This window comes from Brachyistius frenatus, unplaced genomic scaffold (assembly GCF_029030835.1).
Source record: "Brachyistius frenatus isolate BFR_SWC_R1_liver_20210118 unplaced genomic scaffold, ASM2903083v1 Contig_34, whole genome shotgun sequence".
NCBI classification, from domain to species: domain Eukaryota; kingdom Metazoa; phylum Chordata; class Actinopteri; family Embiotocidae; genus Brachyistius; species Brachyistius frenatus.
Genome location: NW_027210633.1, coordinates 2660186 through 2732274, shown reverse-complemented (window position 1 = coordinate 2732274; position 72089 = coordinate 2660186). Strand labels below are relative to the sequence as shown.

Genomic DNA, 72089 nt, shown 5'->3' with positions numbered 1-72089 from the left:
GCCTGAATGTCTGTACAACACTTTATGGTAATCCATCCAATAGTTGTTGAGAAAGTTTGTTTAAAAAGAAAACAGAAAAGTCAACTTCATGTTGGCAGTTGTGGAAAAAAAAAACATGGAATTTTGTCAGTATGATTCATCCTCTGGGGACCATGAATGTATGTACAAAACTTCATGGAGATTCAACCAAGCAGCTGTTGAGAGATTTTAATAAAAAAATAGAAAAGTCAACCTCATGGTGGCATCGGACAAAAAAAAGTCCAGAGGATTTTATCAGTATGATTCATGCTCTGGGGAAATCTATCTAATAGTTGTTGAAACAGTTTGCTAAAAAAGAAAACAACATAAAAGTCAACCTCATGGCTGCACTGGTGGAAATATTCAGGGGATTTTGTCACTATGATTCCTCCTGTGGGGCCCATGAATGTTTGTACAACACTTCATAATAATCTGTCCTATTGTTGTTGGGGTTTTTGGGTCTAAGTTGTGTACCCACACACTGATTATATGGCTACAAAGGGGAATATCATATTGGTGGCGGTGATGCATGTGGAAAGACAAAAGCAAGGAGAAACCAATAAAACTGATTGGCATGCTTTGCAGCCCGCTTATTGATCGTTGGCAGCAGATGAATCCCCCTGCTGAGCCTCTGGGCTAATCAAACTCTCCGCTTCACATATTCTACAGACTGAGCGCTGCAGCACAGGCCGCTGTTATTGGCACCGCATCTCCTCCAAACAGCTGCACATTATGAAGGGCAAGACTTTTGTCTCTGCAGGAGGAAGCAAGTGTTTACTCCAAAAAATAAATATGATCACACGTTCCTTTCAAACAAACTGTGAATTAAAGCTACCGCGTTGATTTTAAATGTCAGCTTTAAGCATATTAACAGCTCCGCAGACGCCTTTAAAAGTGCGATCAAAGCTGTTATTAGCCAAACTTAAAAGACCTGGATGAGACTTGTTTTCCAATGTGTGACAAAGCTTTTCTTGTGTGAAACTTTGCATCTTTAAAGAATAAAAAGTATTGTTGCACCAAAACACTTCTGCACTGAAGCTGCTCTTGTACAGTTTAGGCCTTATCAAAAACTGTAGACTAAGTGTTTTAACTGATGAGTGTGCCTAATGAGATATTTAATAGCCTATTAAAATATGTGGTTCGTGATAATATATATATGTCAGGAAATATTGCCCATCAAGGACCCACAATGCTCTATTAGCTCACTGATCAATTTCATAAACTCTGACGCTGTCCGTGGTCCTGAAGCGCCGCTGCACCATAAATTCCTCACCACCGGGGGTCAGTAGGGCTCCTGGCACTGACGGCACCCGAGCCACAATGAGCGATTGAGAAGCGATTGATAACATGAATATAATGTGTCATTGAGCCGTTAATCAAATCAATCCCCGGGTGGGTGATTTGCACCTAGTAAATTTAATATAATGGGGCATGACAAAGACAGATCTGGATGAAACCCATGCTCAAAATCATGAATTACACTCCGTACGACTTGGAAGTGACCCAAGAACAGAAGGACCAGTCAGAATATGCGAACACACAAAAGGGGGAAACATTAACCAGTGGCACCATCCTGCTGCAGATACTGAATTCTTCTTTTAAGAGTTCAATAGTCACAACAAGAATGGACAAGGGACTTAAAACTCTACATTGACTCGGTGCTTACTATCAGACTGGAGGGGAAAAAAATGATTAGTATAGAAGATTTATGTGAGATATGAATTGACAGGGTGATTTAAAGGGGCACTCCACTAATTCTCAACATATAAAGGTCAGTTTACTGATCCTGAGGACTTCTACTCAGCCTATTACAATATATTCTGGGTCTCTGGAGGAGCTTTTTAAAGCCTTGAGAAAATAACCACAATGATGTGATGCACATTAAGCTTGTATGCATTAAAGAACAGAGAATGAAAAATACTATTGAGCTCCTTTGTTGTAATTCAGAGCTTTTAACTAAAAGCTGTAATTTCTCCGGCACCCATTCCCACCATGCCTTTGTCTGACTTAAACATCTTGTGAAGTGTTGCTGTTAGAGGGTAAATTTAAAAAGAGAACAGGTGAGGGAGAACATTAAACGCGTCACAATATGTTGTTTTTTTTTTTTTTTTTTTTTTTACTGTGGTCACTTGAAGCTCCAAAGAGTTTTGAACTGAACTGAACCTTGCATTTTCTGAGATTGTGTCTCTGCTACTGAAGAGGCTCATTAACCTGAGGGTCAACATATTTTCATCGCTTCCAGCTTCTTGTAATTGAAGTTCGAAGCTCAAAATAACCAGTTGAAAGGTTTCCAGCGGGCGGTGACAGGTTGTTAATGGCAACATGTAAATGAATCCTTTTTCCAGCTAATGAGGGAACACTTTCTCCCTTTGCTTGTGTGGCGCAGGTGAAAGGGCTCAGCATGACGCTTCACGGAAACCTTCCTCCGCGAGTTACCGAGCGCATCGCCGGCCAACGAGAACGAGTAAGAACAACCCTGTGTCGTGCTTCCTCCCCTTCTGTCTTCGTCCTCCTCTGACTCAGTGGCATTTACATGATAAACTTTAATTTTGCAGTAGCCAGCTCCTGCGAGTAGATGTGGGAAAACTCATTCAAGCGGTGAGCGCACGGGTACTTTCGCTTAATCACGCAGGTCAACCCAAGAAATATCTGAAGCATAACCGCCTCTCTATCTTTAGCTGTGTGTTTGTTTGCCGAGCCAAACCCTGGAGGCCCAGATTGCCGGGGCCACCTCCCATGATGCACCTCTCCTCCGCTCTGTCTTTTTGCTCTCTTGCTTTTGCATGACATCTAGCATTTATGTTTGAAGGTGGTTGTCATGCTTTTATGATCTCATTTCCTTTCTGTATGTTGTGTTATGACCATGTTGCTTGGTGACAGTTTGCTAAACTGAGCGTGAACGTGTATTTTGTTACATTATGACTGTATAAGACACAGAGTTGATAGAAAGGGCTTTACTTTGTGTTTCTCTCCGCCCTACACCCTTTCACCTCTGTTATAAAAGAGCCCTCACCGACTGACAAGCCCTCAGAACAGAGAAACCGAATATCGATTCAGCGGCTAAAAAGGCATTGCCAATTCACATACCATTCAAACAGCCTTTCCTTCACTTCTTACTCCACCAATTCCATTAACCTCACCCTCCCCTCTGGCACCCATCACCCATCTCACTCTCTGTTAACCCGCATCCGCTTTATTCTCATCTCATCATTTCTGGTTCAGCTGAGATCCTATCATTACCTTTCCGCACACGTCCATCTGTAGGTGCGACTGTGTAGCGACACAAACACTGCTGTAATATTAAGTGTTCTGTAAAATGTACAAATCACAGGATGGTGTCCCTGCCAGTGATCCACTTTAACAAGCCTGCTCAGACTGTTAGAGATTCAGCTGGCAGCAGGGATGCCATGCACGCACAAATAATCCAAGTCTATTAAAAAAAGAAAAGGTAAACATTATTGCAACTTATATTAAAAAAAAAGCCTCTGCGAGGGCAAACCTGAAAGGATGACGAGGCAGCTTTTAAACATGTTGAATACCTCCAACTGCACGCGTCTGGAGCCAAAAGAGCTGCCACAAAGAGGAGGAAGGAGCAGAACAAAATGAAAAGGGCGGGAAATCATCGTGGTGCACTGCTGGTATGATTTCTTAAGCTTTTGTGTAACATAAATTATGAGGCATATCTATCTCTCCGGCATTGTTAAGTGCACCTCCTTGGTATTTGATCTTCAGGGCTGTGAGCAGTTTATTAAAAATGGAAGTCATTCTAAATGAGCCCGTAATGCTCAACCCTTTCAGGAAATCTTAATGGATCCCAGCCTATCTCTGACAAGGTTAAATGCTTGAGGAGACAGCCAGAAACATTAACAGACTAGATTACGGAGAGAGATGAATACTAACCAGCACCTACTGTAGATTCAGCTGGAACATTCATCCACTCTGTATGTTTACAAGAACTGATGTTATTGAGTCTTCCTAACGTTTTATGTTATAACTTAATCATAAGAAACTAAAACTTCTTTGAAACCACAGAAAGGCCCTGAAAGTTTAACGCACTGCGACTAAAGAAAACAAAAGCCTTTACAAAAAACATTTCAAGGCAGGTTTATTTATTTAGCACTATTCAGACACAATGAAACTCAATGTGCCTTACAGAGGTACAGAAATACATTAGAAATAAGACTTGAAGAACAACCTAAAACTGTGACTGTTCAAAGTGCTTTGCAGAAATACAACCTCGTTTCCCAAAAAGTTGTGACGCTGTGTAAAATGTAAATAAAAACAGAAATGTGTTAATTTGCAAATCATGTACGCCCAAATTTAATTGAAATTAGACCAAAGACAGAAATGTTATTGTTTGAAAGATGCATACTCATTTTGAGTTGGATGTCTCAAAAGAGTTGGGACAGCGGCATGTTTACCACTGTTTTGTGTCACTTCTTCTTTTTACAACACTCTGTAAACATTTGAGAACAGAGGAGACCTGTTTCTGGAGTATTTGAAAGTGAAATATTGTCCAATTCTTGCCTGATATAGGATTCCAGCTGCTCAACAGCTCGGGGTCTCCTTTGTCATATTTTTCGTCTTATGATTCACCAAATTTTTTAATTGGGTGACAAATCTGGACTGCAGGCAGGCCACTTTAGCACCCGGACTCTTCTACAACGAAGCCATGCTGTTGGAACGCACACAGAATGTGGTTTGACATTGAAAATAAAGAGTTGACGTCACACAGTCACTCAAAATCAAAAACACTGCCATATCGTCAGGGAAGCCCCAGTGGATCCTTTTGACTCGCATAAAATATCTGCTGTTTAACATAAAGGTATCATTTCATGTATGAGGTGATGTCTTTCGAACATTCATTAACAAAATGATAATGTAATAAAAACTCTTGGTTAATTGAAGTTGGCACACCGATGACATGACACTGCCCAGTGCTTAGACATAAAGATCACATTAAAACTGAAGCTATTCAAAGAAACATAGAAGTACTGGACATTAAAACTGTGGTTACTTATTTTATTTATCGGAAAGCCACAGCAATCACTAATGTTTTAAGCCCTGATTTGAATAATATGTCTTGAAATAGGTAAGATCGGGAAGCTTGTTCCGCAGGTGGGGAGCATAGGGGCTAAAAGCTGCTTGACTTTGCTTTGTTTTGATTCTGGGAACACGGAGTAAATCTGTCCCAGATGACCTGAAGGGTCTGGAGCTCTTCTTATGGAAATCAGAGATGTTTGTAGGCCCGAGACCATTTAGTGCTTCTTAGATAAGTAATAGAAACATTAAATAGTGAACAGAGCTGGAAACATCTGGATGATGAAGTTGACTGACCATCAGTGATGGAATAGTAACAAAGAGTTGGTTGCAGAGTTGGTAGTTTAATTCTCGCCTCGTCCTGTCAACTTGCCGAGGTGTCTTTGGGCAAGACACTGAACCCTGAATTGCTCCCCGTGTCAAGCGAGCACCTTGCGGTTGCTGTGTGAGTGCGAGTGCGAGTGCGAGTACGTGTGTGTGTGCGTGTGTGTGTGCGTGCGTGTGTGCGTGCGTGTGTGTGTGCGTGTGTGTGTGCGTGTGTGTGTGTGAAGGGGTGAATGAATGACAAAAATAGTAGTGCTTTGGAGAAAGGTGCTATATAAGAGCAGACCATTCTGATTGCATGATTTGTATATTATTAACATTTTGCTGATTACTAGTCAACCATTTGAAATACTGAATATAACATCTGAATCTCAGAATCAGAACAACTTATTTTCATTCAGATAAATTCAACTGATTTGTGTCTCATCTCCGTGTTCTGTACGTCCCGCACTGTTTCTACATGTGGATGTATTTCTGTGTTTGCGGCGCATTTCTATATTCGCCTGTATTTTGACACGTTGCAGTATTTTCTTTCTAAATGTGCTGTCAATTGAGGAAGATTTTTTTCATCATTTGCTTGCATTTTGTCTACTTACATGTGTTTACTTGAGCTGCAGTCTCAGGACTGTTGTGCCGCTCTGCCTTGGCATTTCATTATGCTGCATTTTTAAATGGCTTCACTTTCTTTGAACACTTTCCTCTATTCTGTCGCTGAGGAGAAGTTGAGGAGTAGTCCAGCTGCCCAGCAGGCGCCGTCAAAAACACACCAACATTAGCTGCACTAAATGAAAATAAACAATTTGCTGCTGACTAAAGATCAGCAGAGCAGATAAATTTCTGGATTACCGTTCACAAGGTCACGTGCAGCTACTTGAACTACGATATGTAAATGCTCTGGAATGATCTGCCTCTCCACATGGAGCATGTGTCCTTCAGATGACACCACTCGGAGGATAAATTCAGCCTCATTAACTCTGAATAACTCAAAGTAGAGGAATTTGTGGTACAGTTTCACGACATGGAATTGTCTGAATAATACATTATCTTTGTTTGTTTGGCGAGGAGCGCCTTTAAAGTCTTTGGGATAAGCTGTTCATATGCATCTTTAATGTTGTGCTCACATGTCCCCATGTATAATGAATACATTTAATCTGAATATGCTCACAGATGCCATGGAAACTGTGCTTAAATTGACATCCTGGTGTGTGTGAACACATCCTCGGAGTATTTTTAGAGCCTCTTGTATCTGGAATACAATATTAGCCAAACTTTTTGTGAATCTAATGTTTACATGTGCATAAGCAAAGACACAAGACCTGCACATGTGATTGCTGAATATGAGGTCATTTTCTAGCATAAACTCCTGAATTATAAAAAAGGGTGATGGTGCGTAGCCAAGCTTTGTACAAACATTGGTTTTGTTACATAAAAAAAAGCCATAACTTACAGTTTCCATTAATATCATATATATTGTATACCGAATTAGAAGACGTGTATAAAATAAAGCACAAGACATTTAGATTACGAATATCTCATGCAAAGATGCAACCATAAAAAACATGCTGTCTTGAGTTACTTATTTCATTCAATTTATTACAAACATCCTATAATTGTAATAAATTGCAGGGAAAGGCACTCACTGACTATACTTGATGTGATACTCTCATACATTGTGGATTTGTTTTCTACATAGAAATAAAGATAAGATGAAATTTAAAAGGAAGCTCAGCAGTTTACAGCAGACCGTTGCTTTAGTCATCAGGGTATCAGACACAGAGGCTGGGAATGGCCGGTCTGCCTTTTAGGACACACGGCTTTCAAAAGGACAACCTGTCATGCATTGTTATGTCTATCTGTGATCTGGGTCAGACCCCTGTAATGCATGAATGCTTTTATAGGCGCACACAAGGCCGTCAAGCAGCACGCAGGATCGCCGTTTCAGATGAAACACAGTCAAGTCTGTTGCGGGGGTCTTCAGCGCTCCTATTAACAGTCTCTAAATCGCTCTTAGCTGATGATGCCCATGTGTGCCGCTGCTGTCAGAGCACCTACAGCTATCACTCAAGCCTCACAGCAGCGACACATCCGCAGGACGCAGATCAGCTGGAACTGGCACAGGCTGCTGAAGGAGACACGGAAAGCATCCCTGCCCTTGTGCACAAACAGCCAAGCATAATAATTACCATTGAGATGCTTCATCTGCTGGATGCAGGAGGAGCTGCGGTGGCACTGTGTGTGTGTGTGTGTGTGTGTGTGTGTGTGTGTGTGTGTGTGTGTGGTGAGGGAGCACCGTGGAGGTTGACAATACACAAAAAAGGAAGAAATCTGTGCTGTGGTAGCTTCATTAATAATTTAGTTTTTCTTCGTGTGTTGCCTCACATTTTTTTAATGTATTGTTCCCAGGCTCGCATAGACAAAACAGATACACACTTGTCATGCGTGGCGGTGAACCTTCTCACAAATCAAGTATGAAAATACGTGTTTAGTATTCAGGATGTTCAGTTGCTTTTTGGCTGTAACTTCACAATGTGTAATATGAAACAAATGCTTTGTATCTAGTTGTTTGTTTCTTATTGGACTAAAACCAATAATGAATTCACAAGTATTTCCTGTGTAGCTAACAGCTGATATCTCTGCGCCATCGAACTTCAAAAAAGTACATTGATGAGCCATGCAGTTGCACAGAATCACATGTACCTTCATAATGATGGATTTGGGCACAACAGGATATTTAAATAAATCCCATATAAACCAACCTGCTGCTGTAAATACTGAAACAATTTTCTGGGTACAAAATGTATATTAATTCGCCACTGCAAAATAGTCCTTCCAAAAAAATTTCTGCAACAAACAATGCTGAGGTGTTTCTGAAAATGTTGCCTTTTTAGAGCATGAAAGTAAACATCTGTGACCTTGTTTTTGAAGATCTACAACTTCAGGAAACTCAAATAGGCTTCAGTGCGAGAGAAGTCAGAAAAAAATAAAAATAATAATAATTTTACAAACCTACGAAGTCTGTTTGACATCATGTCATACTGACTGACTCTTTGGACGGTTTTAGTGATGTCATGCTGCATTATCAGGACACGTCATCATCAGGACTTCCTGTGACTGACAGCAGGTCAGTCTATACTTTAATGCTTCTGTGTCTATCTACATTATCTGGTGCCATAATGAGCTCACAAAAATAACTGATCATTATTTGGAGATTATAACTGCAGGCTGCTAATCAATTACATGTTATGAGACAAGATGGAAACGAGACATCCGACAGAAATATTTGCTCTGCCTCCTGAAGGGCTTCTGATTTAATGAACACAAGTACACAGAGGATGTAAACACAACAGGCTGCAGTTTAAGCTGCCTGACATACTGATTGATCAGGGTGAAAGCCCTCACTCACGTACATTGGTGTTATAATGGTGACCAATGGATTTATGTTAACATGGCAGAGGCTGCTTCCTGAACAGTTCACGAACTATAATCTATAGTTTTGCTTTTGAATTTATTTGGAAAACCACATAAAGCATCAATTCCAACTAACATTTGACTGCAACTGAACTGCACCGAAGTTGGCTTGGAACCAAACAAAGACTTCTTTCAATTGGTGTCTGTCTGGTTTTATGTCTGTAGGATTCAATCACCATCTGAAATCAACTGCACTAAGTGGACAAATGGACCAAAATTATAACAATTGAATTCATAGTAAATATAGTCTAAGTCTGAAAAATTAAACCGATGCGGAAGTGCTTTAAAATGCAATACCACTGAAAGCCACTAGGGGCTGGCTCCAAAATAATTCTGGCTCCAATAGTCTCCCATTCAAAAAGTGTCAATTTCTCCTATGAAATACAAAGCCAATACATTTTTTCCACCAGTCATTAAATTAAATTAAATTAAATCATTTGCTAAATTTCTTCCTTCTGATCAGTGTTCTGGTGGTCCCTTTGATTATGACTCATTACTTAAGTAGATATCATGCCTCAAAGAGAGGTATGTTTGGGGGCGTGTCTTGTTTAATTGACATGCCTGAGTTGCAGTCAGGTTTCCGATATAGGTGTCGCGGACATAGTGGGCCCGGTTCAGTCAGATTCGAGCCTCCCCAATCCTCCCCAGTCAAAATATGATCCCTTTTGACTCCAAAAAACTAAGATATTGATACTCAAAGCTTCAGAACAGCAGCTCACTGACCAATGGGTGACATCATAGTGGTTGTCACTTGGTTTTAACTGCACCTGCCAGGTTAGATGTAAAACACTGTCAGATGCTGTTTTCAATTCTTCTTTGCGTGGGATTTGTTGACAATATGAAATAAATAGAAACGTAGCAGCCTTGTCCTTTTAATCCTGTCGATCTCTGGCCATCTTCTCTGGTCTAAACTTAGTTATGCTAATTTAATCTGGAAAGTCCAGTTAGCAAAGCCAACACTGAGCTCAGTTTCAGCAAAAGGTTGTTTACTGTAAACATTCGGGCATAAAAAGAGGGACAGCTTTCCCTGGCGACCTTTTTGATCCTGTTAAGGATCTGGCATATGTTGCACTGACCGGGACAGATGAGAAAGGTGCGACAGAAAATCAACAATAGCAACATCCAGAGCCGCTTTCACAGCTTGGCACGAAGCCATTTACTGCACCAGGGAGCCGGACGCAGCTCTGACCTCCTTGCTAACTCCGACTGCTCTGCCTCCATCTGCCATAAAACCGTTTCATGTAGGTTAGTGGAAATAAAGGACTGCATTGCACTCGTGACTCCCTGCCCACATGCAGAGGAGATCACTGGATCAATAGCTGCCCTTAGTTTCTCTCCCCAGTGGCTCTTGCTGGGAGAGCGAGCATTGTCAGTCGCACCAAAACTGTTTCCTCAAATAACACAGTTTTAAAGGTGGCCAACATTTCTGTCTCCCTCAACCAAAAACCCATTTTCACTGTTAACTTCCAGCTCAGCGTCTAGCCGTACCTGTTCCCTCTCATTTCAGGTTAACACTTTAAATACGCATTTATTATCTGCTGCTCGGTTACTGCCAACCACTTTGCATAAGGCCGGGGCTATATCATGATCTCTCAGCCCAAACATCACTGCTTAATTCATTTACAAATAGCCTCCATAGATCTCTTATGCTTCTAATTATTCAAGTCTAAAGGCCAAAGAGGAGAAGTAGAGCTCTGAACTTAAAGAAGAGACTCACGGGAGATAAAAAAAAAAAGAACAATTTGGAAATAGGAGATAATCCGTTGCACAAAAAAGTCATGAAACAAAAGCAAAAATTGTTTTATTACTTTGACACAAACAAAATATTTGTTCAAGGTCAATTACCTGCTTTATCTGGATCTTTCCATTTTATTTCAGTTTGTAATGCTGATCGATGTAATTCTGCTATTTTAATTTTATGACAGAATATTGGTTGGCAAAACACTGATGATGTTTTCACGTGTGTTCATTAGTTGTCTTGATTTATTCATTTAATAGAGACAAAGTTTCCCTTTGCATATGTTACTGTTAAAAGCTTACATTATTGAGAAAGTAAAAATTGTGTTGGGCCTTTGACAACTGGATTTTGTATAAATAATCTTAATTACCACCAAAAACTGTGAAAACCACCATCGTAAATAAAATTCTAACTTTATTTTGGACAAAATGTTCTTTTGAAATCAAATAATCATAAGCCAAACAAATGCTTGTTATATGTTACAAATGCTTTTTTTACTAGTCAACAGTTTAGAGCTTTAATTTCCATTCAAACAAAACAGTAAAACAAAAAGTCTATGTTGCTCTTTTCTGCTAAAATGTTCTATTATTCGATAGATCTATTCGATTATGGGCGTATATTACTGCCTTAAGTCAAGATCATGTTCCTTCGATTTGAGAGCATGATTTCTTGTTTTCGCAATCAAATATTGTAATTTTGTAATTTATTTCTGCCAAACAATTCCATATCGCCACATTAATGTATAAAATGTGAAGTAATTTTGTCCTCTAGCAACTCATATGAAGCAATGATAGTAAAAATGTAAAAACAATAAAATCATGCTCTCAAATTGAATGCACATTCTCTTGAGTTATTAGCAATAATATACTCCCATAACTGACCAAATAATAGATTCATGGTTTCAGCAGTATGTGTGTTGGACACAAACAATGAAATAAACTGCCCTGTCTTTGTCTAAAATTACATTTTTGTCTTTTTCCTCTGATATATATTACTCGTGTATCAATGTTGTGTGAGATTGTACTGCTCTCTCCTCTCTCGGCTGTGACCCTGATAAAAACTGTACTGTGGTCCTTGTGAGTGAGGTTTTGTCCAAGGAGGGAGGATCTCTATCTCTTAACACTCGCCCACACCCCAGCAATATGCATGTGTGGTAAATTTTGTCTCCCTTCCCTGCCTCCAATATTTCTGTCCCGTATGCTGTGGGACAGAGTAAGTCAGCCCAGCGGTGTGGAAAATTAGATCATTAATTGGGAATCATCAACAAGGAATCTTTGATAAGTAATTTAGCTTCAGTGGTTGTGGGGGATGAGCTGAGAATAAATCACCCTCTATTGTCTATTGCAGGAGTCTTCAACGTTTTTCAGGCCAAGGACCCCCAAACTGATAGAGAGATGGAACAGGGACCCCCTACTATATTTATTGTATAAAATTGTGTTTTATATTAAACTGGGCCTAGTGCCATGTATGTATGTATACCTTGTTATTGTGCATTCAATACTAAGCTATTCAAATAATACACAGGTATCTTCTTTTCAAATAATATTGCAGCGTGTGTCCTTGTGTCTGGGATCTTCGTCAGCTGGGGACTGAGTAGGCTCTCGGTCAATCACGGGGAACATGACAGAGCAGGCCTGTAACATGCGGCCTTGTGATTTGGCACAGCAGCGATAGGGGCGGGTCCTCCTCTTTGTGTGCAGGAGGCTTGGAGGGACATGTCCAGGCTCGTCTCCAGCTGTGAGTGAACCGGTGCCCAGCTTGAGGGAGCTCCTGTGTGTTGATGAATATGTGCATTTCTGATTGAAAGATAACATCTTCTGTCTCCATTTATCCATTCGCTACAATATGTTGGATTCATGTTAATGTGTATTTAAAGAATTTGTGGAAAGAAATATAAAAAAATATGAAAAATTGTCTAACCAACCAAAAATGTCACGACCCCCTAGGGGTCACGGACCCTCTGTTAAAGACCTCTGGTCAATTGAAAGGATAAGGCTGGGGATATTCAGTAGTTTCAACAAATCACATCAAAGAAACCAAAACCAACAATGTGCTCGTCTGTTTCTCGACTCTCTCTGACTTCTGTATCCTGTGTGTGGCTCTCGTTCTTTTCTAATGAGGACGCAATTCTTTTAAAAAGTCACACATGCATAGACTGCAAATGCATAATCATCTTGTCAAACAGCTGGGCATTGCAATTTATAGAAAATGTCATTCAAACAGGGTTAGTTAAGAAGTCAGGCTTTTCTTCTGGACTGTTTTCAGCAGCGGATTTGTACACAATTGTTCATTTTTGGTTGAAATGAATCAAATCAAATCAAATTGTATTTATACAGCACCTTTCATGCAAACTTGCAATATAAGCTACCTGACAATACAATAGAAATACATTTGTTTTTAGGAAAAATTTAAAACAAAGAAAAGAAAAAGAGATGAAGGAACATCTCACCCAACAGTATGGCTCATTGATGACGTTTTTAATTGTGTTGTACAATATTTTAGCTCTGTGGCACTGAGGAATAGTCTGGTACTATTACATAGACTGTATATAAAAGTGGACGTAGCTTCCAGGTCTCAAAAGGGAGGCCAATGCGGAAGTGCTTGAAACTGCAAGCAGGGCCTCTAGGGTTTGGCTCCAAATAAGCTCTGCCTACATAGACTCCCATTCAACTTCTCTAATGAAATACAAAGTTGAAACATTTGTCACTCGAGTCACTACGGTGTTGTTCCGTAAAGTCCCACCTTCTTATTCGTTTTCTTGTAGTCCATCTGAAAATAATCCCATCATTAATTAGATATTCGACCTAAAGTGACGCGTGTCTGTTTGATTGTCAGGCCTGGTGCAGTCAGGTTTCTGCTATAGGTGGGCGGGATCCCAATCAGATTGAGTGAGATTCACTGCTTGTTCCCCCCCCCCCAACTCGTCCAAATATGGTCACTCCCGGCCACAAAACAAAAAGATGGCGACGAGCAAAATGCTGAACTCAAGGCTTCAAAACGTCAGTTCACAAACCAATGGGTGATGTCATGATTGGTTGCCACTTAGTGTATCCAGACCCAAATTCTGGCCACCGTCTGTTGGGGATTGTTTTCAGTTGTTGCATCCTAATTGGTATAGACCTCAGGTTCATTTTGAAACTATTGGTGCAGCATTTCACCTATTGGTATTGACCACCATAGTGTGCGCAAAAACCACTGCCGCCATGATTGGAACTACTTCAATGTCATCAGAGTTAGCCACACCTGCTGGTAGCTGATTGGCCCAACCTTTCAGAGTGGCTCTGCAAATCTTCACGCAAACATGGCTTCCAGACTGTAATCACAATGAAGACTGAAACAGTGATCAATATTCAGGTGGAACCAGGCTAACAGAAGAATAAGATCTATCAGTCTTTGGATAGTCATTGTTGGTTTCGGACCTTTCATGGGATTTGTCGAAAATAAAAATAAAAAACCAAGTACGAGCAGACTTATGACCCATTAATGACCCTCCAACCGGTGTTGACGCTGTGCCCCAACATCTGCTTAACCCCAGAGTTTCTCTCACATCCTCTCTCGCCCCCACTGTGCCAACTTCCTCTGTGCCAAGAATGTTTCACATCTGCCTCTGCAGGGTACAAATGATGGCTGCTATGTGGATTTAAGAAGGTGCGCCTCTGTAAATATTTAGTTGTGCCTTAGTGAGGCCCCCCCGGGGGGGGGGGGACCACTGAGTATGATAAACTAAGAGGAGTCTCAACAGCAACACCCTCCTCCCTACAGTCTGAAGGAGTCCTGTGTGACTGTAATTCCTCTCTCCCGGCAGGAAGAAAATCCCCAGAGTATTTAGTGAAGTAGGGGAAACAAGGACACGAGATGAGACCGCCATCACTTTTATAAATATAATTAAATTGCCCACAAGGACAAACAAAATATATGGAGCAGTTAGGATTTATTAGTTGGCAGCTCACTCGTTTAAGTTGAATCAGACAGCTGCTTCGTGTTTAGTCGGGTGGTTTGACTCAGTTCATCTAGTCAGAATGACTGTTATCATGTTGTAATGGATCACTACCCTTCGCAGTACGCTCAGATGGCTTGTTGATTGCATGAATAGAGGAAAAAAAAGGATATGAACATTTTAACTCTTTCCTTCCCTTCATGCCTGTTCATCACATTTTTCCTGCAGAAACAAGACAGCTCCTTCTCCTTGTGTTTAAGTGCTGATGTCATGGTTTACCCATCTATTGCTTATTTTATGTGTCTCTTAAGAGAAACTGTAGCCAGACGAATGGTTTAAAAGGGGAACGTACGCTGAAATGTGAATGACGGAGAAAGGAAAGTGTGATCGTTTTTATAGCTTGAAGCTCCATAGAGAAGAGATATGGTTGGAAAGCTGACATTGTTATGGTTCTCACAAAACCCATTTACTTCCACATGAATGAGAAATTTCCAGTGGATATTAGGAGTCCTTTGAACGTTACACTCTTTCCTCAGTTTTATCTCGCTGTATAAAATTGGATGATGTGACAGGTAGGAAAATTGCAACTTCAGTTCTTTAATCTTTATACTGTAGCAATCCTGAATATGTAAATGTGTTTAAGATGAAGAAAGCTTTGAGGCATTTATAGTAGAACTGGCTCTGAAGCGGTCCACTGTTGCAAGCTTCACAGGCTGTACACTAAATTTATTATCCGCAAATTATTCCGTGATTGTGTTTTATGAGGTACTTGTATTAGGTCTTGGGGGTTTTTTGTGGAAATTTACAGCAATGATTTATGCCTTTTTTCAATCCATGAGTTTACACAAAAGAAAGAAACACAGCATTCAGAAACTTCTTCTTTTCTTTCATAATCCACGCCCAGTCTAACACAACAAACCTGCTCCTACACCTCGTTCTTGTTTATGGACTTCTCTAAAATGAATGTGCCATTGAATGTTCCCATTCACACTCACAATGAGACTGACTTAACTCCAACTGAACGGCTCCAGTGAGAAAGTAATGGCTACAGTGTGCTTGTCCCTGCAGATTTCACTTTCTAAATGATGTGACAAATACTTAATGGTCATATGCAATAATTCATTCACAGTGACAGAGATAGTTTGTTACACTGTAAAAAAAAAAAAAAATTGGTGGCGGTTTTTGTGATTGAATAGAGGACTGTGCTCAGGGACTTCATGAAAGTTATTAGTGGGGGAGAAGGGATCAGAAAAATAGGAGGGTACTGGAATTTTTCTTTTGGCTGAAGGGTGGCATGAGTCAGTCTTCAGGGAGAGCATCACATATTTATTCTTCAGCTCAGATATATGTTTCCTTTTTGTGCTCTGTTCTGCATGTCAAAGTGGCCAACGTCACTTCTAATGTTCACATCAGTGGCCACAATATTGTTCCTTTAAAGAGGAACTGATTGTACACATCAAAGTCTGTTTACAGGTGCTGAGGAATACCGCTGGGAGAAAACTTGTATACAGCCATTTTTTTGCTGGCCCACAGGGAGCTGTGCAAAATCTGACGTATCACTTGAATCAACAGCGGTTTGGTCTGAAAACTGCAAATTTTAAATTCTAAAAAAATCTGAAGCTGTCGCATTTGAAAAAAGTTAGTTTATCAGACCACTAGCCTCCTCTTCATATTTGTTTTAGACCAGTGTCTCAAAGTTACGTAAGGTACTGTATTGGGAAGTAAATTCGGCTGCGTTGTGGGTAGAATAGGTGAAGAAGAACAATTTGTGGATAAAAAAAAAACACATCCCTTAAAAATAAGTGTTGATTGTAATACTAAATTTTTGGACTAGCCTTCAACTTTTCAGTATAGTATATAGTATAATAACTTTAATTCTTTATGCCTCTTGTAGTATTTAATCGTAAAATAATGTTAGATTTTTGCCTCTTCTCAGATAATTTTACTGAGAATTCCCTGCACAGGATCGTGTCTCTTTAATTGTTTTTCAATATGTTGAATTTATTTCATGTCAGTGCTTCACTCCCAGTGTCTTTAAATGCAGACTGCTCTCCATTAAAAGATAAATTGCCCTCCAGACTCCAACCGGATCACAGTGATCTGGTGTGCGATGACTACTGACTCATCAGGACGACGCAGTGATGTCATTTAGTCTGCTATAATTACTTGCCAGACTTGCCAGATGAGCCAGTTCTTTGCCAACCTTGTGTGGTTTTTACTGCTGAGATGTGTGACCTGCGACAGACGCAGCTTATTTGCTGAAGTGAACATGATCGTTTGGTGATGCGGACCTCGGCTGGCTTGCGTGCGTCTTTCTCTGCGGCTGGCCCTCTTTTATTCCCCTGAGGCGACAGAGCTGTGGGTCCACCCAGCGCCACGTCAACTCCTCATTGGGCCACATGTCAGCAGTCAACAGAGCAATCACAGTCTGAAAATCTAAAATCGTCATGACCTCTTCGTGAACCCTCCCTCCCCTGCACGAAAAATACCTTACACTCAAAATTCCTGATTTCTTTGATAGGATAATTTATTTAATTCAAGAAGAAATCATTCAAGCCAGAGAGAACGATTTACTACTTTTATTGTCCGTGTCCTGCTGCTTTGACTGGTTTTATTACAGCTGTAATGTTGGCTATTCAGGAAGTGACTTTCTGTATGAGAACTTAGCTCAACGAGTAAACGTATATATGAGTTGTCCAGTTTGGAGAAGCCTTTATCAGAGTCTGTTTTCTGCCTAATGGTGGTAAATAGGAGAAGGGAGGACAGCCTATAGTCCAGGATGACCACGCTGCATTTAGTGTCTGTATCCATATAAAACTCTTTTAGTGAACTAAATCTGGCCACACGATTCTCTGCGAGGTTTCACAGGCTCAAATTTCTCTGAATATAGCGTCTTTAAAATTTGGATGACAGCTCTGAGATTTGAAAATGATTTGGTTCAAGCTTCCTTGTCCAATCTGACTGGTTCCTGTTTGCTCGCACTCGTTCGAAAATTGCACTCAAACCGTTGCGTCGATACTTCACTTTCATGCTGAGGATGGAGAGACGTGATTCTGCGCTCGCTGCTACAGTTCAGCAGGCTGTTTTCCCCGAGTATCTTGACCTAAATCTTTTGGTGCGGTCATTAAGGTTTTGTACCTTGCCTCACACGGTTTTCCAAAAAGTCAATAAGAGCTATTGTAGCTGTTGTGAGGTGGCAGTATGAATGCAATCAATGGCAGTTTTCTAACCAGTGTTCACAGCTTTAGAGGGGCTTACGTTAAGAAAACAGAGGAGCAAATGCACTTTTGGTCTGAGGAGACTCTCTGCTTGCAGTAAATCGTACCCAAAACGTTCTGAAAATCTGTTTACAAGGAGAAAAGTGTAACACGGTGGCAAGAGTGAATTGTTACCCAGTCACGGTGTTCATTAAATGACAGTAAGGACAAATTGAACCACCCATCACTCCTGTTCTTCACATGATTTAGAGCCTGACCTGGCATGAATATCAGCTGGCTGTTTGCTTTAACTTTGTGCAGAAGGACAGGATGATAATGTTTCCTAACAGCAACACTGCAAACGAATAACAGCCATGAACATCTTTTTTATTTGCATTCCTTCCTCTGTATAAACAATTGAAACCCCACCTCTGATTGGCAAGAAACCAACTTAAATGTGCAGTAAAACCAATGCTGATGGCTTTTACGTGCGTGTGCACCTTGTAGATGTTGTAGTCGACTAAATTCTGTAATATAATGTCCATATGCTCCTTCGCTCTCCCACTCGTTCTCACTATCTGCTTCCCTCGTTTTCCCACTGGGTGGAGGAGCTATAAATTAAACTAGGGAATTACTGCTAACTGTTGGAATAAATTAAGGCGCTTTTGCGTCTGTAAACACCGTCTGACTGCGTAATTACACTCCCACTCCCACTGAGACGCCATGGAGAGGGAGGATAAGGGAAGAAACGCGGCACAGATGAAGAGTGGTGGCGGCTGGAGAGAGAAAAGATGAACTAAATGTCACAAGAGGGGTCAGATATTAGATTCAGAGTCCTGGACGCTGGCTGAGCCCTCCTACAGATTAGGGGGAAAGGTGACTTTGAACAGCATGATCCCAATTACTATATTGTTCATTACATCTTAATGATATAAAGCAAAATACTGCAAACCGCCTCAGATATAATACTCCAAACTTCTGCAAACTGGAGAAGAGTTGCAGGTTTCTATCTCAGCCGAGCATCAGGGCTGCTTTTTTGAAGCTTTACACATGTGAGCCACTGGACCTTGTGCATTTTCAGCTCAGTAAAATGTTTGGAACATTACCGAGCTCTCACTCAATCGGCAGTATAATTTTAATGTAGCCATGTTCATGGCAAATCACATTCAATAATCGCTCATTAGATGAACTGTGAGCCACTTTATCACAAAAGGATCTCAACGGCTGACCGTAGCGAGAGCCAGGTACACATAGACTTCAAGGACAGCCACGCTATAAACTCGGCGGTAGCCTGGATTACACATTTAATTTACACATCTGAGAATGTGACAGCTACCGCACACCCACATCGACGGCCGGCCGTGAGTCTGACTCATGCTCTCAAACAAAGTTGTTGACATTAGCCGGTACAAAACAACTGCCGTAGTTGTCCTCGCAGTGGCTCGACATGCAGCACAGGCAGACACGGAAATGAAGGACAGAGTCCATAAAGTATTATCTCACCTTTCCGTTTCATTGACATTACAGCTGTTGGAACCAAAAAAAAAAAAAAGAATCATCCGTCGGCCTGCAGAGCTGGCCTCCGCAGCGACTGGACCCGTGGATGACTTACATGCATGTACTCTCAGAAGGCTCCGCTGATGATGGAGAATGTTTCTAGTGACACATGTCTGAGGCAGCGAGCACGTTCAGCTCAGCACTGACACCGTTTGCCAGGGGCACGAACCTTTGATAAGCAACTCTGACAACTACAAACAAGGCTTCTTACTCAAAGCACCTGTCACAGCGTTTTTTGGTAGCTTTTTTTTTTATAAAGGTTGGAGTTTTGTGACTCCACAGTCGGTATCATTCATACGAGGATTATTAGGCTGCACGTTTCTGTACAGAACAGTCGATGAGGAATGTCACTGAGCTGCGAAACAACACGACTCAAAAAGGTTTAGTTTTAGGTTACAGGCCTCCAAGCTTTTCTGTCAAGCTATATTTGCCACTCTGTTACTGTTCCAATAATTGTTTCCCTGAGAAACACTGACATAAATTGGATGCACCGCGAACACAGGAAAGCTCGATGGCATAGAGACGCTATATTTTTCATTTCTCAAGGTCCTGCTGAATCATTAATGTAATAAGCTGTTGCTCTGCAGTGTAATTATAGAAGTCACTGATCTTTGCTTACAGTTTTGCCTTATATGTATAAAATTCAGCTTTACCACGCAAATCACAAGCCTGCCTTTCCACTGAATATGATTGAAGGGTGTAACGCAATATCAAAACTGTGGCAACAGCACATTCTGTACACTGACGTCCCCACATGAAGGGAAAGAGAGGCTGAAGCCACGCCACACCTACACACATCAACTGATTCACAGGCAGCTCTCAAAGCTGACAAGTAATAGTTTTTGATGCTCACAAGACTCAGTCCTCACAGGACTCGGTTCTGAATTCCCACAGGAACCAGAGGGTCCACATCACTCTGGGGTGGGCGCTGAGACAGATACGAGGAACGACTTGGAGAACGTTCTCTTGATTGGACAGAATCGTTACCTGCCAACATCTTTCTCAAATCAGAGAGGAGGTTTATAGTAATGGTCATTTAATCATAAAATCATCCATCAGATTGAAGAAGAGAGGAGGACTGAGAGCAAAACTGTGGGAAAGTGTTGTTCCACTGCACAGAGACTCCTGATCATCATATTCAATCATTCAGAAACAATAGATAGATAGATTTGGAGAAATATGCACCGTATTGGTTCACTAATATTCAAAGGGCATGGAGGAAAGGCTTTCACAAATGTGTTCCAGCGTCCTCCTACTTCTCCTTTAATCCTCTCCATCCTTTACGCCTCAGTCTTCCTCTCCGCTGCTCCTCTTCTTTAGTCTCAGCTCAGATCGGAGAGGTTCTGTTTTTTTTTTTTTGCTCTCTCTTTCTCTTCCAGAAAATGAAACACGTTTCAGCGTCTCGGGGGCAATTTATTCAGTGCAAATAGCGCATATAGCTGAGAGCCAGCGTATTTTGCAAAGATGCACGGGTGAGCAAGCACGGACCGGTCCGGTGACTAATTACAATAATAAGGCGCACAAGTTCGCCAGCGAGTCGGGCACGTTTTATTTCTTCTTATTACCATGTAGCCAGTGCCGCAGCGGGGAGATAATCGGGCGGAGGGAGCAGTTACAGAGAGTAGACAGAGGGAGAGAGAGAGAGAGAGAGAGAGAGGGGGGGGGGTGGGGGGTGGGGAGAGTGAGAGAGTGTGAGAGAGAGAGAGAGAGAGAGAAGGGGAGGGGGGGGGAAGAGAAAGGAGCTGGCAGCACATGATCACACAGGCTATCCAGTCACTGATCAACTGGAGCATTCATAATTGCGCTGGCGACAACATATGGGAATACAACAAGGCGAGATTGTGGTCACACCTGGTTTGTGGAGGACACCGGAGGACCCGTGCGGGAAAAAGGGGCGGCCAAAATCCGAGGGACTTTGCATCAAACAGTCGAGAGAAAGCGTGGCATCCGAAGCACCATCCGGTAGGTGAGCCTTGATTGATGTGCGCGGACTGCCAATATGCTTTTCATCATCCGATCTGACGGGGGGGAAATAAAATCACCTCATCAGTGTTTTAGCGCGCGTTACAACCCAATAAGTATTTGCCACATTTTATTTTGTGGTCCTCTGTTTTTGGCACGGTTCAAGAAACAATGGTTTGTCTGTGAAACAATACAATCGACTCTTTGCAAAACGCCAAGCCACTTGATTGAGGATGCGGGTCTCAGTGAATAGCTGGCAGTCAGATAGAGAGGCAGAGGATTCTGGTTCCAAGGCCCAGTCTGGATATAAATTCAAACAAAAGAGGAAGACAAACCATAAAAGATGTGGGGATTAGGCAGTGATTGGCGCACATCTACGTCTAAGAAAAAAAAAAAAGCAGCAGACTGAGCAGCAAAAACGTAAGTTTCTAACTGAAATATTTCACATTTGTAACTGTAATGTGTTTGTTTAACACAGGAAATGTCTGTATTTTTTGTTGCAACTGGGTCTAAAGCTGCAAAACAATTCTTTCAAGAATCAATTTGTCTGTACTCAGATCCATATTCAGCTGTGGGGATGAATCAGGACTGTAAAGTTGGTCAGGTGAGTTTTTAAAAGCCCCACCCTACTAAATTCTCACTGACTTATCTGATAAAAGACTTGTGGACAGAACGACCGCACATTTGACTCCTGCAGCAGCACCCCCCACCACCAACGCTCATTAAATTGTCATTAAGTTGGTAAAACAGCTGAAATCAACACAACACAGCAAATCTGAGCATAGGAAAAAGGAACACATAAACAGCTGTTTGTGTATTCATATGTTGCCACCTGCTGGTCTGACCTACACAACAAAAGAAAATAATGCCGCTAATAAGCAAAACTATTGTAATTTGAATGCTTTTTGCAGGGTCCTGTTGTGTATCATCATTAGATACATTGAAGGATTTGACGATGTTGACCAACCCCGTCAGATTTCGACCACATTTCCGCTGCAGCTCGTTGAATCATCCGAATGTCAGACAGAAGGTAGATGTGAAGCGAGCAACCTTTGGGCAAACGCCCACAGAGGGGTACTTCGCAGGGGTGAAACGAAACCAGGTGATGAGGACTCATAACGAGTAAGGAGAGGCTTGAGACATGCCCGCTGCAATAAGTTGATCTAACCTGTGCACATGGCACGCGGGCGATAGACAAACAGATGGCATCTCCGAAGGAATTCATCTTGCGAAAGTTGGAGGAGGTATTCTTGGATGGGCTACCCTCTGGCTCGCTGGCATCGTGGTCCGCGTCTGGCAGTAATGATGGCAGTCGTGTTGAATGGCCTTGCTGATTACATTGCTCAGTCTTATGATGCCCCACACCTTTCAACAAAACAAAAAACAAAAAAACCCTGTTTTAGTTGCACTGGAGCTGCGATGCTGATGCTGCAGAGTGTTGCTGAATCGATTTGCATTTGCTCATCATATATCAATAGATTGCAAGCAATTGAGATCTGCAATTGCACAACCAGATTGGGCCCACTCCACCCTCTTCCCAGGTATATTAGATGCCTGGTCATTAACATGTTTATTGAATAGTGTGTCTCTCTAATTCATTGGTCTGTTGATAGAGGAGGCACATTATATTCTTGTACAAAGTCTTTGTAGTGTAAGCGTCTTTGTGTGGCGCTTATTATTTTTGTACATTTGTTGATTTGGAGTTATCCTTAGTTACAGCAAAACCCAGATTAGAACACGGGTGAAGCTGCTTTATTTGGAGAGCACAATGCTTTTTATCGGCTGTCGGAGTCTGGACCACTCTCCTGTTGTTCCACTTTCTTTCACAGCGTAGCTGTGGACACTAGCCATGAACATTTCTATGGCAGCAGTGCTGAGCTGCCTTGTTAATTACTTCACTGCATTAAAGAAAAAAACCCATTTAAAAACAGTATACAGCGTCAGATGATTTACGTCCTGGGTAAGCAGCTACGTAATAAGCAGGATAATGTATAGGGAGCCATTCATTACTGCGTTTGGCTTTGGGGCTTACTTTCAATAATGACCAGCGTGCTGTAAGTGTGCCTTACTTGGCAACCTGTGGCAGATCAGATCCTCGTGCTGTTGCTGCCAGTGATAAGCCAGTCCCGAGTCACTAGTGCTCGTTTCAACTGTCTGTGAATAATGGGTAACATCACTCATTGATATTTGACTTATTTATGTTATTGATGTTTGACTGATGGCCAAAATATTTGATCCTGATTAGCTTCAACACATCACATTTCAATCATGTCAAAATTATTCTAAACAGGCAAAGAATTGGTGCATCAAAGATTTTACAGCAGGAAGATACAAACAAAAAGATCAGCTGGAATATCTGGAATCTGCAACAACCTCTTTCTCCTCGTGATGTTTTGTTTTGTTTTTACCATCACTCACTGCTCAGTGTCGCCACAAAGCAGCTGCACAAGTCGAAGTGGTGCAGCCGTGCTAGCTGCCCTCAGCCATAGTGCCTCCTGCTCACACTGGGGAATAGGATGTGAACTTCCTGTCTATAAAACATAACAGCACAGCCATTATATTCATGACAGCACCGTCATTACAGGAATGACAGCCTTCCCCGCTACCCATTGTTGCCATTACAGTTGAAAAATTGATGGTTTGCTGTGTCTGGTGGGCAGTAGGTGGAAACCTGTCAGAACAGACTGGAGGTGGACCGAATGGCAGGATTAAAACAGCTCATAAAAATAAGTTCAGATTGATTTTGACAGAAAGCACCTATACTTACTATTGACTCATGTTAAGTGCAAGGTAAGTAATTCCAAGAATCCCGCAGTATTTTTTCCGATGCCATAAAACAGAAATAATTAAGGAGACATGTAAGTTCTAATTGGTAAAAAATGTAGAGTTTATTAGCATGTATTGAAATGCTAGGTACAAAAGGGACTATTTGTCATGAAATAGAGCACACCTACATTTATCTGGTGGAACAAATTAAGTCTGAAAATGTCATGGCGGGGAACATCTACCATAAGTGTTTGTGATTGTTCCATCCTTTGTGCTCTCATATCTTCACCATCAATAATCATGACAGCAACTTCTCAGCTTTTCTTATGCCAAATTTGGGTATGCATATGCTTGTTTTTAAGGGATTTGTCATAGTTAAGGTGCATTTTGCTGTTTTGATGAAAGCTGCTCTGGAGCCGTGTGTCGTTTGAAGCAGCAGGAACAGAAACGCAGTTCCTCTCTTCTCCAGTGAAAAGATTCAGAGGGAAGGGAAGGTGGTGAAGGGCGTGCTTTCTGGAACCAGTGTGGCCTTCAGTGATGGTACCCTTGCCACAGGCCTGCGCTGAGCTGGACAGCCTCTATCTTTGGCCATGACCACAAATTAATTAGTTGTACATTTGCAGGGTAAACAGCACGTTGAACTGCTGCTGACAAAAGTGAGGTTCATTGGATTGGTGTTAGTCAGCTGGCTGGGAGACAAGAGAAGGGCAGCTTACGACAGGATGTGTCTCACTACCTCCAGCTAACCAAGCATCTCCACATCCACGTCTCAGCTCAGTCTGCACTCACAACATTCACACTTCTTGTATTCACGTTGTAAAATCTTTCATGCCGATGATAAATACCCATTTCCTTAATTTCCATGTAAATTAAGGCATCGCCTCATCTTCTTTGTGTGACTTTTTGAACAGCCATTAGTGTATTTCATTGGAGAAGACTTGGCAACACTGTCTTTTGTGGATTTATCCAGACATTTATTGTAAACTTCCTGCCATCTTGTGCAGCAGACGCCTGGGTTTTATGAGAGCTATTTATTTGGCAGAGTGGGAACGGCGATATCGGCACATGCACTCCAAACCCAAATCCATCCAAGGCAAATAAAATATAAAAGGACGCGAAAACATTTCAAACCGTTCCCTAATTGCTGTTGATTGTTGTAATGTTGGTTGCAAAATAGCTCAAAAGATGATATACAGTACAAGTGAATCAATATAATCAACATAACGTCATAAATACTTTGTTAACAGTGTGCGGTCCTCACTGTAAGACTCAAAAATAAAAAAAGATTTTTGTACAATAGCAGTTCGAGCTTCTAACCTTCACTGTTTCTGCAAACTAGCATGAAATCTAACAGCCACCTAAGAAAAAAAATCTTTGAAGGTGCTGTGCGGCATGAAATTCACATATGGCATTTTACGTGTTATTTCCAAGAATCAAAATGTAATGAAGTCAAGCTGTGACAGCATGCAAATTGACCATTACGACCATAAATGATTATTTCATGACACAGTTCATGGTGTTCTGTCTTGACATTAAGGGGACAGCTTTAATTTGTAAATATTCTTACACACACACAACTGAGAGTCCATGTTTATTCCAACAGACTGAAGTAAAGCGAAATGAATGTTAAAAAAAAAAAAAAAATCACTTTAAAGATGTCCAAAAAAATGACACGGCCACTGATTCAACCACCTGAATAATGAAGCGGAGATTACAGTGTTGTAGCTCTAAATGTGGACAAAACCAAATGTTATGTTTTGTATAAATATGCTTTATGTATGTTTTGTTGGCTGATAGAGGTTTCTCAGTTTGAATTTATGAAGTAGGCCTCTTGTAGATCATTGACATTCATTAGGCTTCTATTCCCATCTGCGGAGGTACTCGTCCACCAGGGCGTGCGTGGGGTACGTATCGTGAGGAGGCGTGTGGAAAGATTGGGAAGTCGCTCATTTTAAAATAACAAAAACAAAACGGTGTTATAATTTGATTCAACAATATTTGAGTCCGTAACATCTGACACCAGGTGTTGCAACTGAATGAACGTGATGGGATTTAGTAACAGAGGAGCTGAAACAGTTTCATAAAAGTCATGGCGACATCAAATAGTTAATGGATAAATGGTTAGTTGCGAAAAGTAATTGCCAACTGTTGTAACAGAAAGCTAAATGTAAACATGGTTGCCGTTTTAGTTAACGCGAAACAGCAGCTCGCTCAAACACATGGATACATTGTTGTTATTGTTAGCTGAAAATAATTGATGAATGACTACAAATGTTAGCTGAAAGAAATGTATGATTGTTGAGATAGACAAATGAATTGGCGACCAGGTTGCCATGCTCGCTAACATGAAACAGTTGGATAAATGGTTGAAATTGTTATCTAAATGTAACGACGAAGTGGTTGTCGTTTTAACATCAAACAATTACCTAAACGTAATTGACAAATGTTGAGATAAATATCAAAATGTAATGGCTACCTGGTTGAAGAAACAGTTGGCTAAAAGTAACGAATAAATGGTCAAAATAGTATCGTGAAAAATAATAGACAAACTATTGTAATAGGGAGCTAAAAACATTGGATGACACCTGAACTAGATGATTAATGGATAAATTAATGGTAAAAAGTAATAAATAAATGTTTGAAATTTAGTAATTCGGTAATTGATACATGGTTGAATTTTCACAACAGTACCCACTTCAATATCAAAATGAAAAAGAAATGAACACATTTGAAACCTGATGGGTGGTGCAGATGAAGGGACAAAAATGACGGGGAACCACAATCATCAGTGTCGTACCTGCTGTCTCTTCCAGCAGTTCTATATAACATCGACATTCTGCTTTGTTAAATGGGGAAAATAAGTTGTGAGGTTTAAGCCCACGTTATTAAAATCAAACCCAGCACACGTGCAAAAGTGAGAAATCGACAATTTAATGATATCACTAAAAAGACCAGACAGGAAGTGCGTTCCCTCCCCTGCTATGCTTCACTCTCGTCTTGCTGTGTGTGCAGTGCATATCGTTTCCTGATTACATCAGCTGTGATGCTGATATAACTATTTACTGTGGTTTGAGGCTAAAGAAATGAAGCTTCCTGTATTAAATTGGTCTGTTTGAGTATTTTGCATGTCTGCCAGTCGGACAGAAGATAAAACAGTGTGATGTCTCCATCTTTTCAAAACAGAAAGCCGGTTTAATGCAGTGCGCTTCAGAACAGAGGCACTTCTTCCACTATGCATGCAGAGTGACCCGTTCGTCCACAGATGAAAGCTCTGTGCAGATGAAAGCTGCGTGGGGACGCCGGGTCAGCGTTGCACCGACACTGTCCAATATCTCGGCTTTATTTTTGGTATAAGTGATATCCTCCAGAATTGAATGTCATATAACAATAGTTGTGGGAACAGACATCAATAGCTTGAAGCTGCTTGTGAGGGCGCACTGAGCTGGAATAAAATCACAATTTGTCTGTCTCAAAAGAGCCTGTGTTGCTCCACCACAGGCAATAATATTTCCTCCTTCATACATTGCTATGTAGAGAGATTGAAAAGGCGAACTCTTTCAATTTTCATTCACTCTTCATTTTAGTAACAGGCTCGGGGAACACAGATGAAAGAGATATAATGTTGTTAATAGTGAATGCGCTAATGAAAAAAAAATCTAAACTTCTGCCGGGAAAAAAACCCACTTGTGAGATTGAATAAGAACACAGTGGCATCCCTTAAAGACTGTAGCTCACACCTGCTGGGAAGCAACATAAAAAACAACTACTGTACAATAAAATACTCTTCACGTCAGTGTGATAGCACCTCTTAAATGTCATCTCATGTGGCCGTGAAAAAAAGAAAAAAAGGTCTTATTTTAACCTGTACATGTCCACTCTGTGGATTTGTATTGTTCATGTTCACGTCACTCTACTAAATCTGCTTTTGTGACAGAGACACTGCTGGAGTTTGAGGCCTAAGGTGAAGCTCACAGGCTGAGAATTATTATGGGCATGAATGCGTTTTGAAATCACAACTTATTTAAAAACAGAGATATTTAAGAAGCTCAGACCATTACAGTCTGAAATGCACAAGAGCAGCAATTAATGGTGTTTTTCTTTAATGTAGTACTGCTCTGAATGACTCGTTGAGGAAGCTTTTTGAGGCCCGAAACTATTGACATTTGTCAAAATTACAGCATTTAAACCCAGCAGCAGACGTCGGTAAATGGACCTTCTAATGATTTACTGATCTGTTAAATCCTTTTGTATTCTGTAAATCAGAGAAATGAGCGTCTTATGAAAAGCCCAAGCAGGCATGCTCCGTTTTGTTTGTTGGTAATCGAGCTGGATCTGACATTTGCTGACAAAATACACACGCAAATTACAAAAATTGTCAGAACCACCCAAGCTAGAGAGGGTTGCTCATGTTGAAAACTATATTATGGGCCAACATATATTAAATATTAATGTTTCCCATGAGGTGGGATATGAGCAAGTTGTATCTGAATGCGTCACGGCAAGTCGTGTAACATGAAAGGCTTCCAGACTTCTATTAATCTATACATCTGCCACAGCAGAGCGAAGAATATTGAGTAACTTCATGTCAAATCCAATGTACAGTATGTGCTGATATACAGTGTTTTCAAAAACATGTGAACACATGATGCTGACGTGCTTTTTTTGGAGTAACTAAGCTGAAATTCTCTGCGGCGCAGTGATTGATGGGCTCAAAGTCAGAGAGAGAAGTCATGACATCAGATTTTGTACAGTGTGTTGTTAGTGCAGCGCGTTCACAACAGTCTTCATTCATCATATATGAGCAGAAATTGAGCTTTACTTCAAAACGAGCAGATCATTATGTTATTTCTTTTTACCAGTAGTTTTATTTTGCTTGTGGTTGGATCAGAATTGGGGACTGTACGCTCCATTTACCTCCATTGCTCATAACTGTAGAGGAGACCTTTCAAATTACATTTTTCACTCATGTTGATGAATTTGTATTTTCATCACAGTTTGGAACCTGTTTGTCACTGCTGGCATAATAAACTAAGGGCTGCGTCTGCTTAATTAGAGGGGGAGAGAAAAAAAAGAACCCAAAAGGATAACCGTTTTTGTTTTGCCTAAAATGTGCCTTTATTTATTTATTTATTTTTGTTCCTCATGAGGAGCTTCTCTTTGTACAGAGGAGCTTTATTTTCCCCCAGTCTGTCCTAATTAGTCGGAGGAGTACTGTAATGAATACTGCAACAGGCTGTGGGTAAACGCGTGGTCCTCTGCAAACAAAGCAATTCAAAGTATGCATAAAAACACCACATTGTTGTATATGGTTAAAGCCATGGGAAACCCGCAAGATGCTCATTTGGACGAATGCATTAGGAATCACTATGTTGTGGCCCGCATATCTAACGACTTTGCGAACAAACCTGAAAAATGGTTTGTCACATTTTGCCTTCCATATCATGCTCTCTCTGTCTTTACCTTCAGCATTGTTTTCTCCTTCTTTTCCTCTTGATGTCGGCCTCTCTTCCTTTCGAGCTGCCATGTTTTTTTTTTTTTTTGCTATCATCAGAGAGACAAATGAGAAACAAGAGGGAAAGAAAGCCCCGGGGTTCGTGTCCTCACATCATCACCACCCCTTTTATCCCCCCCCCCCAAACCCCCGCGCTTCCCTCTCGTTCTCTATCCTCCATCTTTCCGTCTTCCTGACTGACAGCTGGCAGCCAGTAGGATACAGTGGGCATGCCAACCCAAGTGCAGATATTTGCCAACTGACTTGAGAAAAATACACATTCAAACGTGACTGACTCATCAGGCAGTGCCGTAGCTCTGTGATGTCCTATCGCTGCTCTTTTTTCTTTTTTCCCCAGATAGCTCTAACACATGCAACACACATTACAACCCCACCCCTTCTCCTTTCCCCCCATCCTGCCCACACAGCTTCGTGGTCATTAAAACATGTGAACAGTACGCTTGCAGAAGGCCTGTAAATGAATCCAGAGGGACGTTCTTAAAGGCAGAGGCCACACAGGCAGCTGCCATAAAATCGAGCATCGAAAGCTGCAGCATGTGGAGAGGAATTGATTGCAATGAAAAACAATTACATTTCCACTAATTTTAAAATTAGATTGATGTTTTATAAACATGAAGATGGACTGATGTTCAAAAATGAAGATCTGTGAAGAAGAGTGCTCACTTAGTTTGGTTTTTCAATTCCACTGGAGCGATAATCAAGCTCTACATGTAGCACACATTAACTCGCATATGTATGAATGTCCAGCTTCATGCTACACACAGAACAGCTGAATGTGAGCTAAGTCTTATATCGCATCTCTCAGCATGTCATCTGTGACATGCTGAGTGATTAGTGGTGTTGAAAACAGCCTGGAAAAAAGGATTTCCCAAATGGCAGATCATTTTTAATTTTTTTTTTTATTCCTTCGCCTCAAATGGGAATTGACATTTGGGACAAGTTCTTGCTGAGTGAACAGCAGCTCTGAAAATCCAAGATCTGATTAGTGTGGCGTGGATGCCTGATTGTGGCGTTGTCCAGCAATTTTATAGCGGGACAGAGGTCAGCGATTGCAAACAGGAAATTGCAGCATACGAGATTACAGAAAATATACATAGAGAATAAAAGCAATTAAGTCCTTCCAAGAGGCTGCATACAGACACAAAGATATGCAGGCAGTAGGTATCTTTGTGTAATCTGGGATTATTCTAGTACAGAAGGAAGGGCATGGCCAGCGCTTCAGGCAGCGCAGAAATACACAAAATGCACGAGGAGAATAAAGACAGACAAAACAAGAGGCTAAGACTTGAACCTTGAGGGATAAAGCAAGACAGGCGGTAATGAAAAATCGGGGATACAGAGATTTGTTGTTTTGCTTTGATGGGAGAGACAGACAGACAGAGAGAGAATTCGAATCAGACAGAAACAACAGCAACAATAATCTGCTGGAAGCAAAAGACAGTTCGCAGACATTTCTGTATACAGTAAATCTGATATCTGGGTGAATGTTGCTCTCGCTACCAGCAGCAGTTCAACATCGATTATCGTAACACTGATTATTACAATAACAGCTGAGACGTTTGTATAATTACCATCACAAACAGAGTAGCCATCAGATGAAATGATGCCTTTGGAAAGATGATGAAAAAAAGATGCTTAATGACACAAAGAGGGAGACTGGTGGTGGCACAGAAATGAAAGAGAGTGTTGCTCTTCACGTGGTCACATGTTTATTATTATATTTAGTGATATGTCAATCAATATATGGATAATAGATAAACCATAGCCTGTATATGAATCTTTATGTAGCTTGCGGGTCTGAAAAGTCAGGCCAATGCCAAAGTGCCTTAACATGCAATACCACCAAGGGCCACTAGGTATTGATAGTCAATACATTTTTTCCACAACTTATAATGAAGTCATTCACAAAAGTCACTTCTTCTTATTTTTCTGGCAGTCCATCTGAAAATGAGTCCATCATTAATTCAATGTTAGGAGGTGTGGAGGTGTGTTTGTTTGATTGACAGGCCTGTAGTGCAGTCAGGTTTACGCTGTAGGTGAGTGGGCGTAGTGCCCTTTGATTCTTAATTAGAATGAGTCAGATCCACCGTTCGCTCCTCCCCCACTCGTCCAAATATGGTCACTTCTTGTTCCAAAATGGTAAAATGGCGACGGCCAAAATCCGAACTCAAGGCTTCAGAGCGGCCGTTCACAAACCATTCGGTGACATCTCTGATGGTCGCCGCTTGGGATAAACAGTTTAGGTCAAGCAAAACTGGCAAAAATTCTCTGTTTTTAAAAAAAAGTTTTATAGTAAACCAAACATATCTGGGTGTTTGAATTGATTATCAGATAAAATAAGATTGAAAGAAATTCTACTGACCAAACAAATAATGTAATGTGATGTTATTCAGAAAAGTAGATTTGTTCTTTTTGAAAGGACGACACACCAATGATGCTTAATCCCTAATCTTTATCCTCTTCAGTAAAGCTCCAGATCATTTTCTTCTTCCACAGAAGCAAAAAGCCAATTTTTTTTTTTATGGTATTTTTTTTTTTTTACTTATTAACAATAAATAAAAAAACATAGCTGAAAATCTTGTAAATATAATTCCATTATTTTCAATTGAGAGCATTCATGATGTACAGCAAGAATACATGATGTATTTTATGGAGGAAGAAAGAATTGTGACGGTGTGTAACAAAACCAGAGAGCATTCACTGGTTGGGCATGTCCGCTCCGCCCTCAAATCATTTAAGTCACACTTAGGTTTCAGTGGTCATTGCGATTCCTTTTTACGAGCCCACTGATCAATCAATCCCGTAATTCAATCCCTCGGTCAATCATGTTTAAATGAATAATTTACAAACCATCACAGAAACCTTGGTGAACTGGCTTCCAAGCAGAGCGTTGTCGTTTTACTGCAAAGAGGCCTGACTGGAAACAGTCAAAGGAAACTAAAGATGGAAATGCATCAAAGCAAAGTGAAGATTTGTGTATCACTGTGCTGCATTCTGACACTCTGAAAGCAACACGAGCATCTGCTCATCATTGTGGCATTTTGTTGTGGTTTCAAACTCTGATCTGTATGTGAAAAATGTAAAAATGGATTAGAAGCTGATTACATTTAAAAAAAAAAAAAATCTGTTAGAGGAGTAAATGCGGCAGAGTTTCACTCCTCTCTATGCACTCTTCTAGTCACCGCTTTGCTGTCCCATTTCAAAGTAAAGGTAAAATAATGTGAATAATTGTCATTAGTATGCACGGAGAACAGGTTGCATTTCTTTTAGATCACCATCCTTAACCTTTCATATTTGAGAATATGATATAATTGATCATTTTTCCTAGTGTTCTTTTTACTGGTTTGAAGTGGGCGCGGTTAATTTACAGAAAGACGCAACGTAATTCTGTGCACCAATCAGACTTTAGAAACGTTGACCCAGAATCAGTTCAAAAGTTAATTACTGTCAGTTAAATCTGTCAACCACGACGACACCATGACACCCACACACTGTTTTAAAGAAGCCAATCAACTGTGTTTTTTTGTATTAAACACACACACACACACACACACACACACACACACACACACACACACACACACACACACACACACACACACACACACACACACACACACACACACACACACACACACACACACACACACACACACACACACACACACACCTAGCCATCTATCTATTTGTCTATCTATCTGTCTATCTATGCATCGTACATTTGATACTGATATATAAACTTTGATAGTTGATCTTTTTGTCATGACTGTTTACTGATATATTACAAATAAATTATTTAGATTGAAATATAATTGTATAATAGGCATCTTAAATGCTACCCTAATGCAACATTAGTACTGTAACTTTGTTGTACAACAGTAGCACGAGTTAGTTCAGTACCTTTAGATGTGTAATACATTACTTTCAGAATCATCCAGTTTACTGTTTCAGACTGGGGCTTCCCATTTAGTGCTTACATGGCAATCGCTATGGTAAAGCAGCAAAATGCAAGCATAATGGCCTCTACTCAACTCTCTATCTGCACGAGACCAGAACATAGAAGCAATCAGAGTATGTTGCACCGCCCACACGAGGTCAGATTACAGGGACACATCAGCGTCTCGTGGTGTGGACGCCCTGTCAGGGTGCAATAACTGGCAGCCCACACAGACGCAGCCCAGATGGACAGCTTTACTGTTTCTGATTTCCTTCCCTTCCTTCCTGCTGCTGAACAGTCCTCTCACTGCGCTTCAGGCTTTGTGCTTTGTGAAATGAAGTGCGATGATCAATTGTGCTGAAAATTTCTCAGAAGGTTTAAAATGGAGTTCTGTGGCCCCGGCCTGCCTCCTGAATTTTTTAACTTTCCTCCATGCAGAAAGACAAATGGCTGCCCTTTATGGAACCGCCTTGAGCAGTTTGATTGTTAATACTGTATGTGTTTAATACAGAAGAGAATTGTTAAATATACAAAAACATTACAGCACATTTAATAATTTATGTGCTTTTTAGAAAATTGCATCATACCTTCTTTATGCAAGCATCAGGTTTGTCTAGTCTTTTTCAATAATAAAATAGTAGCTTTTGAGCCCTCTGGGCATCCTTTGTGTGCATTTTTACAGTGTCAGACTCGCAATCTGTCATATGGCCATGGATCTTTTCCAGTACACACTCTTTCTGAGAATAAAGGAATGGAATGCAAATAAAAAAAATGCCAGGAAAACATTAAATTTCTTGACATTGAGGTTATTGGTTTTGTGACTGGAGAGAAGGTTTATGGCAGGGAACTTTTCAGAGGCCAAAAGGAGACAAAGGAAGCTAATCTCTCTTATAACGGTAAAATCTGCTATATAGCTAATGAAGTATTATACTCTGGTCAATGAGGTAGAGGCACTGCAGAGAGCCTACGCAGTGTGTGTGTGTGTGCATGTACGGGATGTGTCAGCTTGCTTTGCTGTATGAGTGGGGGTTTGTTTGTCAGGAGGTTGCACTGATAATGCTGCCATCAAGAAATGAAGTCTTTCAAGGCAGAGTGAGCAATGTCAGGAAGTGAGGGGGAGAGAGGAGGAACAGAAAGAAACCAAAATAAGACATGGCAGGATAGTGAGAGAAAGTAGTACATCCAGGATCATCATGTCAAGAGTTTCTATCACCCTGTGAGGAGCACAACAGTGGTTTTGCAAATGTTAGCACCAAAATATATCTGGTTGAGGAATGTGATGTTTTCCTCTGTACTTCTCAGGCAACTAGTAGTTTCCATTAATTTCCATACAGAAGAACAAGACTAGCAGCTCTGTGAAGTTCTATTTAGTCTGCTCCACCTGCTTATTGCTCACAGCGACAGTCTTCATTGCAGTTTGGAAACCCTGTTCTCATGAAGGTTGACTCAGCCACACTGAAGGCTGGCCCAATCAGCAACCAGTGGGCGTGGTTAAAAGTGTGATGTTGAAGTCAAGTGTTTGTTTGGAAATGTAGTGGCAGCTGTGGTAGAGCTAGATGAAGACACGAACAGTTGTAGTAACACTAACATATACAGTGGAATTAAAGCTGAAGCAAGAACAATGCCTACATTTATTTTAAATGTCTGCAATGTTCATTTATCAACGTTCTGCTTACAGTTGGGGAGGGGCTTTGTTGTTGAAAGGTCGGTGAGTTCAAAGCTGATCGGTTAAAGGTTGAATTTCAAAATTAACCCGAGGTCTACGCCCATTAGGATGCAACGAGTGGAAAGAAAGTCCATTTGGCCGGATAGGCCAGACTCTATCCATTCACAAAGTGAATTTGGGTCTGATAATACCAAGCAAGGTTGTATTTAGCAAACAGCAACGCCTTGAGCAAAACCTTAATGTTGCTCAGAATGCTAACAAATACAATATCATTGTTATCATAGTCAGTATCTTTTTTAGTGTGTTACGAAGTGGACATTTCAAATTATTAGCCTCTGTAAGTATAGCTAAGGCCAAAAGCAGAAGACATCCACAAAGTCATGCTGCTGCCATGGCTGAAAGTCAAGTACCTGGCTCGGCCTGTTGATTATGCTTGAGTTATGAAATCATCACAACCGACATTTAGTTCCCTTGTTGTGCACCGTTACACAGTTTAAGTATTTCTTAAAAGTCTGCAATGTGTTGCACCACCTTACCACGATCAGTAATTTCATATTAACATTGGTTCACATGGCTACTTGTGTGTTGCTCTCACAGTGACAAATCCACAGATAATTTAAGTCTTGGTTTTGGTTTTCTGACCCACAACTTTGCTGATTATGTTCACTCACTACTTTGTTGTTGTTGTTTTTAGAGCAACAGGAAGTTGTTTTAACCTAACAACCTCTAAACATCAACTGTATATTAACTGCTCAGCACCAAACAGCAGACTGACAAAGTTAGCAACTAACTGGTCGAGGATTTTGCTGTCAGATACTTTCCTTTAGTTGGTGAAGACCAAAAGAGAGCTAAAAGTAGAGTAAGTATTGGACCCGAAACATGACTCGAAATGAAGGATAATGTTGCTCTGAAACTGAATTCATAGGTACAGTTTGTCATATATGTTGATGTTGTTGTCCCAGCTTGTTTCCGCCTCCCCTCAAGTGACCCTCAAGTGAGTTGTTGCAGGTGTAACTGTTGATTACATAGCTCAAGCAAGTTTCAAGAGTCATGGCATTTGATTTCCACACCATAAAGAATGAATACAAACCAATTTGTGCACATTGGAAAAAATCCTGTACTTTCACTCACATGACAGATGTGCAATAAGTATTGACACTATCAGTCATTTATTTAGAACTTGTCTCATTTGGAGCATTTTTGAAGACTCATTGGTTAAATTTTAAACTGTAGATCACATTTTCAACCATACAATCCTGTATTGATTGTTAATGTGACATGCATTTGCACTCCATGACAGTTTTAAGGAATAAGATGTGTACAGAGGAGTGTGCAGTACAATACTACATTAGTACACTTGTAGTGATGTTTGTTATTTGGGATAACACTACTGTAACTTTAAAAGGAATGGCAGTAAGTGTGCTTATTGCTGAAGCCAGTAATCTTGATGAAAAGAGTGTGCATTAAGTTTGGTTAAATGTTGTCAATGTCACAATCAGACACAAGTGAAGGTCTAAAGTATCGAGTCAAGGGCTTGTGGTTTGAAAGAGGACAACTATATTTTCCACAGCAGGAGACAAAGTGTCAGCAGTCCTGAAAATATGGCAGCAGTAGTGCTGTGGTCAAAGGTCACGATGGACGGTGTACACACAGAGCTCTTTTTCACAGAAGCATAATGATAGCGATGGAGGCCAACGGGTTTAATGTTAGAGATAAAAACCTGGCGGACCTGCCAAGTGGCATCGGGGTGCGAGGAAATATGGAATACTAGGGCTTCCGTCGCCGCCACTGTAGCTGCTGTTGATTGATATCATCCACACTGTGGACTTTAAATCCAAATACTCACAGCAGTGCAAACCATACCACCCAGATGAAGCAACCAATGATTGAACTTCTAAAATAACTCAGTTTCATTTACAAAATATCAAATATTGCACATATTTCCTGTGAATTCAATTTGGACTTTACCATTTCTCTGCACACAAAGCTGCATTTTCTTTAGGCTCTGACAGTCTGCGTCCCAGGGGCCATTTGAGGATACTCGAGAGGCTTTTTCCATTACGAATGGAAGAAGCCTGGAGAAAGAGAAGGAAACCACATCCTCTTGTTCCTCCTCCTGTGTTCTTGGTCTCTCCCTCTCCCCGTTTGCTAAGTCCTGCCGTATCACTTAATGCCTGATTCTCCTTTCTTATTACCTCATGTGCAGACGGTATGGCAGCCCATGGGATGTGTCAACATGCAGACCCATTAAATTATTAGACCTCGTTTATTATTAACTCTGTAGCATACACAGTTGGCAGCAACCTTTTAATATTCAAACAGCATGACTGTTCATGATGCTCACAGGACCAAGTGGGATCAGATTAATGCAGTCACACGGAGAAGAAGACAAGCAAGTACAAATTTTGACATAGCTTTTTACTAATTAGTGCAGTACTTGTACAGGGAAACAATGTAAATGCACACAAGGGATCTGGAGAATGGTCAAGCGTCTGTTGTACTGTGCTGCAGCCTGGTCAGATTGACACGGCCAGTTGGATCGGTTTGGGCTATTTCTGTCTTTTTTTGGTCCGAGCTCGCTGCAGGCAGGAGAGGTGGAACACTGTCCACCCGGCTGAGTGGTCGAGTGAAGGCGACCCATCACGCAAACAGGGAAGACTTCTTAGAGCAAACCTTTTGGAAGGTGAAGGCGCTCAGTGAATTGCGCCTCTTGTGAGCTGCAGGCCTCCCAACGATAGGGATGAACAAGCGGTTGCAATCCTGCAAAATGGTTAAAAAATTAGTTTGAGTTTTGTGATTGCGCGTTTCTCTTGCTTCCTCATGGAGGTGTAAATTTGTCATTAAAGAGGCCATCCAGACATGAGTCATCTGCAGGATTAGTTTTTGTTTTCTGCATGCCCTCTGTCCGTCTCTATTCTTATCCTGCCTAATTTCCTCTCTGTCTCACACGTTGTTGTTTTTTATTTTTCCACCAGCATGTTGACCTTGTCCCTCATTTCACCTTGTTCGATTGCGAGATAGTCCGCAATATATGTGTGTGTGTGTGTGTGTGTGTGTGTGTGTGTGTGTGTGTGTGTGTGTGTGTGTGTGTGTGTGTGTGTGTGTGTGTGTGTGTGTGTGTGTGTGTAGGTGAAGGGACAAAGAGGAAACACAGAGGTGGGAGAGAGAGCAGTGGAGGGAGAAGGAGAGAGAGAAAGAGCAGTGAGGTGTCCAGCACTTAAATTGCCTGTTTATTTCCAGTCATTGCATCAATTACACTGATGCAGCTTACAAACGAGCATGTGTGTGTGTGTGTGTGTGTGTGTGTGTGTGTGTGTGTGTGTGTGTGTGTGTGTGTGTGTGTGTGTGTGTGTGTGTGTGTGTGTGTGTGAGTGAGATGGGGGTGGAAAAAAGAAACAATTAAGAATGAAATATATGGAAATTTTTTATGCTGTAGTATGCAGTTTCTGGCTTCATGTGAGGCACAAAAACACACAGAATGCAGAAATTTGTATTTTTTTGGTTCTGTTACCGTGCAGTGAAGCAGAGGAAACCCAAACTGTATTTCAGCTGTGATCCATTTGATATCTGACCGTGCAAGTGTGTGTGTGTGTGTGTGTGTGTGTGTGTGTGTGTGTGTGTGTGTGTGTGTGTGTGTGTGTGTGTGTCCGTTATGTGGGGTCGGCCAGTGGCTGCCCCGAGATCAGGAGTGTGATCGTCGGCTCTCTGGGGAAGAGGGGCGTGTTTGTGACAGGCTGCAGTGATTAGTGGAGCTCGACGGGCAGAATATATCAGACTCAGCCGAGGCCGTGAACCATTTCGGACTGCAACTATGCAATTTGTCTCCCACTTCGCGTCATATAACAGTTTCAATGCGGCTGGCGAGTGCAAGTTTTCAACACTCACGAATGTCTCACCTTGCGCTTCTCTTACTGGGCCTCCTATGGTGAGGTACATTTGTATTCATGATTGGTGAGATGCTTGCAAGTCACATATTTGAATGACAAGGCCTTTTAGGAGATGTAATGCTGTGAATAAAATATGATTACAGTTTTCTTTAGTTTTTCTGACTCTAAAAGCATGTTACATGCGAAGCTTGTGAGGGGAAAAATACTTCTCAGGAGATCTATTTCCTCCAGCAAAAACATCTTGAAGCACTGAAACGAACAGTCAATTTTCAAACATGAACACACGTTCTGTCCTGCATCTTGCTGAATGAGCGAGCATTCACAGGGGAAACTGTGCTGCTAATGTCAGTTTGCAGTCTGCAGCACATTAAACAGCATGTAAATGTACCTACAAATGTCACTTCAGTCTACTTACATGCTGCTGTGGTCCCTACTGTTCAACAGTGTCTGGAAAAGTGACTTCAAAGCCAAGAGTAATATATTACTCTTTAAATATTACACATTGAAAAAGTAATTTGTCACTTTACTAATTATTCTTCAGTAAAAATAACCCTCTGCATTAGTCATGACTTTACTTTCCTAACTGAGTCCAGCTCCGCCAGGTGTCTTTAAATATTCCACACCTGCAATTCTTGTATTTAACACGTGTAGAAATAATAATAAAAAAAAGGAGGTTTAAGAAGACACAGCCACCTTGATGCAACATTATCATTCATTTGGAGTCATATTTCACACTCTTTTAGCTCTATTTTTGGTCTCTACCAACTCCTGAGGGAAATATTTGATCTCTTTAGCAGCAAATACTCGACTATGTTCACCAGGTAGTCTCTTACTCTGTCTGTCTCTTGCTTGGTGCTGAGCAGGTTGTGTTTTCAAAGCTTTTATTGTGTAGTAACTTGCATGCAGTGGCCAAAAGTGAAGCTTAGAGTGGTTAGAGTGAGCTTCCGAGCTGCATGGATCTGCAGATTTAGGTTAATTCTCTGAAGGTTTGTCACTCCAACTGACCCATTTCACATCGCCACATTGTTTTCCCTTTGTCTTTTATTACTTTCTAAATATAAAAATATTGGCTGTGGCTGCTTAAACACATCCTCTTAGCCTCTAGAATATGTAGTGCAACGTCATGTCACTAAACAAAGATGAAACAACAACTGAGAAAAGAATTGCTAATGAAAATAATGATTAAATTCACCACTGCTGAAGAGGAAGCCATTAGGTTTCCTGCATGAAAAATGTCAAAGTAAATCCATGTATTAGGAGAAACTACTTTTAATCAGCTGCTGAACGGCTAATCATACTGGCCCGGCTCATTACTGCATGAAAAACATGGATGGCAGATTTAGTGGCCTGCCTCCATCCCTCTGGGATGCATACACCCTTTTTATGGTAAGGGAAACAATTCATCACAGGGCAATTCATCAGTGGATACCTTTTAATTAATGTTCAAACGTGCAAACCTTTAAAACACCAACCTCAGCTCACCCCCACTCTCAAGTGTCCGCTCTGTTTATTTCCTTGTCCTCGCGTCCACAACTCGTCTTCTTCTTTTTCCTCTTTGTCCTTAGAGTGTGATTGGTCTATTTACTCATCCGCTTTACTCCAACACTACCCCACTCTATTTTCACAGCTTCTCCTTTTCTCTCCACTCTATATTCCCTCCGTGTTTACATTAGTTTCACTGGCGAGTCCTTGTTCAGTCCCTGCCAATGTTTGTATTTTGGTAAATGCTGCCCCCTATTTCTACCTTTTTATCATCTTAATATCTCCACCAACCAGCTCATTTATTTTCTTATATCCGTTTTTTTTCCCTTCTCTCCCTTCTCTCCCCTCTCCTCAGCCCTGAATTACCAACATCAAGGCTGAGAATTAAAAGAAATGGCCGATCAGAGGGTGCAGCAGAGGAGGAAACTATTGGAGGGCTCAAAATGGAGCCCGCACGAGCAAATTGGACAGTCATAGCGAGCCTTGATGTAGAAAAGTCCACATAATAGGGTAAAAAAAAAAAAAAAAAAAGGAGTCCGACAGATTGATTCGGAATGAAATTAAAGAGGACGAGGGGGAGAATGAGATAGAGTAAATTGAGCATTACATACTGCATTACAGTGTCTCTTAATTAACCGTGTAAAAGCTTTCTTATTAGGACTGATGCACTCCTCAGTTAACGAGGGAAGAGAGAATGCTCTTTCAGTTGTCATTGAGATGGGCCTCGGAGGAAAAAAGTGAAACAGCAAAGTCCTGAATGGGAAAGAGGGAGCACAACATGGGGACAATGATAAAGAAAAGTCAGAGCCAACTGCTCGTGTGAAATCATCTCACTTAATGTGGTTTGTCTCAATTATGTGTCATCTTTGTCATCTCGGTCTAAACGGCTCACCACAACCTCCCGGTCAGTGAATACACACTATGTGCAGCTGCGTTGAAAGTCTGATCACATCGCAGGGTGTCTGTGTCAGAGCAGTGTGTGTGTGTGTGTGTGTGTGTGTGTGTGTGTGTGTGTGTGTGTGTGTGTGTGTGTGTGTGTGTGTGTGTGTGTGTGTGTGTGTGTGTGTGTGTGTGTGTGTGTGTGTGTGTGTGTGTGTGAAATCACTTCAGCTTTAGGTTCACACCTTTGCTGTCTATCACTATTGAATCACTGTGAGGTCACTTAAAACACATACACACACTTATTTGAATCTTTTATTTGGACCCACGTGGAGACAGTAATTCCAAAATACACTACAGCAACAGAAATAAAAACTTGAACAACAACACAAGTATCGATTTGTAGGCAAATGTGATCACTGTGTGACTCTTGTCATCAGAAGTTTCCAAAGCATGAAATGAGATCATGACTTTTATCATTTGTTCAATAATAGCTTTTTTTTTTTCTTATGAAATGTTGAGAATATTTATATAAATATCATATCTGCGCTTTAAAGAGCAACCTGCAGATTGATTTTATTATTGAATACATGACTTAGAAATAATCTTTTGAAAATTATTTATGAAGGATAGAAATTCAGAGAAAACGCAATGCCCTTATATTTTCACACTGCACCATATCACGTCACATAAAGTGGCTTTTCTGCAGCTTGCAAAAGATGACTGTGTTGGTGTTTTGTTATCAGCTGAACTTGGTGATTATTTAGTTTGTTAGGAGCTGCGCTAGCTATTTCTTCCTGCTGCCAGACTTTATGCTAAGCTAAGCTAAACATCTCCTTCCTCCAGCTTGACAACGAATGCCGAGACATTAGAGGTGCTTTCGGAAAGAAAGGGAGTCGTTCTCAAAATGTTGAACTAATAACAATTTCACAGAGACTTTGCGGAAGGGATTAATGCCATTCTTGTGTCTGTCCTTTAAGCTACAGCCAGGAAAAAGCTATCTTAGCTTAACTTAGCTCAGCACAGCACAAAGCCTGCAGGCCTAAACAGCTAATCCGGTTGAAGTTATAAACAGGTTCAGCAAAACCTGAAATTCTTCTTTTAAGGTCATATCTAGGTCAGGATAGATAAAGAAAAAGAATACTGTATAATGTATTAACCAGTGAGCTTTAGAGGTGATAGGAACTTGTGATGTTGTTTGGAAAGAATCAGGATATCTGTTTCCTGCTTCTTCCAGTCTTTATGCCAAACTAAGTTAAAAAAAAAAATGTCCGGCCTCCAGCCTTGTACTTCAGAAACATTAGAGGTATTGATATTATCTTAATTTGGAAGGAAAGGGAATAGGCTACATGTATTTCCCAAAAATATTTCGCGAAATTAAATTCTTGCTGAGCGTTAGTTTAGATGCAACAGTTTGCTGAGCTTAGCTGGAACAGCACGCTGGGCTGGTTTGGATTTCTAAATGTTTTCCAACACTGAAGATTCTTTCTCCGAGTCTTATTGTAATGATTATTGATCAGACAAATAGAGGGGCTGGTAGTCTGATTTTGTTATGAAGATAGCCGTTTCCTACTGCAGCCAATCGGTGCGCAGTGTTTTGTTTACCATGCAGACATAAGACGTATCGATCTTCTTTTCTGACCCTGAGGAAGTTTTAGATATTAAATAATTTAAGCATAATGAGACTGTGCATCCAAGCAGTCCAACCTTCAAACACTGTTACAGTTATTGAAAACAAGCCCGAATTGTGTTGAAGTTTAGTTTGACAACTGTGTTGCGGTTATTTTCCGGTTGCTCAACCAGACAGGAGCTGCAGCCGTCCAGAAGGGAGACAAACAGTGTTTATACGAGCATCTGGGCATGAGTCAGCAGATTTTACACATAGCAAATCTGCAACGGCAGCTGCAGCAGTTGGTTGTCTAATATCAAACTAAACGGTGGTGTGGGAAGCAGCGACTGCACGGTTGTCACCGTGATTGACGGCTCTTGTTAGGGGCAGGATTTCTGAGGGGAGAACAGCGGCTCAGCCTTGTCAAGGTCAATCGGGAGGTGTTTGGCAGGAATCCAATTGGAGATTTCAGCTTGAAAATCTGAGATATGCAACCCAACCTGTGTGTCAGAGCTGGGAATCAAAAGGTCAGTTAAGTGTCATACCAATGATAGGAGGAATTATGGCATGTGGTGACAGAGCCAAGAGGTTTAGTGCCAAGAAAGAAGATGGTTTGGCCGTGACGGACCTCCTTGAAGAGGAAGATGCACTCTTCTCTAGACACTTATAACGGTGTTTTCTAAAAGCACAGGCTGTATAGATGCTGTCTGACTTCCCAAGCAGCAGTGATTTCCACTATATGTCTTGCTTCCAATGAATTTTCTTGAAAGCCTTGTAGTCACCGATCATACCTGTCTTCATTTTGCTATAAAAACAGAAAAATGCCTCATTTCAAAAAAAAATAATCGGCTTTTTAAGGAGGAGAAAACCACATTGCATGTTTCTCTGCTTCTGTTGTTTCTTCCTGCTTTAAATTGTGACAGTCATTCCAATAATTAGGCAGTTGTTGTCCTCGTGTGTCTTTGTTTCTCGCTGTCACAGGTGCACTTTCTTAGTTAAGCTGAAGAACATGAGCACTATGCTAACACAGGCCTTGCATTGCTCTGTGTGTCAGTTGGATTTGACTCAGTGCTGCACGGCCACCTGGCATGGAAGATAGTTTAATCACAACCCAGTCATATAACTGATGATAAACTGGAATTAAATCATAGCTGAGGTGCTCTGTCTGCCCAGCACGTAGACATTTGGCAACTGTTGCGTTTGTGTCCGTTCCAATTCAGCGGCAATATTATATTCAGACTCCAAATGTAGGATTTCATTTGCACCTAACATCTGTGTTATGTATTTATCTACATTAGAGGTTTTCAAACCGTGCGTCTCTGGGTGGGTGCAGCAGAGTTGCAAGGGGTGGGAGGGGTGGTAGACATGAAACAAAGCGCGAGGTGAAAGGGACAGGTGCACGCTGCGCTCTTAAAACAAGTTACTCGTTGTGGTCTGGCAGCTGATTCGGCCTGCTTAGCAGTTGGAGTTGTGGCAGTGACTGCAGCAGCTCATCGGGCCAATTAAGGTGCTTTAAAAGTCTAACCAGACAGCACCCTATAGCTGCAATTACCATCAAAAAATCACACTGTTTCTGAGTCATTATAATGTTTTTACATCTGAACACACAGTCATGATGCACATAGTTTTAGATTTAGTGTAGCTTATAAATCTAGATATCGTTATCTCCAAAGACCATAGCAAATAACTGTCCTTAAACCTGGTTGGAAAGCACAGAAAATATAGTACAGGCTTGCCTTAGAATCATTATGTTTTTAAGTTTTATTGAGTATCAAAGTAATACAGTGATAGGTGTCTGTATATCCATGTGTGCATTACAAATAGGAACTGCTAATGCCTAATTCGGCTTACTTTTAATGGTGCCAGATTGACCTACGGCACAAATGTCTTCATTTTGTAACTTTGCCAACCTTATGCTACATGTAGTTACGTAGTTATTAACCCCATAATAAGCCGCATCGAGCCAATGGGTAAAACAATGATGGTTTAAATTCACTGTTTGCTTTCCTGACAGAGAAAGTGGGACTTAAGTGCACAAATATAAATCAGTTATTAAAGTACAAGAATGTAGTACTCCATAAAAAGCTTGTGTTTGCATGTGTGTTGTGTAATTACTCTTAATCATTTGGAACAATATAAAACAATTAAAGCATGTAAGAAATTAAGGTTTTCAGAAATGTGGCATTCAAAGTGCCCTTGTTACAAGTTTGTTCTGAAAAAGAGTTTTACAGAAGTAATTGTAGGCAGTATTTAAAAGGAAGAAGGAGGGAGCAGCACCTGTCACTGTAATTTTACAGGTCTGATCAGATGAGGCTTGGGTTCATGACACGAGGAATAAGTTGAACTAACTTGAGGGAAGATGGCTTGCTGTCTCGTGTCACACCGCAGCCGGTTGTGAGAAAGAGACCCGATCAGCATCAATGTGCAGCAAAGGCAGCGAGGCAAAGGTGGACGGGGCTTCTGGCAGTTTCTGAGTTTTGTTTGGGGAAACAAGAAGAGTGCTCGGTAGTCGGGAGCTTCAGATGTCACTAGCCATTTTCTTTTCCAAAAGAGCATCTGAGGCGGAACGAGAAGGAGCAAAGTTTTGTGAGGTTAGAAGCAAAGACATGTTGTAAGGTCGCTTTGTTGGAAAACTTTCGCATCAACATATTTTATCTGAACAGTTTCTGTGAGATTACTTTGATTTAACAACCTCATGACTGTCACAGTGAGGTCATTATCAGCTTTGTGGAAAGGAACCTGGCATTAAATGATGGAAAATCAAGTGAGAAGAAGTGGGAATACTCAAGTTTGCTGACATAATTTTTTTTTATAATTGGCATTAAAACCACTAGGACAGCAAGTGCGGTTGTTGTTTTTAAATGACTTTTTAGGGTGTTTTTGATTAAATGGAGTCACAGTCATTGCTAATGCACATCGGATTTATTTGGAATGAATGGAATGAATGTTTAGTAAATGAAGATTAAATCAGTTAATCCTCGAACCAAGAGAGGATGAAGAAAAGTAATAAAGACAGAAAGTGAAATACTGTATGTGACATACAGTAACAACACACACGGCTGGCAGAGAGTCATGCAGAAAGATTGGTAATGCCTCTTCATCACAAATGTGACATCTTTATTGACATCGATGGTCGTATGTGATCCCTTACGATTTCCCTGTCGCTGTCTTTCTCCACAGAGAATAGATCCGGCGCCAGAGGTGCCAACTAATCTACATCAGAGCTGAGCATAAAAACACAGAGGAAAGAGCTGTTCCTGTAAAAAGTGAGAACACACTTCTACACACCTCCGGCCGCCTCAGAGTTTATGGACTACATGTTGATGAGAGCCAGAGAAGATACAGCTTACCGAGTTTGAAGGAATTGTGTTGGGAAGAAGAGGGCAAATGGTGCGGGAGCGCTTCCTTCTCTGTCAGCCCCACTTAAAAAGTAAGCTGATGATGTGTTTCTTTTTCTTACACTTGATTTAGTCTGTGCATTAGAAATATATGAAATTTAAGGTTTTACAATGTCATCAAACCAAAGTGGAATAAAAGTATTTGAATTTGATGATGCTCTTATGCTATTTTAACCCTGAGGCTCCATGGATTATGTTTGAGTCACAGTGACCAGCATTTCTTCTCAAAAAAAATAATAATTTGGAGGCTCATCAAGTCAATTACCAACGATTTGCAGTGTCCTCATTATATTTTCTGGAGTTTATTCTGTACTATTCTGTCCACTGCAAAATGATAATAATACATTTTAAAAAAAATCATTTTTCTCCAAGTAATGTTGTCTTTTTCTCGAGTCCAAACAAAGAAGGGATCTAAAGATTTATCGTCTCAATTTGTACAACATGGACCAGAATTGAAATTTACATTACAGGTACATTTATATACAGTATACTGATGTTTCTGCTGTATATTTTGCCATTAATATAATATTGGTGATTTTGCTTGTATTTTACCAAAAGAGCAAAAACAGCTCGATAGGAAATCACAACTTGAGAAACGGGTTAAAATTTGTTTGTTTCTTTTATCAAACAGAATATTTTTTTTTAGTAATGGTTCAAGGAGTTGTAGCCTCACACAACACTGACTGCTGTTCTGAGTTTTCTTTTCCAGAGAAATAGAAGCTCAGCCCTGAGACTCAGATGTAATTGCATTAAATAGAAGACACAAATTTGGGTATTTTAACCCCATCCAATGTGAATCTAACTCAATGAACCTTTGTATTGGATCAAAATTTAAAATGCATTAGCCTACGACAGACTCGCTATGCTGCAGAAATAACAGCTGGGACGATCTCTGCTTATAATTTTCTTTCATCATCTAGCATTTTCATGAAATACAAAAACACTGATTCACCTAAAAGAGACTATGGAGCTGAAGCAGATGCAAACTAAGCCAGAGCACCTTCTCCACTGTACCTCTTTCTGAAATTGTGGCAGTAATTAAATAAGACATAAAAGAAGCTATTTAACAAACTAACACTTATCAACATTTAAACGGTGAACAATAAAGCCCGATTATCCCCCTCATTTTCTGCTTTCAGGGCGGGAAGCCAAACAAAGCAATCAGTAAAGGTTTCCTTAAAAGCCAGCGCCCATTAACGAAATATACGAACTCGCTGCTGTCGGTCAATGATTCGAGGTGGACTGTGTGTCTCGTGACAGTTTCAAAGCCCAAAATATAGTCATCCACAAAGGATTTTACTTCCCCCTCCCACATAAAGGACAGCTATCTGTTTGAAATGTGAGATAACATTTAAAAAAATAATATTCTAAAATGTCATTTTTATCAGCTTATCGTCTAAATCAGGAAAAGTACAATATGTTCTGTGTTTCAAGCCCAGTCTGGCCGGATGTCGCGGGGTGAAAGTGAGGTCGTGTGGATTCAGAGAGGGGAGAGTTTTGGAAAAAACTGTTTGAGGCATCTCAGGATTCAAAGCAACTTTTGCTTAAAGATGGGAACACTCCCACAGCTGATGCAGTATTTCATGCAGTCGAAACCCACACAAACCGAGAAGAAGTCAAAGTCGAGTGTACACTGCATAGGATCTTTTCTGAGCCCCGGGGGCGGCCTGTTTCTGTTTATCCACCCGGACTCCTGGTATGGTGAATGATCGACTCATACAGCTTCAATTGTGACAATACAAGATATTATATATCTTATTTTGAAGAAAATCCTGCTTACATATGCCTTTTTAGCCACAACTACAATTCAGCCTCATGGGGAGAGTTACTCAAATTTGATATATTTAATGGCTCTGTAATTAATTTTCTAAGTTCTATAGCTGCTGTAATTTTATTTAGGATCAAGTCTTATTAGACAAAAGTGGATTTTAACTGGATGGTATCTGCCAACATTTATTATTTCAATCTGTCAAAGGAAAAGCTAGTATTTGTTTAGAGGATATAAAGGCGAACGCTGCACAAACAGAGTGACGCACAGAGAAAGATAGAGAGAGAGAGAGAGAGAAGCTGCTGCAAAAAGAAAAGCTGACTGAATATGCAGAAAAAAGAACAAAATCCCTGAAGGAGAGATGAAAACACTGTGAAATGCAGTTGACGTGGACAATTTAGGACAAGGCGTTTAATGACATTTGCGAATGCGGCACAGACAGCTGACAGGCCGGGCGAAACCGCGGAAGGACGACACAATTGTAATGGGATGCAAGATGATGACGCCAAAGAAAAAGTGGGTCTCGGTCAAGCGCTTCCCACTAGCTTCAAATGTGATTGGTGAAACTGCGACAGTGAGAGCAAGGACTCTAAAAAAAAAAATCTGTTCTGAGTAAGGAACGCAGAACTGCTTTTGTTAAATCAACACAGACTGAAATGGAGTCCTCAGACGTCCGGGGTGTGTGTGTGTGTGTGTGTGTGTGTGTGTGTGTGTGTGTGTGTGTGTGTGTGTGTGTGTGTGTGTGTGTGTGTGTGTGTGTGTGTGTGTGTGTGTGTGTGTGTGTGTGTGTGTGTGAAGACGTGCACAGACAGGACTTGATTTTTGAAAGTACAGTATAGGCTTTGATGTGCTGGTTGTGATGTGGACAGTATGGAGATCAAGTCACAGGGAGATGAGTAGTACAGTGAAGTGGGAAATGACACGGGACGTCATGTGATTGAAACTGACCTAGGATCAGTCCTACTGAGATATCCATCAGATCTTCTGGATTATGCGTTCTGTTTTTGGAGGCTCCTTCATTGGATGTGAATTGAATTGTGAAATTTGTTCTGGTCAAGGACGAACTGGATCTGTTTGTTCACAGTATGAAAAACTGAATTTCACCACCACAACGATACAAAGATGTATTGTGCATGATCAAGACTCTTTGCGACATGAAGTGATGGTGGACCATTCACATTCTGTAAAACCTGAATTACATACAACTTCTGTTTTGCTGTTTTGTATTAGTGAAAGAAAAGTGCTACTGTGTAGTCACCATGTCGACATCTTTCAGGCAGCGCTGATTGTGGTGAGCAGAAGGCTTGCAGTGGAAATGGCTTTGCTACTTGTGTTACTGAAAAGCAGCAGATCACTGAGCCTTTCTTCAACGTAACTGTTGTTGTTTTCATTCCCAACAATCTCCAGCAGCATCAGAAACTCGAAGAGGAAAACAAGAGCAATCACAGTTCCTGTGATTCACACATGATATCTTCATAGTTGCCAGAGACCCAATGTATAGTATTTTAAGAGCCTGAGCAGGTAAGCCTCCTCAGCTTACCTGAATGCACTATAGCCTGAACCTTTTTTTTTTTTTTAACATAAATCTTGATATTGGCACCTTAAATTTCCTAATTTAAAAATGTACTTGTTTTGAATTGTTATCAAGATACATACTAAGCAGGAAATTAAATTAACAACCGACAAACTATGTAATAGTGACATTGTGTCCAAAAATGTGTTTGTTTGGTTTGCTATCATTACTGATCAATTCATCTGTCCAGTTCTCGAATAAGCCACGCAAACACAAATCGAGCTGTACTTGTCTACCACACTTACAACCTTATAGTTTTACTTTCCCTGAAATATCCCTGTTATTATTCTATGATGATGCTGAAACAGAAATTAATTTCCCCAACATTCATTGTGATTTTAATGTCCAAACTTTGACAGCTGCTTGATAGAAACTGAAGGTAACATAAATGCAAACCAAATAACATTTGAGGATCATCAAAAGTACAAAGAACTTTTTTGTGCATCACATTTATCCAGATACATAACACTTCACCTTAATCAAAAATCAGTCAATTTGAGATCACCAAGGGGAAATATTAAATTTATATTTGATTAAGAAAATAAAGGCAAGTACAACATCTGATTGTGCAGTAGGAATATTGAATACGAACCATTATAAAGTACAGAAATAAAGGAAAACAGAAATATTGAATGTGTAGTTCTCTTAATATTTGATAATCATAGTGTAAGACCTTCACAGGAAGCCACTGCTGTTGAGGACAAGTAGCAGCAGGGAAGTGATCAGTTTATACAATATTTCTCGCATTACTTTAGTTGTAAGATTGCTGAGTTTTATGTCTAGAAGCATGTTCAACAGTTTGTGGCTGTTGGACCTCTAATATGGCTGCGAGGCATAACAGGTCTGCAAAGGTGTCATGAAACAGAGAAGTTTTCCACTGGTGTTATCTCTTTTCTTTTCCCTCTGTTGTCTCTGAGGTTAATTTTCAACCTGAAGGCACAGCATTGTTTTGTGACTCAGCTGCCTGGGCCTCCCACGCCCTGTATTTATATTGCAACTTGTCAGGGTTGAATTAAAATTTAACCAATTAAGTTAACCAACCTCCCTCTCTCCCTTTCTCACAAATAAAAATAAAAAAAATCCAATCAGAGTCCCAGCTGAAGCGTGACAACCACAGGCTGACTCGTTGACTTAAAGGCAAAAGATAAATTTGCCTTTTATAAATCTCGTTTAAAATGCTCAAGTGTGTTTGTTGAAAATGGAGACGTTAGCTCGTCTTGAGATTAATCTGCTTCCTCTTTTTTTTTTTTTTTTTTTTTTTATGTAGCAGCAACGTTAAAAGCCTCTGATATCAGTAGCCAGCGGTGCCCTGATCAAAGACCGCATTATGACCAATGACACAAACTGACACATCTAAAGTTTATTTACCAGCTACTCTGCCAAGCTCAGGCTATCTCAGCACCAATGTGGCCAAACGGCACATCTCCCACTGAACATCAGGAACATTTTAAAGAGCAAAATCCAAATGCATGTAGATCATTTATGTTAACGAAGACAGAGAATGTTTGTTATGCAACAAGTAGTTCCGACCCAGAGATGTGATTGGTCAACTGAACATTTGGAACGTGCTCAGATCAGCATCACATCCTGCTCATCACGAGAAATATCATTCCGCCTCCTCAATGGGAATACATAATTGGAATTAAATTCGGTATAATATGCAATATAATGTTGTTTTTAGTTGTTATATGTCTATTAAATGTGACCCATTTGGGGAAATCGGGTCTCTTTTGGTCTTAATTTTTCGCTCCGAGCGGCAACACCGTAACACCACAGATAGTTGGACACTTAAAACCCTAGTGGCGGTAAGCTTGACCGGCTATGTTTTGACACATGACACGGTGCTGAAATCTTAAAAATACATGAGTCTGTCGATATCTTTTTTCAGCGTATATCTTAGTTACAGCAAGGTTGAGCGAGCTGAGCAGTTTTGTGTTTCTGTGTGCTTTATTTATTCAGTTTGTGAAACCATCTCTAAAGAGCAATAAAACGGACTAGATCTCGTCTCTGTTGCTACGGTCGTTACTAAGGGTCGGACTACTTCTTGGAGTGGTTACATGAACCACTTAATTCACCCTAATCGAAAATCAGTCAATTTGAGATCACCAAGGGGAAATATGAAATTTCCCGGTCAGGGCCGAGGCGCTTGCGGACTGCATCACTGTCGTGCCAATAATGACGTTAAAACACAGCCTCAGGTATAATATTGTTTAATTGTGAACATTGTGGTTGCTGCCTGCCAGAGACTGAAGTCAGAACATTAGTGTGAATAATACTGTCTGGAATCTGCTTCAAATAAAAAGTGCAAAGAATGTCAACTTTCTTTTGTCCATCACATTTATTCAGACACAGAAAACAAATAATACAGAGTTGACCTGAACTTAAAGTATAATTTTGGAACAACACTAAGGCACTGGCAGGGCTAAAAGCTTATCCTTTGTTGGCTGACAGTATTTCATTTTGAGTTCTTTTGATGTTCCCCAGGGTTTTTTGTTCCATTGCTTTAATTGCACATATATGGGAACGGGGGAACATAGGACCCTGAAAACATAGGACTCTGGTAAAATAGACACTCCCATTTAAAAAAATTTTTTTTTAAATGGGATGCTTATTAAGCCAAACATAGTATTGCAACATTTAATAATATACATATCTAGTTCAGTTCAGTTAAGGTGACTAATTTATTACTATAATACCCTTGAGAAACCTGCTGGATTACATGATTGATCAGCACCAGCATGTAATACATTTCAAACAAAATCCTCTCAAAACTCTGTCAACAACATGTTGATTTGGTCTTACTTTTACACACATTGCTACATTGAGCTGAAGTCCTTTTGTTAATGCTGAAAGGATTTACCTGTAATCTGTCTGTTTTGGGAAAGAAACACTGAGCCAAACGTATTTTGGGGCTACAGTGGAGAGGACAGAGAAATTGACTGGTGGCCCGACACAACGTATTGTAGAGCTGTAAAGATAAAACATGTTATAGTGCTGTAAAGCTATATATCAAGTCACTTCAGGGCACTGTGTGCTGCATACCCACCAGCAAAGAAACGCCCGCAAGTTGAATCTCCCAGCTGTGAATCATGTATGCACTCTGTAGCTGCTCTACTATTTCTATTATTGTGCAACAGAATATTTTCAAATCTATATCCAATGAAATAAACAATATGATTTAAGAATGTAATATTTATTCATATAGTGCTATTTATTTGTTTCATTATCTCTTTTCTTTGATATTTATATGGCAATTAGATGCAAACATGCAGAGTCTGTGGAAATGCTTCTTCTGTATAAACAAATAATACAGCTGAATGATGAAACTGCCAAAGTCTTCGCTCAATGTCCAGATGGAACTCTGCATATGTGATGTGTACTTTATTTGAAGCAGAATTCCATTTTCAGTTTATCCTTAAATATATCTCACATATAATTGAAGAATTGGTTATGTAGGTGATGTCTGAGATGTATTAAAAACAAAAATAAAAACACGAGTTTCACGATCGGAAAACCCAAAAAATTTCTTGTATACTGGGTCTTCCAGTCAGCAACAGAGATGAGAAACTGCTGAGTGCAAATCCAATTACTCCGTTACGCTTGGAAATTGGTGCATAAACCAAAGGAAAAAACAACAAGTGAGTTAGTATGGGGTGAATCCATTATTCTTTATCCTTTAACATGTTATTCAATCTGCCTCTATGGCGTACTCACGTTGCGTGTTTTTAAAGAAGAGGATAGAGATTTAATGGGATTGTAATGCATTGGTGCATAAAATAATTCATAATTAAAGTGTCTTTTGAGCCACAAACACAGGGACTAATTTGGTTTTGAAAACATGTCAGGCGGAGAATATAGACGGCTTTATTCAAAACACTTCAAGAGCTTTAGTGTTTACACAAATGTCAGTTTATTTTACGTAACAATCAAGATCTTGATTTTGTGTAACAGTATGTGAAAGATGCAGATTGTGAAGTGTAAAATACGTCTTGTTTATCAATGCCATTTTTTCTTTCTTTCAAGAAACATGTTTCCATGTTTTAAGGTTAAAGATTGTTGTACATGTCTGCAAAGACAGTGTTTTGGATGGAAGATTACAAGAAATGTTATGTACACACACAAATACAGCCTCCACGATTAACCAGAAATTAATAGACCATGCTTTTCTGCCTTCATATATATTTTTTTTCCGCCATTTTAGATCTCTTGATGTATTTCTATCATCACCGTGACCATCATGTTTTGCATCATCCTTTCCACATGTCCAATCTGTAAATCTAAAATGTGATCCGTGGACATGGCATGTAAGATAAGCTGTGGGCCACTATTATCTTTTCCCTGCCATCAGTAAAGTGGATTTCCTGATACATCAGCAACCCCTTTGGTCATCCAAAATCCAGTTTTACAGATTTCTTAGTCGTATTCCTCTTGTGGGTGTCTTAATGGGGGAGATGGGATTGAAAGGTCTTGCTCAAAGCTGCTTTCTGTCACTCTCCCTCCCTCCCTCCCTGTCTGTTTTTTTTATTTATGTAAATCGATCCAGTCTTGGGTTCCAGTATTAGATTGGGGGTTGTTGTGTGTACTGTGCTCTGCCTGAGGCGGCTGGCTGTCTAGCTAACACATTACCCCATATCCCTACTTTACTCCCCACTATAGATAACCGAAATGTAGACTGCAGCTATATAGATTGTCCACATGTGGGTTAATGTTTGCAATTTGATCATGCATGGATAGACACACACACACACACACACACACACACACACACACACACACACACACACACACACACACACACACACACACACACACACACACACACACACACACACACACACACACACACACACACACAGTACTTCACACACACGTAAACAGAAAGAGCAGTCCGGTGACTTTTGTGCTTTTATATAATTTTCTAGTAGAGGAAGACAAATGAGCAAAAAACAACAACAAAAGAAATCCTGAAATGTGTGTCTGACATATTTTTGCAGCACCTTCTTAATCCAGAGAATCACAACTCAATATGCTCTATTAATCCCTTTGGCTCTCTGCACCACTTCAATCTCACACCACATCTATCTTGTTTTTAAAGGACTGACCCAAATACTCCAGTATTCAAGAGACCCCCTGCTAAAGCTCTTGGGATTCAAAAGTCATCCATTCTTTAGCACTACTCAGCCTCCCTCTCTCTGTCACACACACCCACACACACTAAAACCTTGTGAACATTTACAACAGAATACAGTGTATATCCTTCTTAGTCATAAAAATAATCAATATCAAACTGCGTAAAGTAACAATCTGAGCTATTTAAATTTTTTATTTTACCCTTCAGGTTCCACCTAAAGTGCAGCTATGCTATTTGGCTGTATCAAGAGGATTGAAGTGGAAATAGGCCTGAAAAGGGATCAGTGGGTAGCATTTTAATTTAGCAGTTAATGAGAGTATTTTGTGGAGCTGCGGACACAGAGCACAGATGTTATTCTCATTTCCAATCTGACCAAGTTTCACGCAGCGAGCGCTGAGTCGGGAGACGCTGAGGGTAATAAAACTTAAAAACAAGAACCAGGAAGCAAGACTTGGAACCTGCCAAATAAAGCATGACACACGGTGATGGCAGAGATTTCACATAAAGGTTTCTGCAATAATCTGCCCTGTCAGGGCTAGAAGGGCAAAAATATGTGAACAACATGCGAGTAGAATTGGAAAAGCAGAATATGTGTATTTTAAATGTGTTACTATTTCACACCGAAGACAACTGAACTGAAATTCTGTCAAAAAAACACTTTTCTTTTCTTAAAACATCACACTTCCCAGGTATAGAAATTCAGTGTCTCTGTGTGTGACACACTCTGCTGCTGCCAAAATATAAATTACTTTCAGCCAACCTCAATTTCAGACATCTATTTTCCAGCCTTTACACAGTGTTTTTAACAGAAGTATCAAATGTCCAGATAGGTTTGATAGTTAGATACAACTTGAATATAATAGTACATTTTTAACATGTTAACATTCTCAGTGGAGAAGAAACTCAATCCTCCGTTTATCAGAAGAATTTACAAAACATGTGGACTGACAAATGATAGACAGTAATTACTTTCCATTAAATTATCCCTGACCTGCCACAACTGAATAACTCCTGGAGTGTTCGAGTGCTTTTAGATGATTGCACTTGAAAGGGAGTGGAACATCCACAATTTGTTCTCACAATTTTTTTTAATGTTTTGGTAATAAATATGTATGCAGATTCATTTTTGCAAATTCAACTCCCAGCGGAGTTATCATTCGCTCGGTTAATTATCGGGCTGTCTGACTTGCACTCCTGGGAATCCTGTAATCTGTATGAGAGACGACTGGCTCTGGCAGATCACCTCGGATTTGTGAGAAAATCAATACTACAGCCTGACGATGTTCGCTGCTGTGTGGGCCCTAACGGTTTGACTAATGGCCCTGGTTATTGAAGACTGCAATGGGCTCAAGTTGTCACTGACAGTGTTGCAATTTACCGGTTTCCAAACCTCAGTAGTCAATAATCTGCTTACTGTTATGGGATCTCTCACTTAATCTGTAACAACAACAAATCATGGTGCCAATCAAAGTCTGAGTTCAGTTTATGTAGATGCCTGCTGCACAATTAACGGTGACTGCAAACAGTTAATTAGCTGTCACATCATCTGCATTCAGCTGCAGATTATATCTTTCCATTACATTTTTATTGCACTTACGAAACTATGTAACACAATTAAGGAGAAGTTTTTAAGCAGTGCCTAGTGCCATCCTGACTCATGATGATCGTGTCGCGCTAAATCAGGTTCTTTCTTCTTGATAATGAAAAGTATCTTCAGCTCTGCCTGGCTAATGCAGCCATCTGCTGGCAACTCCTAATGGACTTATGGAGCCTCTCAAGATCTCATAAATAATTTAGAAGTGGAGAGTATTCTCAAGACGTCATATTTACACACAAGGCTTAATGCTAAGTGTAAGATTGGACTTGTCGATTCTAGAGACACTTTTCTGGTGTGCTCTGAACATTCAGAACAGTACACACCAAATTTAGTTTTATAACTGACTGTAATCTTGGATTACTGTTGCTTATTCAACATGATGATTGTTGGCTCTGCAGTTATCGTTGTGTCTTTTTGGCTTTGAGTCAAAGGCAGGCTGTTGTGAGAGCCTGTGTTGGGAATCCTCACAGATTCATCTGTGTGTACTCATCCCCCTGATGAAATGATTATTAATCAGTCAAAGAAACCAACTTGTTACTGAGTGCAAGATGTCTCTTTTTAGACACAATAATTGCAGCATGTTCCTAGATTCTAATATTATTTAGACAGAAAAGAACTGAAGTACGGTGTGAAGCTGTTAAATATTTCTGAGCTCCTGAAATTTACTGAAATGACTTCAGTTGTCACCTGGGAGCATTAACTAATTCATTTGGGCATTAGTGCTAACTGTTCATTTCTCTTTCTCTTTCAGGGTGGAGGTCACAGGATTCCAGCTCGCTGCAGTGATTTGAGGATTAACCACACCCTTGGAAAAAAGAGACAGTGCTGATGTTCACCATAATGGCACCTGCCAAACTAACTGCTTGGCTTTTGATGCTGTTTATGTGTTTGACACTACATGCCAGCATGCTTCAGTTTGCTGCAGCCACGATACAAGGGTACATTGGGGACGCAGACATGACATGCCCATCTGTATGCAGGTGCGATGAGGACTTTATCTATTGTAATGATCGTGGACTGAACTCCATCCCATCACTGCCTCCCTCTGCGTCCGTCCTCTACCTTCAGAACAACCACATAAACAATCCGGGCCTGCCCACCTCTTTGGAGCACCACCTTGCCGTCCGTGTGGTCTACCTCTACGACAATGAACTGGATGAATTTCCCATGCACCTGCCGCCATCTGTGCGTGAACTGCATTTGCAGGACAACAACATTCGCACTATTCCCCGTAGTACGCTGGCTCGGATGCCCTTACTAGAGAAGCTCCACTTGGACGACAACTCTATTTCCACTGTCTCTATTGAGGATCAGGCCTTTGCTGACAACCCACGGTTGCGCTTACTTTTCCTTTCACGCAACCACCTGTCTAGTATTCCCTCAGGACTTCCTGCCTCTCTGGAAGAACTCCGTCTGGACGACAACCGAATCTCCACAATCCCAACCCATGCCTTCCGTGGCCTCGCCTCACTTAGATGTCTTGTCCTGGACGGGAACCTTTTGGCAAACCAGCGCATTGCTGATGACACATTCTCTCGCCTTTCCAACTTGACAGAGTTGTCCCTAGTCCGTAACTCCCTCCAGACCCCACCTGTCAACCTGCCCAGCGCCCATCTGCAGCGGCTGTCGCTGCAGGACAATGCCCTGACTCATATGCCACGTGGTTCCTTGGACGGCATGCACAGGCTGCAGAGGCTGGACCTGTCAGGAAACAACCTAACTACTCTGCCAAGGGGACTCTTCAAAGACTTGGACAACCTTGGTCAGCTGTTAGTGCGAGGAAATCCTTGGCACTGTGGCTGCAACCTGCGCTGGCTGTTTGACTGGCTGCAGGCCCGTGGTAACTCCATTACTGTCAGAGGTCTTACCTGCCATGGGCCTGACAGGGTGCGAGACATGGCTTTGTTAGACCTGGCCAGTGAGATGGAGGAATGTGAGGTGGTGAGGACAGCAGGGACCAGAGACAGAGTGGGCATAGGTGGAGTCGAGAGCTCTACCACCAACACCCCACCACAGGGCTCGCTCTTCACCCTCCGCTCAAAGCGACCTGGCCTGGGGCTTCCTGACTCTGGCTTAGACTACACTCTTAGCAGCAGCGGTGTGGGGAAGAGCCTGGCCCTCAACGTGAAGCCACTGTCTCATAACAGCGTCCGTATTACCTGGAGTGTGGCGCAGCCCAGCTCCTCCTTCAGGCTGAGCTGGCTCCGACTCGGTAACGGAAACGCCATGGGATCAATCACAGAGACGCTCGTCCGGGGTGATCGGCGAGAGTATCTGCTTACCTCCTTGCAACCACGCTCCAGCTACATTATCTGCATGGTGCCCCTTCCGGCCAGTTCAGAAAGCAAAGGCGCAATTTCTGGAGATGCCGACACTGATGAAGCTCTGGTTTGTGCAAAAGCTGAAACGTCAGATGTTACTCTGGTGGAGGAAGAGGAGGATAAAGACTCAAGGCAGATAACAGCGCTGCCCATGGCAGGGATTATTGGCGGGGCTACCGCCATTGTATCTTTGGCTCTTATTTTTGGTGTCTTTTGTTGGTACGGACACAGGACTGGGCATTTGTGTTCCCGTGACCACTATACTCGCAACAGCTCCAGAAAAAGCAAAGCCTGTGATGACTACATTGAGTCTGGCACCAAGAAGGACAATACCATCCTGGAGATCCGTGGCCCGGGTTTCCAGATGACGCCTATGGCAGCTTGCCAGCCAATGCAGCCAAAACCGCTACGAGAGGATTATATCATTCATACCATATTCCCCTCCAATGGCACTGGCTTGTACAAAGGTGCCAACCATGTTTCTAATGCAGGACACGGCACCAACCGTGGCTATAGAGAAGGAGGAATCCCAGATATAGACTACTGTTACACATGATGTACTTTACCAGATCTTGTTCACAGTGTTATTGGTAAACTGTATAGATGCACAATTTCCCTTCGCATGGACACTTCTGAAGCACCCCTCTGTGCCTTCTTTTTCTTCTGGTCTCCCATTCCAAAATGACCTGCTGTTCACTGCACTGAAAGTACCGTATGTGATTAACTGGAACTGAAACCGCGTGGGGACAGTTCACCGCGGGACGCAGCAACCAATGCCCCAGGTGTAAATGCACAGCTGAGCGTTTCTTCACCATCTTAGTAATGGCCTGTGTATGTTTCCTTATCTGCTTCTACCCTGTGACATGTAAGCAAAGAATGTATCCACTGTGGAAAGGTCAAACTTTACATAGGCGCACACACAGGAGCCACAGCAGTCGATTCAAAATGGATAAAGAAAGGAAGAGAAACAGACATTTTTGGTAGTCATCTCCTGCTCACCGGTCATACACAGTATGTAGTCTTATCAAGTCATTGTTCCAAACGCCTCAACTATATTGATGTGCCCTACCAGCTATCCAAGGAAAGGGCTTTGTAAAGCTGTGAATTGTTCTCTTTCAAACAACCCAATAACCATGTGTCTTAAAATAGGCTTGTTATTACCTTATCCAGTAGTTGGCAGGGTGAAGATCTTGTAAGGGCTGGTCAGCCTTGGTTATACCTCTTGAGATCATTCACCGGAGATCCGTATTGTAGTGTTGCATCAGATGAAATGCAGCACAAGCGTGTAGATAATTTACTTAGATACCGGCTGAGCTGTGTTTGAAAAATTCTTTGCTATTTTTATCAGTGGTTTGTTTCGTAGCCTATTGAAATCCTACACAGTTCTCTTTATTTATTAATTTTGTTCCTTATGTGATGTTTTTTGTCTCTGCTTAAAGTTTTTTTAATTTTTTTTATCTTCACCCTCATGTTTGTCATTATTGATCGACCTTTTGATGAAGACAGTGGCTTTTTTTTTTCATCTAAACAACGAGTGAAGAAAATATACTAATGGCTGTCTCCGGGTTCATGTTTGGTTAAAAGCATCAGTGTGAATTCTCGATTGAAGCTGTTTGTATTATTATGTAATTTTGAAATTAGACCCCACCCAAAGACGAGCATGTCAGCCCAATGAGACAATACACACCAACCTCAATCCCTCTTTTCTAATGTTGTGCCTGTGTGCTTAACCTGCAGTTTCATTTGGTGACTTTTGGTTGTAAAATGTTTCCTCCACATTCTTAAAGTGACGACAGCGTTTGCAGAGAAAACCAGACTGGACAAAATACTAATGTGGAGCCTCTCGTGGGAGGCAGACTCTTGTGAGTGAACCTCGAAATGAGGGTGAGAACTGTGAGCGCAACTGAGGAGACTCAAACCGCAACACTGTTGACCTACACTGTGGGGCGGCGGCCAAGCTGTGTGGGTGGGTGGATGGACAGGTGGGAGGGGAGCCGGGTGCTGGGGTGGCTCCTCGGTGATGGGAGTTCATTGATGTTTGTTTTAGCAACGGTAAAAGGCCTCCACTCATTCCACCTCTTTTATTACTGAGCAGCACTAAAAATGTAAATGTATTAGCACTTAGCAGGGAGCAGGGATAAATGTAATGACAGGCGAGGGAGACAGAGGGTAAAAAAAACATATCCATGCGCTGACAAAGATGCAGAATTGATGGCTGTGGTGCAGTGGGGTTTACCCATGCATAAATTTGTTTGTCATACTTTGCTTCTACCCTTAGGTTTATTATTGTCCATCAGTTGTTTACCACTGTGTTGCTTCCAAAGGGGAAAACCAATCGTGCTTCCTTGACTGTTCTGTCTGGCAGAGTTTTACACTGGTGTCAGGCAATCTGTCAGTGGAATGTATATTTTATCTTGCACCCAAAATCACTGGCTTCAATATATACCATCTTACTGGCCTGGCTATTTCTGTTTTGGGGAATGTTGGTATAATGTGATTGCTATTTTATAGTGGGTCTATTCAAGATGCGTACTTCCTCATCATTTGTATAAATAAAACCATGGCCACAGCCACATGAATATTTTTTCTGGTGAAATAATAGAAATTAATGGTGCCATAACTTTGCGTAAAAAAATTATGTGAACCTGAGATATGTGTGGAATTTGCTTTATAAATTCATCTTCAGAGGGGATCAATAAAAGTTTTATAATCTTGTTATTACTGCAACCTGTCATTTCACCTCATGCCTGGGGAGACTTCTTTTTTTTTCTTTTTCTCACAACTCTAAATGCTTTGGTGGAGTATAAAACTATTCTAGCAACCTGGTTTTAATGCAGAAATTAGGCCTACATATTGCTTTCATTTGATGAGGACAGTGAGGAGTACCTGGATGAAACCAACTACAGCCTGTGTCAGACATCTGGAACCAGTTGAGATTATAAGTCGGAGCTGAGATGAGTCAACAGGCTACTGCCTGAAGTGACTTTATGTTCACTTGCAGTCTCCACACAGCTGAATGACCTCAATTGCAAATGAACAACTTCATCAAGACACTTGAGATGAAATAGAGTTATCAGTCTCTACTGGGCTGCTGACATTTTAGTCCAGTGCATCAGCTGGATACCCTTCAGTTACCTCTGGAAATGCATGCACTGATGACACAGCAATTCGCTAATTTAGTAAGGGAAAACAAGTTGTTTAGTTTGCAATACAAATTAGTCACTTCATTAAAGAATGAAAGACTTTATCAACTTTAAAGAGCAACTTAAACACAGGGCTGAAATGTAGAGTTTCACCGCCCTGTCTGGTTGAACGTATGTTTCACAATAAGGCTCACCGAATGGGGCCTTCTACATCCATCAGAAACTGCTGCTGTGTCACAGTCCGCTGATGTCTCATCCCAGCCCAGTATCACAGCAAAGCTTGTAATACACATGCATCATTTGATAAAGGGAAGCAAGTCTTTGACACGCCTGCCGTTATCTAGATGTGAGAAGAACAACTTTGAAACAGAAGTCAAGTGATGGAGGTCATGTGAAAAACGTCACTCGACGGAGGGGTGGCTTGGTGGTGTAAGTCATGGACCATCACACAGACTTTTTTTTCCCTAAGCCTAATCAAGGTTTGGTTTTCCAAACCCTAAACCCCGTGTGTTTCCACATGGTTTTGTTTTCCTAAAGGGCGAGACACTGACGAGGCAACAACGTTTAGCCGTTACACTTCCCTCTAATGGATGTGTTTATGTGTGTTTATTACACATAATAATGTAAAGGTGATACCTCGTTGCTTACCCATACGCACAAAATGTTTTTGGTTTAGGCACCTAAAACCAGGGTTCAGAAAAGATGGTTTGGGTTAAAATAAGTAATTTTATGTAAGTAAACCTATGTTCGTTAAATACTTTGTTACTTAAAAGAAATCTGTGTTGACTTTTGCATTCTCGCGTAATTTAACATCTGTATCCTGTCTGATCAAATTACCCCAACCTCCTCTTTATGGGGACTTTATGACTCTTTCTACTCTTTCACATGACTTCCTTGTTTGACCTGAGTGGTCATGATGCCAATGCCAAAGAGCACCTTGCATCTGACGCCAACGACTTTGACAAAAAGCCATTATTTAGTGCCCGGGGAATGAGACGTTTAACGGAGCTGGGATGACTTACCCCTCCTGAGCATTTGCTCAGCAGGAGGGGTAAGTTGTTCCTAAAGCAAACCAATATACAAACGCTCACATTCGTCACTGACTGTTGTTGTAAATTGGAATAAGAAACCTGTCAGAAACGATACATCCACCAACTAATCTGTAATGAAAGTGGGTCTTTCACAGATTATTCTCTGCTGTTGTGCATGACAAAAAGCAAAACATTTGCCAGCTCTGTTATTGCAAGCTACAGACACAGAAACAATGGCACAGATTCATCTCGTTTGTTTGCAAACAGTGAACATTGATTGAGTGGAGATGGAGAAGCCATTGGCTGCAATTGTGTACCGACAGTCATGTGGTGTTTATTGGCTTTGTCAGAAGAAAACGTATTCCTAATGTCTGCGGTTTGAATGGTGGAATTACTGGGTGTTGGCCTGAATTGGTTACTGTCAAAATAGGACTGTGAACTTGAGATACAATATATTGAAACTCTTAAAGAAGACAGCCTCCTTTTGTTGCTTTATGCCATTGTTTAGTTTAGTTTTGTTTCATTTTCCTTTTTCAATACAACTTGAATTTCTTGCTGACACGCAATTGAATGCCATAGAAGTGCAATGTGCTGCTATTTTTTATTTTTATTTTTATGTTTATGCCCATGGGAGTGAGGTAGGTCTGTTAGAGATTTAATGAATGTTGCTACAGATGAACAACGTGACTGCTGTTGCAAAGCATTGTGAACAGTTTGTAATGGCAGCTGAATCCTCCATGCAGAGCAACAGAAGTTAATTGGATTACCCCCCCTCAACTTGCTGGTGCTGCGAGTCAACCCAATTCAAGTGGATTCATTTAAAAAGGAGATATAAATGACGAAATATGTACTGTAAAAGTTTATTCATACTGCATCTCTCGGATTTTGAATGAAAAGCCAAGAGCCAAGACAGAGCAGAACATCAAAGCATCTTGACACTGCTTTGCTTCTCCAAATCAACTTTTGATTCTGGACAGGTATGGTTAAAGTAGAACTTGCTTGTTTTATTTATCAAAAAGCATATGAACACCTTTGCAATCTGCATCCTACCAATTTGGTTTTAAAGGCGAACTCCACAGAGTCCTCGGGTTCTACCAACGCTTTCTCATTCCCAGTGCAAAACCATTTGCATCTCATACAAGGTGCATTGGTGCATCTCATATGGATGCACAAGGTGCTTCATGCTTACACACCAAAAAAGACGTGGTTATGGTCAGGAAAAGATTATGGTTTGGGTTAAATGTGTGACTGATGCCATTTGATTAGGGTTAGGCATAAAAAGATTAGGGTTAGGGAAAGATCATGGTTTGGATAACAAAAATAAATCCATGTGGACTTTTACTTTATCATGGATGTGAACACTGGTCTCCTGTGTGGAAGTCCTGGGTTTGTACCATTCAACCACCCCCCGACATCCTTCCTGTGTGGAATTCTCCCCCTTCGTACCTCCTAACATGACCTTTTTCAACCCGCCTTGTCATGTTGCATAAGACATAAGGTACCTTGTGCATATGTCTTCAATGCCAAAGGGTACCTTTTGCTTATCTCTCTGACCCCAACAGCTGTGACGAAACGGCAGTATTCAACGCCCTAGGAATGAGAATGGGCTGCAGTGACATTTGGGGCTTAAGACATTTTAAAATAAAAAATGTTGATAAGACTTTTTTTCTTCTGAAAAGAAAGTGATTTTACCAGACCTCTCTGCCTGCTCAAAGCTCCATTAGCTACTAGTACCATGAAACCATAATCGCTTGATCAACTATCGGGGGTGGAGTTAAATTCTAAATGATGTAGACACCAAGTTTTGACCAAGAAGAAGAATGTGTGGAATATAAAAGGACAATATGTCTGTTTCTGCTTAATCTTATTGTCCATCTTGTATTAGACAGTGTTATAGGAAAGCAATACAAAGTTGTTGGACACAAAGAAGGGTAATCACAAGGGTAATTTTGGAAATCCCAAAAAGTGAAGAGGCTTATTTGGAGCTACATCACTTTAGAGAAGACGCATACATCAGAAAGCAGTGTGTAGAAGTGGAGTATGTAAACTAGGACTGCATTAAGGAAGGCGATAATTTACCCGTTGCAGTCTTTGTCTAAAGCAGAGCACTCGCTAGCCTCATGGTCACCCAGGAAGGCTTTACTGCCAACAGAACATACGTCTCCAATGGCGGTCCTTTCTCGGCCACCTTTTGTGCTCACAGAGATGAAAGAGCATCCCATTGTCGTGGTCAGATGGATCACAACTCAAATAACTGTGACCTGAAGGTTGGGCTGTAACCTATTTCTTGCCTCACTCCTGGACGATTTAAGGCCGTCCCCTGTAAATCTCATTGTGTGGCAAAGAAAAAAATATGAGAAATACGATATTGGAAACGAGGCCAAAGGGGGGTGGGGGATATTGCAGGGATAGCAGAGATCTTGGCTGTGGGAGTCGTTGAAGAGTCTCAGAGCAGATGGTACACTTGGTTTCTAATGCACAGTTTTTTCTCTGAGATTTCAACAGTAAAGAGTTGATAAACTGGCAGTCTGATCATCTTGGATAGGCATAGAATAACACTGCATGGATTTTGGAAGGAACTCCTTAAGATCCAGAGGAGTGACTTCATTGGCTGCACCGACAACACAATCCCCAAAAGTGCAGTGACAAACTGTACTGAGTTTTTATTTTTGAGAAGTGGAAGCAATTCTGAACCTCAAAGACATAGCTGTAACTCGGTACTCGCTGGAAGAAGATATAAACATATTTTCTTTCTCTTGTTTACCTGTAATCCCAAAATGACATCGAGGAACACAGTGTAAACACAGAAAACTTTCAAAAATACCCTCTGCGCTGCAGTGGTGTCGAATCTTTTGTCCAAACCGATACGTGAAAGATGGAAAAGGATGATGGGACATTCAGTACCCTCCTGCATCAGAAGGAAACCAATTATGCTGGACCAGGCAGAAGGGAGGAGCACTCAGCACAAGGGCACGGGAAAGCTTAAAATGTAACCTCTTGGACTGCCGTTTCACCCTTGACACTGACCATGCACCAACAGTCTTGGTGTCAGCAAACAAATAGACAACCGCAGATTGGTAGCCAGACATAATCCCTGTCCCTGAGGGACCGAGCTGAGCTTGTTAGCTCAAGCTCACTGGTGTGACTGTGGATAGAAGAGGACCTCGGTGCTGTATATTGGAGTTACTGTATAACCTCTTGAACCTGTCTTGGCTTCGACTGAGCTCTAATTACCATTATTTTATCAGCGAAGCTGCGTGGTTGCTCAGATGGAAGTGACCTAAAACCTGTCCAGCTTTTAGTTTTAAAGGTCCGACAATAGTTTTCTCTTTCATTTTACCCCGTGACTACTTTTCTTAAGTGATACCCCACACAGCAAATTTCTGGGGTGAAATATCCTGGAGTTAAACAAAGAGTTTGATTTTGGGAGTTTATTTTCTAAATTACACTACAGCTTGTGTTCAGTGTTACTCTCTGGTGGGGTAATATTCTGGTGTTCATTCGCTGAGTGTTGACAAGCATGATTCAACACTACTCCCGGTGTTGACTGCACAGCTTTGTTGTCGTATATATACTATATACAAAAAGGAATTTTGGGTCACTTTTTGGACATGCTATAGTATGACTTTTTTTTAATATATATATTTTGGACGACATACTTTGGCTATTTTGGATGAATTTTTTTATCACTTTTTGGAGTATGACCTTTCTCTGAACTGACATGCATGCCTCAAGTTACTTCTCAGTTAGGCAACTGCTCTAACCAGTGCACCACTGTGTCACATACAAATAGCATGTTGTCCGAAATATGAAAAAAAAAGTCTCGTTTGGGGAACTTTTATTTTTGTTTGAGTTTTGTATTGTTGTTGACCTTTGGTTTGGTATTAGTATGACTGCATGTACAAACCCGAACCCGTGAGTCTTACCCTTAGAGGGATTCGCTCTCCATGAACCGTGTGGTCCAAAGATTTGTCACAATGCTGTCAAACTCCTGGGAAGATAGATGGTGCAGTGGTTAGCAGTGCTCCCTCTCAGTTAGAAGGTTCTGGGTTCAATCTCCCCCTTCGTAATGACCTAAAAAAAAATTATAAATCATTTTTGGGTCATTTTTTGAACGACATGCTATAGCATAACTTTTAGGTCACTTTTTGGCCGCCACGCCACAGACACACCGATCGACGAAAACAAATTATTTTGATAACTTTTAATTCCAAACATGTTAAGAGGGCACTGACTAAATTTCAAGTTGGTCCAAAAAAATCTGTAGGAGGATTTCGTTAAAGTACAGCATGTATGAATCGCCAAAAATGCCAACTAAATTCAAAATGGCAGACTTCCTGTTGAGTTGACGTAATGGTGCACTGGAACTTTTGTACATCTCGGTGTGATACACATGTCCACTGAATTTCATGCATGTAGGTTAATGTAGCCGCCGGGGCATCTGTTTAGCTAGCGAGCCATTTGGCCACGCCCACTAAATTAATAATAAATTTTTCGCCGGGAGAGATGTGTTTACCAACTTTCATGAGTTTATGAATTTGATAAAACCTCCAAAAATGCAGTTCTTGGCATAACTGTCCAAGGTAGGAATGTAACATATCTTCCAATCACAGTTGCATGAAAACATCGGTTAGTTTGCAACTTTTTACACAAAGTTTTCCTGCAGCATTAATCACACCACATATCACACTGCATATATGTTATACATTTATAAATTCTACATTTGTGAAGACTGTTATTATCTTGTTGTCAGTCTTACCTGAAACCTTTATAATGTGATGAAATTTTAACTCCATGAATGTCAAATAATTCACTCTTTTAAGGGTTGACTGTTAACACTGTGAAAGAGTTTCACATTCAAACAACTCAAGGTTAAAGTAAAATTTACTCTTCATGGGAGGCAAGTTTAACTCCCAAAGAGTTCAAGTTCAACTCCTGAAAAGTGTTAAAAATCAACTCCAAGAAAAGAGTTACTTTCACTCTTGAAAGTGTTTTCGATGGTCTCACATTTACAAGTAAAAGGAATTGATTTGAACTCAGAGAGAGTTTATTCCAAAAATGTGAATTTGCTGTGCACCATTTATCAGACAGGATGTCTTGCCTTCAGACATGTTATGACTGCACAGTGATCCTACAGTAATCCTGAAACAGCCCTGATCTTCTTGTCTGTTCCAAGGTCTCAGAGTCTCAGCAATGCGTTCAGCTATAATCTGCAGACATACTGTATTGTTTTCTGGATTCGCTACGATTAAGATTGCATTCTTTTTTTTAATTACCTCATGTAGTCGACAAATGGAGACATGTTTGTGTGGAGGTGTGAGAGCTTTCCTCCAAGAGAGGATTTAAGCAGAGCATTATCAAAGACAAATTTGCTGCAGCACAAATTGTAGGTAGGCTAACATCTGTTTGATGTGTGCTATTTATTCTGAAGTGGTAGCAATCACCGTGATGTGGCTCAAATTACTGAGGTGCTGCTCCAGACTGGAATAAAATTACATTTTGTAAACCAATTTAGCCTAGCTGTTTCACAATTAGATCAGGAGGATATCACTGACGCAGTTGTTCTGGATGGACTCAGAGAGTAAATACATTGTACAGGAGTCACTTCATAAAAGTAATACCATTAAGAAAAGAACTTATGTGCATGCTGGCAGAATTTATGCAACTCGGACAGTTTAAGTTCTTCTTGGTGTTTCTATAATAATAAAAATGTCCTGCTGTTACAATTACAGGGATTGGACCAACAGTTGGCAGGAATAGACAGGTGGAGATGGTCTGGCCATGTTTGAGTGTGTGTGTGTGTGTGTGTGTGTGTGTGTGTGTGTGTGTGTGTGTGTGTGTGTGTGTGTGTGTGTGTGTGTGTGTGTGTGTGTGGTTAGGATGAAAATAATGATAATAGAGCGCAAATAAAAGTAAGCAGCAGGAATGTGTTTCTAAATATTCTGACAAGATTTCTTTGAAAATTGTGTTCATTAGCTTTATCATCACATTAAATGTGGATTTACAAGGATTTACACAGGAGGAACACGATCAAACCAGCATGAGATTGTGATTGTGATGCCCGGTAGGTGGTTGTCAAACAGGATGGCGATTTTTTTTTTTTTTTCAGTTAAAACTACTTGACAAGTAGCAGGAAAGTGTAATTTTACCTTTTATTTCTGCAAATGATTGTTTCTAATGATCACACTCTTGTTGAACTCTGTTACACTGAGGGGAAAAATAAATATTTCATACAAAGGATGTCTTGCAATTTGTAATTCTATGTGAGCTTTTAAATTAAATAGTTCATATTGGTTCCTTAACAGGAAGGTTTTTTACCAAACAACTCATTTTAGAAATGACTCTTGAAATTCAGCACTCAAAGTTTATGTGCTGATGAAATTCAGCCTGTAAACTGTAAATGACTCTTGTTTTGTTCGACAGTCATCTTCCTCGTAGTGAACAGCTCCTGGCTTTCAGTTATTCTTTAAAGCTGCCAATGTGCAGCCATGTTAGCAGCATGTGTCAGATAGTGATAGTCTGTTAGTTGGTCCTCTACTTTGGTCCAAATGTCATTATCTCTCTCAGGATGAATTGTAATTCAGTTTAATTGAATTAGATTTAATTAATCGGCATCAACAGGTCAAGGTTTCAGTTTGACCAATACTCTGGTATATGACTAAAAGCCTCTGCTGTGTGTAGCCTTAATTAGCTCATGTTAGCATGCTAACAGTAAATTGAGATGGTGAACATGGTAAAACATCTGTGTTATACATTAGCATGTAATTACGAGCATGTTAGCATGCTGATGTTAAGATTTAGTCCAAAGGTTGTTACCATGACAACCATTTCACAAAACCCCAGCATCGCAGACAGTCACAGAAGCTGTTTATTAAATAGAGGCAAGAAAGTGTCATTTTATGTGACTAATACAAAATACAAAGGTAAGTCTTCTGTATCTTTAAATGCTTTTTAAATCAGGTTACATTGTATTTCAACATACTGTCTGCACAAAAACAAAGTGCTCTCTTTTAAAACTGGAAGTGTGTATAAAACCTATCTAACATATTTATCATTCCATGACAAGACTACATTTCCCATAACCCCCCTTGGCTGGTCTTGTTTTTCTGCCAGCATGTGGTTTGTTATGATGATGAGAGGAGAGGTTGAAGAGCCTTTGCCGACTGAAATCAGTTGTTAATAATGCAAGTTTTGTTTGTAAAGACTTTGTTTGTGCTGTTCGACCTTTAGCGGAGTGTTTATTGTGGACCCTTCGTGCTGATCTTTTTGCTGAATATTTTGCAAATATTGCAGAGATTTCTTGAATTTGCATTCATTATTTTTGGGTTAAGATCATGACTTCCAACTTGTAAAGGCTGTTCACGTCAAAATTGAAACCTTAATTACAACTAGGGTTACATTTTTCAAAGAAGCTCCAATATTATTATTATTGGAAAACAAGCAAATAATATCTCATATTAGGCAAAGTGACTGTTAAAGGTAGTTTAAAAATTGTCTGAATACGGCACTATAATGAACACAGCAATAAAAAGACACACATTCAACTCTTCAGTAAAACAACTCTTACTTCTTATTTTATGACACTTGGTTGAAATTACTCTCCTCTGTAATAGCCAGCAATAGTGTCAGCAAACAATTTAATTGCTAGTTACATTCTTTGAAAAAACTGTCTCTACCGTTTGTTTCATACTTTTTATTTTAATGTTAATACATAATGACAGCTGGAATCTCTTCACAAGAAGACTGACAGCCATCTTGAGTTGTCAGTTGACATGAACTGACAACTCAAGATCAAGATCAACAACTCAATATGTGAACAGATTCTTTCTCATCATCATCTATCATTGTGTGGCATTAGTCTTGTTTCATGATGGACATTTTATCCAGTGTGTTATCTTAAAGTACAGTATGCAATATAGAGCAACTTGTTATCTTACTCTTTTCACTTGATAATACCTCCCATTGTATTTCCTGTTGTTTATATCCTCTCACAGATGAACTCCTGAACAGAAAATGCTAGCAGCCTCCTGAGTGTAAAAGAACAACTCCTTCCTGTTGTAGTATCCTCCCAGTTGCCTTCCTCATGACAGACATTTTCATGTCAGCCTGGCTCTCCCGTCCACCTCCTCATTATACACTCATATACAGTATACAGTATATATATATACATATATGGAGACGACCTAACAAGAATTGTATGTTAGTGGATAGAAAACAGATATATATATATATATATATATATCTGTTTTCTATTAGAAAACATTAGAAAACAGATATATATCTATATATATATATATATATCTGTTTTCTATCCACTAACATACAATTCTTGTTAGGTCATCTCTTTTATGCTAAATAATTAAACTGGGCCAACACAAACGTAACAATGAAAGGAGTGGGTGCTGAGATGTTGGCAAAAGACGGTGTTTGTCAGCCAGCAAAAAAGAGTAATAGCCTCATAAGATGAAGAGCTTTTACAACTGGTCCTGGAGGAAGGAACTCTTCAGCCAGATCCAAATCCAGTTTGGCTCACCGACTCTCAGGCAGCTCTTTCTTTTACCGGCTTTATCCTTTAAAATTCTCGCTGGAGATAAAATGATAACAAACCATGAGTCAGAGAAATATTCATGACAAATTCACAGTGACTACTCATCTTTATATCATGAGTTATTTTCAATCTTTGACAGATCCAGTGGAGTGTTCACTTTTAATCATTTGAGACCTGAGCGATGCGCTGATGCTGTCGACAAAGCCATCCTGATCAAACACCTCAAAAGTGGGTGATACTGACACATCACTTTAATGGTTCATCTCCTTCCACTCTGACTGAACGTATCCATTAAACTCATCAAGTCATTGTCAACACCTGCACACAAAAAAACTGTCTTCTTGGGATTCATTCTCCTTATTTATTCCAAAATGTCTAACTTACAGTATCTAAATAAATGAACAGGGTTTTCGATGTCTTGTGGTTGTTAACCGCTCTTTCACATTGAATAGTCAAGTGCAATTTGAGCTATGTTAAATTTGGCCTGTCAGCCACAGGGCGAGGAGAGGCGAGTCACAGATGGCTCACTAACTCACAAACAGCTGCTGGACCTTATGTCAAAGTCCTGCCTTCTCCACGTGTCCCATACTGGACGGGGCA

General features: G+C 40.6%; 1 protein-coding gene across 6 annotated transcripts; it reads left to right on the top strand.

The window, feature by feature from the left end:
- Positions 1-21023: 21023 nt before the first annotated feature.
- Positions 21024-61485, top strand: flrt1a (fibronectin leucine rich transmembrane protein 1a). 6 transcript variants are annotated; one of them, XM_069700649.1, is made up of 4 exons: positions 21249-21661; positions 21799-21845; positions 46160-46409; positions 57198-61485. In XM_069700649.1, the coding sequence occupies exon 4, from the start codon at positions 57275-57277 to the stop codon at positions 59321-59323; it is 2049 nt and encodes a 682-aa protein (XP_069556750.1). In that variant the 5' UTR covers positions 21249-21661; positions 21799-21845; positions 46160-46409; positions 57198-57274; the 3' UTR covers positions 59324-61485. The 6 variants fall into 6 exon arrangements, with proteins under 6 accessions (XP_069556753.1, XP_069556749.1, XP_069556751.1 ...); XM_069700652.1 differs by lacking the exons at positions 21249-21661; positions 21799-21845 and adding an exon at positions 21024-21241 and having other exon boundaries at positions 46160-46245; XM_069700648.1 differs by lacking the exons at positions 21249-21661; positions 21799-21845 and adding an exon at positions 21024-21241.
- The last annotated feature ends 10604 nt before the right edge of the window (positions 61486-72089 follow it).

Bases quoted from the DNA above. Each gene is read 5' to 3' on its own strand.
- flrt1a (XM_069700653.1), top strand. From the start codon at position 57,275: ATGTTCACCATAATGGCACCTGCCAAACTAACTGCTTGGCTTTTGATG.